Below are 72,089 nucleotides of genomic sequence, written 5' to 3'. Positions count from 1 at the left end.
CTGGAAATATCCCTGAAAACCCGCCACGTGCTATGACCACTGGTGGAGATCCTGCATAGCAAACGAATTGCTATGAAATACAAATGATTTGCTTTTAAAGTTTATCAAGAAGTAAGACAAAAATTCGGCTGCTTTTATGTATACAAGTTAAAATGCACAAGAGATGAAAACCTATTGAGCAGTTAGCACCATCAAATTCTAGATCATTATCTGTAGTTCATTGCATGCTTGTCTCTCTGCTATAACTAATTTATTGTATCCTGACTCACTTTGTAAATGTTAAACTTCTATAGATGAATTAAATTCATTGTCATAATTATTGATTCAAGAGTTCAAATTTCTATTTATTGTCAGCCATTCGGAAATCGAACGTTAGGTAAGATTTTCAAGATAGTTATTCTAAAATCAAACTTATCATGTTTCACAATTGTGATTGAATGACAGTGTGAGTACATACACTATTTACTCTCAAATTAATAAAATAGCATTTTTGAGATAGAAAAACTGATGACTATTCAGTGCTGTGATAATTGCAGTAACAAGACTCAAAAAGGTTGTCTTAAAAGGGTTGAAATAATCAGTTCACTAAAACAAGAGTAAAAAAGATAAGAGAACTAACAAATAAGAAGATAAGTAGGGACCATATATAGGACTAAAGGGAAGAAGAAATAGAAACACACCACGCAATGTTTTCCAGCCACTTGGTGGTCCTGCAGAAGAAACCAGTGCTACCGATGAGTACTGCAGAATGAGTATAGCAAGTACACTAGAGAGAGCCATGAAGTGCCGCATGAGTTTCAAATCTTACCCAGAAAATTCTTTTCTGGGATATACAACTTTTAAGGAGGTACAGATTATGAGAGCTATGCAAGTTCTGAGAAAGATAGCCAAAAATGAGTGAACTTGAACAGTTCGACTAGAAGAACTAGGCTATGATGAACTAGAATTGTTCAACTATAGAGGAATATTCATGGGCATAAGGCAACACCCTTTACTCACGCTTGGCTTCTTCAATGATAAAATCTACTTAGAAGTCAGGGTCAACTATACAGCTATTTTTCAAGCTTATATGTGTCTGTATGCAATGACTTTTTCTTTGTTATAAATAGTCACGCGGTTTTTGAAACTTTCGAGCAAATGGCACAAAAGTTATGCAGGACTTGTAACCTTTCATCTGCAACGGTTGAAATAAAAAATAGCAAATTGACGAGAATGTGTATTGACAGAGAGAAGATGAGTAGAAAAATACACAAAGAAAGGTGAGAGATACAGAGAAAGATGGAAAAGAAAAAGGGTCAGATAACTAGTTTTGTAGCACTGTCCTGTCTATGGCTGCTGCTAGCTAACATTGCTGTGTTTATGTCTGCATTTAATGACACTGCTGCATGTCTTCGTCTGTAACAAATGAAACAGATCCTAGAAATTTCATCCAAATGTTATTTTATTTTTAATGTGTTTTCCTTCATAAAGTTTCATATGCCAGAAATTTATTTCGATTTGCAAATTTATGTCATTTTTTGAAGAGCAGGTTATCATACTAAAAAATTGAATTAAATGCATTTTAGTTCCCTAATATTTGGTAAAAAGTCGTGTTATATATTGAAAATAAATTATTTTCGTTATTTTATTTTTATAAATAGTTAGTTTTATTATCTTCAACTCCAAATCTGATGATAATTATTTACAGCTTACACATTTGATGAGATTAAACCAAATTGATTAAGTGATTAATTTTTCTATTATTAATTATGTCATACGATTTAATTTTTTTATTTTCGTATTATTTAATTTATACGAATTAGGTACGAAAATATGTTATTTACACATTTTAACGGAATAGTTATTTTTTTCTGCAAATCTTGCTTTTTTTTGTGAAAATAAAAGTTAATTGATTTAAATTTTTTATTTTTGATAAATATTTAATTCAAACCGAACTCTAAATACTCCTAGTTGGAAGAAGAAAAACTAACCATAATTATCAACAAAAATCTTCTCCATAACTTTTATATTATTATCTTTCATACTCAATTTGGAATGTGTTATTAGTAAGTTACACAGAAATTGAGTTACTTTGTCAAAGTTAGTATATATCAATATAATACCAAACTAACATAAAATTTTACACTAATTTTAAAAGTGACCGATATTAAAAATATGATTAACATGGAAATATATAATTTCTTTAATATTAATTATTTTAATTCTAAACCCTAATATTATTTACACAAATTATGGAATATTGTTATTTAGTAGAGTCAAATCTCTACTATCCCACGTTGATGTGAGTACTATATGCATCATAATTTTTTAATGTATATACCGAATGTTGCACTTTACATTTTTTTTAATATGCATCATATTTTTTAATGTATATGCCGAATGTTGCACTCCACATTATTTTAATAAATATATAATTGGTTGTGAAATAAAATGGTTTGCGACATTCCATAGAACGTGATAGGCATATATAAACATTTTTATTAGGTTTCTAATTAGGCTGTATTCATGAAGGAAGTATGTTCTTATGATTTAAGATATTCGAGCATAATTTTAAAAATTGATAGAACAGAAAAGTGCAGGTAGTGTTGTTCTGAAAGGATATGCTACCACGTTTGCTTCACTTGGTCAATCCAATAATAAACTTATATGTGTGTGAGCAAATTGACCTAGTCAAATATAAAGAGTACTTATGATATTTTTAAACTTTGAATGTCACATGTAATAGCAGTATTAAGATGTAGTCGCAGTCGCAGCATTAATATTATGGAAGAAATTCATTTCTGATTAAGGGAATATATTGATGGATTTTTTTTTCATTAGATACCATATGAATAAATTAATATTATTTTTAACCTAAAAATTTATTATAATAAATTTATGAATTTTTTATTTTATAAAATATTTAATTTTTTTTATTGGAAAACTTAAATTTATACTTGAATTCCTAATAATTCATCCATGAAAGATGTTTCTTTTTTTATATTTCTTACCGAACATAAACATTCTAAATCATGCGTGACTTTCTTATCCTATAACTTGCATGAAATTTCTGTCTGGAAGATTTTTTTTTTTTTACTTTGACACTATTAATAGATCTTTTAAGAAATTCATTAAAAATATATAATACTAATAAAACACGAACTTAACCCACATTAGATATTAGTACTATTTTTAACTCAAAAGTTGTAAGACAATAAATTTATAGCTTTTTTTGTTAATTTTTTTATTTTTACTTAATATATAAAACTTAAACTCACATTGAAATGTCCAACCATAAAAAGTAAAAGTGAGAGTGTAACATCCAATCACATATTATAAATATATTAGTATAGCAAAAGGAAACTAAAATGGTTATTTTCGCCTATACATAAAAAGATAATGAATCGAGGTATATCTAGAAAGGAAAAAAATGGTAGTTTTTCAGCTTCGGTTCTAAATCGAGGCAACAGGGGATTTTTTTGCCTCGGTTCATAGCAACCATGATAGTAAAGGGGGTCTTTTTGCCTCGGTTTTGTTTGCAATCGAGGTGGTAGAGAGTATTTTAAATAAATTTGTTTTCAATTTTTTGTTTACTTCTTCTGTTATTGTCTCAGTTTAAGGGAACTGAGGCAGTATGTGGGGGCTTTGACAGTGATTCTTCATCCACTCGAGGCGGTAGAGGGTATTTTTCTCAAAAAAATTTTCGTTTACTACTTCGGTTTATTCAATAAATAAAGGGGATATTTTTGCCCCGATTCTATCTACAACTGAGGCGGTAGAGCGTATTTTATATAAACTTTATTTTTTGTTTACTGCTTCGGTATATGGAGGAGCTATCACATATTCAATAAAATATAACAATTAACAAGACCATGAAAAATAAAATTGCATTATAGTTATACAAAATTAGTCTTGTCAAAATGGGTTAAAACTCGCTAGTCGACTCAGTCCACTACCAGTTCAAGTCGGGTTAGATTTGAAAAAAAGGTAATTTTTTTATACAGACCAATTTTCAAACTGGCCCATTAGAACTCAGCTCACCCAGGTTAAACCCATGGTGAGCCGGGTTGGCTCACCAACTCACGTAATTTAATTTAATCACTTATTACTTTGTATTTCAATATTAGGGTTAAATATGTTTTTCGTCCCTTAAGTATCACACGATTTTGATTTTAATCCTTACTCGAAACTTTGATGGTTTTTAGTCCTCATAGTTTTGAAACTCTTACTATTAGTCCTTAAAATTGGATGGCGCTAACTTTTGTTTGACGTGGCTAACGGCCATCCCACGTGTCATGCCACCTGACTACTTTTAATTGACGTGGTAGTAAAGGTGTAGTGGTCGGTCGGCCTGGTGGGTGGTTGGCCACTCGGTCTGGTGGTCGACATGGTGTTCTTTGCCCATAACCGTTCGGTCTTTTCCCAACATCGTTCGGTCTTTCATATATTGCACTCCACCCATCACCATAATCGTTCGGTCTTTGCCCAACACCGTTCGGTCTTTTATATAGTCCGCTTCTATTGCATTGTTCTGTTGATTGTAATAGAACCCACCAGGCCGACCGACCACCACACCTTTACTGCCACGTCAATTAAAAGTAGCCAGGGAAGGTGACATCACACGTGGGCTGGCCATTAGCCACATCTACTAAAAGTTAACGCCGTCCAATTTTAAGGACTAATAGTAAGAGTTTCAAAACTATGAGGACTACAAACCATCAAAGTTTTGAGTATAGACTAAAACCAAAATCGTGTGATACTTAAGGGACGAAAAACATATTTAACCCTCAATATTATTAGTTAATACTTTTTTTTATTGTATTGTAGATGAATAAAGAAAAAGATGTTTCAAGAGAGCAAAATATCATGGATTTATCCATTCAAGACTCTAATCTTATAAATGAATAAGTAACACAAAAATGATTATTAATATTATAAACTTATTTGTTCGCTTTTTGTGTTTGCTTTTGGATTACATTTGGATCATATGATACTTTTTTTATTTTGAATTGTTGTTGGAGTTAAACATCATTTTAGAGTAAAATTTATTTATATTTGAACTATAAAAGCTTTGTAATTTTTTTTTGGATTTGAAAAAAAAAAGACTTGTAATTAAGTGAGACAGTGAGCCAACCCGTTTAACCCACTAATCCATAGTGGGTCATGCAGGGTTCAATTTTTTTCGGCTCATTAATAAGTTGACCAGGTTGGGTCAGGTTACCCATTTTGACAACACTATACAAAACATAACTACAAATTTAACTTAATATACAAGCCAACTAAAGTCAAAACTATATATTGAGCAACTAATCTAAGGAGTATTAAACATTTGTTGATCCTTCATCAAAAGCTTGTTCTACCAAAACATCATCATCCTCTGCTCACACTCACCAGATGATAATTGCCAAAGAGAAAATCAATGCATACGATCAAAAAACATAGAACACATAAGAAGGGTAAGCTAATGATAAAACAATTCAACATGGTAAAATAAAATTCCATCATATATCATACTTCGCACATAGTAAACAAAACATCTTAATCATACCATAGACCTAAACTTAGCCATTCGAATATAATATAAATGTCGAGTCATGACTAGTTCTGCACTTGAGTGGTGGAACAACTAACCCACTCAAAGCTACCACACAAGGTTAGTCCGTTAAAACGCCTTTTGCCAACTGAAGAAAGGCCCCTAGGCTAGGATCTCCTACTACTCACACGACATGACTCATCTCTCTAACTGAGCATGGACGATCATTAGAGTGTCAGGATAACCCCCACATCAAGGTTCTTACATTTATACTAACAACATTCGATACAATCATGAAGAATTCTCCTTAGAACCCTTCCAACCTCAAACCCCATACCATCATATGTTACAAACATACCTCTAAGTATTATATAAAACATCATACCATATACATGAAAACACATAATAGAAATGGAAAGCAAAACAACCAAAAGCAACCTCAACTCACTCACTCACCCAGAGAGCAACCTTTGCTCGCCCAACAAGAGACAAAACAACAAGACTTGCAAGCTAAGCGAGTTGACTCGCTTAGCCTATGCAACTCTCTGCCAAACACCCCAAATACTCGCTCAACGAGAGTCAAAACAGCAAGCTCCCCAGGTTGGGCGTGACCCACTACCAGAACCTTCCTAAACTCGTTCCATTTTGCTTGCCTAGCCCTGCATAATTTTGCAGCTTCAAAACTTCATGCATAACACCCCTAGACCTCCCATGATCTCTAATATGCAAGTTTACCAACTTCTACCACTTCCAAATGAGATTATAAGCTACTACTAACTTAACCAAGTGTATATAAATCATCCTAAACTAGTTTTAAACTATTTTACCCCAAGATTTCACCACAAAATAGACCAAAACCTCTCTTTAGAGCCCAATATTTAATTCCACCAGTTCTAGCTCATTTATGAGCAACTTAAGGATCTGAACAAGTCACAAATGACTGTAAGACAAACCTCAACCACTCCAAAACACCTCAAAACCTCTATTTCCAAAATTCACCATTTTATACCCCTAACTTCCACTTAAAACCCTTTCCAAACATAGCCAACAACTTATCACTCTACTTTAGATCACAAATTTACCAATTCACAACTCAAACTAGTCCTAATAAATAATACCATAGGATCTAAATCATCCCTTCATCATTTAAACTAATACTTCTAAAAATCACCCATCACAACCTTTAAAATTTACCAAAACCACTTATAACTAGACTAGTTCAACTCTTTTCCACCTTTAATCAAATTCAACATCACTAACCTTCAATACCAAAGAAATTCATATCCAAAGAAAATCCAGATCACACCAACACATTCCATAAATATTATTCACAACAACAAGCATTTAAAGATCAAGCAAAATCATTAATTTACAAGTTATACCAAAACAAATGTCTCCACTTCAACCAATTCAACATAATCTGCTACCAAATCATAAATTATACATATCAAATCAATCATAGAAACAAAGATAAGTCACTAGCTTCCCTAACCTTAGATAGTTTTACACATCTCTAAGAACGTCCAACAATTGCTTCAAATGCAAGGAACTCTAGAAACACCTACAAATTGTGGAATTGAAATCAAAGTGAGTCCTTATAACCACTGGTCAACAAGGAACAAGAAAATAAAGGTGGACGACACATGCATCACCCCTAAACTAGAGATTTTAGGAAAAAAAAACAAAAGGAAAAAAGGAGCAGAAACTTATTTTCTCTATAGAAGAAATTGATTGGGTAGAAACATAGATCTCACTGTTGTGGTCGTTTAGGCACCTCCTGATCGTCAAATAGATGACTCGAGAGTTAGAAAAGGTAAAAAGAAGGTGAAAATGGGAGGTTTTTTTAGCTTTTGTGGGTGCAACAATGGAGGAGAGACACTGTAGAGGGAGGAAAATGAGAGGGTATGCGAGAAGAGAGAAAAAAAAAGTTAAATTTATAGCAGGTTACACAAACTCTCACTACAGGAAATTCATTTATTACCGGTGGACTATTACCGACGACCTTCAGCCTTCGGTAAATTTTATTTATCGAAGGATTTTCCGGCGGTCTCTAGAGTAGTACTTTATTGAAGGATTTTGGCCTTCGGTACTGATAATGCTAATTCTTACCATTATCTAAGCATCATTTTAGTAGCAAAATCAACTCTTCTTTAGCTTATTACTTGCATGAATCCTCTATTTTATTTAGTTTTAGTATTTATCTATATTTTGAGCTACATTACGTAAATAATACTCTAATCCCTTATTTTTTGATCTAGTTCGATGTTAGGAAGATCCTCCATTACATTGAAGAGCCTCGGTGATCCAGGAAGTCATTGATTTAAAAGTCATTTTCGCTTAAGCGAGAATATTTTAGCTTAAGCGAGAATAATTTAGCTTAAGCGAGAATAATTTAGCTTAAGCGAGAATGACTATATTCTCCAAGAAGAATTCTCGCTTAAGCGAGAATAATTTAGCTTAAGCGAGAATTCGAGCAGTATATATACTCACGAGGCAGAAAGAAAAAAAGGGTCTTTGGTTCTTTGGAAGTGCATCTCACTCAGAGGAGAGCTTGGAGGGCTGCTAGGGCTCGTGGGAACACTCCCTTCTTCCTCTTGGGTTCTTCATCTTCTTCCATGGCCATTTTGTAAGCTTAAAGGCTCTCCATGGAAATGGAGAGCCAAACCCATCTTGTTGGGGTTAGTTGTAGCCTTTGGATCTTGTGTAATTATTGAATGATTTGAATATATATATGCCTTTTCTATCAATTTCTAGTATTCTTGTTTCCAATCTTAAAGCTTGCATGTAATGGAGACGTTCATGACTTGATTTTGGGGTTTCATTGAGCCAGGGATGGAATATGAAATCTTGAACTGAAACAAGAGTCCTTGTGGGTCATTGAGCCAGGGATGGGATATGATTCACATGTTGTCTTAGATCCTAGTTCTTAATGCGGGTTTGCTTGTTAGATTCTCCAAGGGATTGGAGTTTGATAAGGAAAACCAAGGCTCTTTCACCTAAGGGATTAGGGCTAGAGTGTTTTAGTGGATTGACTTTAGTAAATTGATAGAGAGGAGATGAAATTGGTTATACACAAGAATGCATTGGTGAAAACTAACCTTAACAATGTCATTTCATACCATTTCTAGTCTTTTCCATTTTCAAGTGCCTTCAATACCAAAGTCCAACCTTGTAATTACTTGTGAATTTATCTTTTTGCACATATTCTTAAATGATGAGTTGTTCTTGAGTCTAGATGAGTTGTTAATCGCACAATTTTCTAGTATTACGAGTCTCTTGGGAAAACGATACCTGGTCTTACCACGGTTTATTACTTGAACGATTTGGTGCACTTGCCAAAGAGATTAACAGGTACTCGACATGGGACATTACCGAAGGGACTTAACCTTTGGTAAGTGGTTGATGTATAAGAAAGTGGCATTTTTCCCTCCTCGTCATTTTGCGAAAGCTCTTCTTCCCCAATATTCAGATTCTCTCAACTCCTACTTCCCCTAACTCCTTCTCCCAACTCCCTCTACTGCTTGCGCACACTGTTCCCTCCACCCATTTCATGTATACGAACTAGAGAAGAGCATTTGTCGTCATTGCCCTCCAGCCGCGTCGTTCAATCAAGGAAGTTGTCTTCGTCGTTCAGTTGGTCATTCCAAAAACGTCCTTAGACTCATCTTATCGAAGGGTCTTGGGCGCTGGCTGTCGGTGTTCGCCTGCGTTAGCTGTCGGAGTTCGCCTCTGACATTTTCACTAGGGCGAAAATCAGGTATTCCCTCTCACATTTTCATTTTGCACCAAAACACGTCTTCACTCCCTTCTCTGATTTCCCCAATCTGAGAACCCTTGCAGTGATCTTGTCCAAGGGTCGTAGGCGTGAGGTACTGGAGTTCGCCTCCCTCCATTGTGCTTCAACCGCGACGTCAACTTATGAACCGCCATTGCAGTTCAATCGTGCCTCCGCAAACCTCTATTGGCCTTAACTTCATTTCCGGTTTGAGGACTCCTATTGTCGACACTTCACTCGCGAGGTAACATCCCTTCATTCCCTACCTGAAACCCCACAGATATTATATACATGTGTTGGAAATGTGGTGGGTGTGTGATTTTGTATTGTTTTGATAATTGAATTGAATAATTTGTAAATGTATTGAGAAACATGAGAGTCTTGAAGTGGTAAGCCATATCCAATAGTAAAGGCAGTTTTCCAGCCACCAAACATAGGGTACCTAGGTTCAATCTCCAGGTTTTATCTCTTCAAATCCTCAATGCAAACTGATCAAGATGTTTTCTTGAGACATGTTGAGCTTCAAGTTGTAAAATAGAGGATAGAGTTGTCGGCAGAAGGAGGGTGTCGTTGGCGGTGGAGATGATAGAGACCTAGTGTTGATGGATCGGCAAGTGTACCGAATCGCACAAGTAATATAAAATGGTAAGACCAAGTATCGTATCCCAAGAGACTCACGACACTAAACAGTTATGTGATTACTCAACTAATTCAGACTCTAAAGAGCATATTTTGGGGGGTTTTGAATGCAAATGCAATAAAATAAACATGAATGAAATTTGATCAATTGAGGCTAAACACAAGAATGAATGGATGAAGTTGATAATATGAGATGAATATGTTGTTGGGGTTTAGATTTCACCTAATTTACTCTCAAGTATATAAGAATTCTTCTTTATGCATTAATGTTAATGTCACTCACTAAATCACTTAAACCCGATCCCTCGACGAATAAGTTTGTCCTTAATCACTAGTTCATGCAATTTTTAGCATTCCTAGCTACTAAATGTGAAGATCAAGAGCTTTAAGACGACCAAGACTCTTACCCTCATCTTTGAGAAATATTACTCTTGGGAGAATTCAACAAGAACCTGAATTGTAAGGAACCTCCCGGCACTCATGCAATTCATACATCATGTTATGAATGAGTTAAACAAAGCATGTAATAAGCACAGATGAATTACTCTAACAATTAATGAAAAAGCATATGTTATTGAGAATCAATTCAAATACATGAGAGTTCACAAGGTTACATCATCCTCCAACAACAAATAGAGTTTACAATGGAATGAAAGACTGAAAGAGATAGAAAACAAGTCCAAGCCCACGAACTGACGCTAGAGCGTCCTAAGTGGGGTGCCCAGGTGGTGTGCGGCACCGTCTGGCGCTCAAGCGCCCCTGGAAGGGCGTCCGAGCGCGGTGCGGGACAAATATGGCGCTCAAGCGCCCCTGAGGGGCGCCCGGGCGTAGTGCGGGACAAAAATTTTGCACTCTTGTTGATTTTTCTGCAATCTGGTTGACTTTTCTGCACTCTGGTTGACTTTTCTGCATTCCAACTATTTGGTACTTTAATTCTTCTTTCAAATCATTCCTATAGCCTACAAAATCAAGGGAATTTAGTAATAAAATCATTAAGTATAACCTCAACTCTCTTATTCACAAAACTAAAGCAAAAACATGATTACAAGCAAGTTTCTAAGCAGAAAAGGATGCATTACCTGTCAAAATTACACCATAGATAACGATATTTTCGACGGTTATCACCGAGGTGTTGAAATCTAATGAGGTCCTCACTAGATTTACAAGCAAGCCTAATTCTGCCCTCAAAAAAACTGTAAAAAAGACATCTTCTGTAAGTCATTGTTGTTCTCTCCTTTAAGCCACTTGTAAAGAAATAAAATAAAACATCTTTCACTGCTATGGAATTTAATTTCTTTCCTGATAATTTTGAATATAGAATTGGATGTCTTATTTGTGGTTGGTACCAAAAGCAACTGAATCCCTCGGGCAAGGTGCTTCAAAGAATGAACATGGCATCACGCAAAACGGCACCAATGAAGAAGCCAAAAAGATTGTTGTTGCTGTTCTTGCAGCAGTGAAAGATGATGCTGCCATGGCTGCCTCAAGCAAGGGGAAACTTGTGGTAAGCATATTGCTATCTATTGCACCTATTTTTGGTCATGTGTTAATCTGGCTGAATTGGGAAAATTTTGTGTGCAATATGGAAGGGCAAAATATGTAGCTTGAATATTTTATTTAGTTTTATTTTCATACGTAGAGATGGTCAGGTTATATAAAAAAAGCCTGACAGATAAAAACACGATTTAGGTTTCAATGTGTAATATGCTAGGGGTGCCTACTACTAAGCCTAACGCAATTATGGTGTATACTGTGCACTAAATTTTTCACTTATTATCATTTCCCTTTGTGCTTGCAGCTTCACCTAGGATTCTGTATCTTAGTTGCAGTTGCTCCTCCCATAGTTTTCAAAGAAAAATCCTTGACTTAAGTTAGCTTTGTATATATACATTTCACTGTTTATTCCTTATTGTTTACATATTATATGATGACATGACATGAGTTGAATCTAGGACATGTGCATAATTACTATACCACGTATAAGTTACAAGAGCTGATATATAAGTGGTCCTAGAATGACTAAGAAAGTAAAACATTGTATAGCCAGGTTCTTGAGGATAATAAATTTTGGGATATGATAAATACTATCTAGAAGCTAGTGCTATTGTCATTTTTTTTAAGTGAGATGACTTTTATTTTTAAGTGTTAAAACCTAAGTATAATATGATTAAGAAGATGTAGTAATTCAAAGATAAACACTTATCTTGCCCTAAAAGAAAGTAACTTACGTTCTAAAATATACGAGGTTGTTTAAAGGTGATAGATAATTTAGAATTTAGATGATGGGAGAGGAAATCGTATTTATGTATATAGTTCTAATTATATCAATTCATGTATATTCCATATTATATATACATAACATTTAATTTATTCATGGAATAATAAGTCTCTACACAATAATTAGTTTCAATTTATCCCTTCACGTGTTGATCTTACTATTATCCATCTGACTGAGGATATTATTATCTAGGCATTGACTTTTGTTTCACTTTTTATCTTGTGTTTTTTAGTGTATGATAAGTTTGTTATTATTGATATGCAGTGTTGTGTTCGTGTGGAATTGGAATTTGTGTCCCTTGATAATGTTGCAAAAGTAGAAAAATTGCAGTTAGACTTCGTAATAGTACTTTTATTTAGCAATTTAGCCTTTGTCCTGTTAGATGTTTGCCCTAAATTCACAAGGCCTGATTCTTTTTTGGGTTTATGAAAATAGGTGAAAAAATTGCTCCATTCCAGACTATTCAAATCTAGTTTCAAGGAGTGGATTTAATACAAATATTTTTATGATTTAATGGGATAGCCACATTAGGATAAAACTGTTTTATAGTGGGTAATAAAAGTAATTAGATATATTGGTTTTAGTTGTTCAAACCTTGTTATATTTTTCTTTGGACCAATCTGAATATGCTAAAATTGTTTTAAACAGTTAATAGAACTATTACAGTGTAACTGAACTAAAAAATAGTTCACTGAACTATTTTTTAGTTCAGTTAAGTTTTCTTGAACTATTTTTTAGTTCAGTTCAGTTTACTTGAATTGTTTTATAATTAACTATAATTGTTTATAGTTCAGTTCAGTTTAGTACACTTTGTCCATTCCTAAATATGTGCATATGCTAAAATGAACCTATAAGTTACAACCATGTTCTATGATTTGGAAGTTCTTTTCATAAGTTTGAATAAGCTCTTTCATATTCTCCTCTAGTGTAAAAAGTCATTTGATTCTCAGTTCCTACAACCCTTTCTTAGAATGACATACATGACATGACATGCTTTACAAGTATGCTATAATCTATAAACATGCATTTTGGCTTGAAGAAGAAATGCATAGAAACTATGAACAAAATTGGTAATGTAGAACATTTGAATTTATGTTTTCTGCAGGAGATGTCCCTCGAGTAGATGGACAGTTAGCAGTAGCAAGAGCTTTTGGTGATAGAAGCTTGAAGATGCATCTTAGTTCATAACCTGATGTGTTTATAGAGGAAGTACTTCATCATACAAAGTTTCTTATTCTGGCCAGTGATGGAATATGGAAGGTTAACTTTCTTATCATTTTCTTTCTCTTTCACTTCCTCATTCCTTTTAAGCAATGTTTCTATTTTGGTTTCTAGAAGTAAAAGCAACTTTGACAGAAAAAAATAGTTTTAAATTCATTCATTCATTGATTTCATGATTTCTTTAGCTTAAAAGGAACTACAAATTTAAAACACTATTGCAGAATTGGCTTTTAATGTCCTCCCATAGACGTTCGTCCACAAATGCCCCAACGTATATAATTGACCGGTGGCATATTCGTAAATAAGTGAAACTCGAGACGTCCATCTTTGGTCGAACTGGACGTTTATAATATTATAGACGTCCGTGGGAGAGGGACGTACGTCTACTAGGCTCCCCATGTCAGCCCTTAAACGTCCGTCCTAGGGCGAGACGGACGTTTATAATATTATGAACGTCCGTCTGGGGGGACGGACGTTCACTAGGCTGAACACTCAACCCCATGGTCATCCCTTAGAACGTCCGTCCAGGGCCGAGACAGATGTTTATAATATTATGAACGTCCGTTTGGGTGGGACGGACGTCTAGTAGGCTGAACAAGTGAACGTTTCAGTCCTCATGGTCATCCCTTAGAACGTCCGTCCTGGGGAGAGACGGACGTTTATAATATCATAAACGTCCGCTTGGGTGGGACGGACGTTCACTAGGCTAAACACTGAACGTTTCAACTCCCAATGTGTCAACCACTTGAACGTCCGTCCTGGGAGGGCGCGGACGTTTATAATATTATAAACGTCCAGGGGAGGGGGGCGGACGTTCACTAGGCTGAACAAGTGAACGTTTCAGTCCCCATGGTCATCCCTTAGAACGTCCGTCCTGGGGCGAGATGGACGTTTATAACGTCTTGGTGGGACGGACGTTCACTAGGCTGAACACTGAACGTTTCAACTCCCCATGTGTTAGCCACTTGAACGTCCGTCCTGAGAGGGCGCAGACGTTTATAATATTATAAACATCCGGGGGAGGGGGGGCGGACGTTCACTAGGCTGAACACTGAACGTTTCAACTCCCTATGTGTCAGCCACTTGAACGTCCGTCCTGAGAGGGCGCGGACGTTTATAATATTATAAACGTCCGGGGGAGGGGGGCGGACGTTCACTAGGCTGAACACTGAACGTTTCAACTCCCCATGTGTCAGCCACTTGAACATCCGTCCTGGGGGACGGACGTTCACTAGGCTGAACACTGAACCCCATGGTCATCCCTTAGAACGTCCGTCCAGGGCCGAGACGGACGTTTATAATATTATGAACGTCCGTCTGGGGGGGACGGACGTCTAGTAGGCTGAACAAGTGAACGTTTCAGTCCCCATGGTCATCCCTTAGAACGTCCGTCTTGGGGCAAGACGGACGTTTATAATATTATAAACGTCCATCTTGGTGGGACGGACGTTCACTAGGCTGAACACTGAACGTTTCAACTCCCCATGTGTCAGCCACTTGAACGTCCGTCCTGGGAGGGCGCAGACGTTTATAATATTATAAACGTCCGGGGGAGGGGGGCGGACGTTCAGTAGGCTGAACACTGAACGTTTCAACTCCCCATGTGTCAGCCACTTGAACGTCCGTCCTGGGAGGGCGCGGACGTTTATAATATTATAAACGTCCGGGGGAGGGGGGCGGACGTTCACTAGGCTGAACACTGAACGTTTCAACTCCCCATGTGTCAGCCACTTGAACGTCCGTCCTGGGAGGGCGCGGACGTTTATAATATTATAGACGTCTAGGGGAGGGGGGCGGACGTTCACTAGGCTGAACACTGAACGTTTCAATTCCCCATGTCAGCCACTTGAACGTCCGTCCTGGGAGGGCGCGGACGTCTATAACAATATTAATATTGTAAACTCGAACCCGCGAGCAGTTATGCTCGTCTTCCCCCCGCGAACGCTGTTTGCTCCATTGATTTTCCAGGTGCGTTTTCTCTTTTTTGGACCGTGTAAATTAACTTTCAATTCGATTACATTGCTTTGTGATGAAATACCTTTGATTTCAACCGATTAAAAATCGTTTTCGGTACGTTTTTTTGCAGTTGCGTGTTCTTGGACGGATTCTTTGACTGTTTTTGGGCTACGTTTTATGCCATTCCCTCCTCGATTTCCATCCCTTTGACTGTTTTTGGGCTACATTCTTAGGCCGTTCCGGCAGTGCACAAACGGACGTCCAACCCCCCAGCCCCTACCACTAACAATACAGCCAAGTAGACGTCAAGGGTTGAGGCGTCGGACGTTTATATAGACACAACGAACGTCTATATAAACGCCCGGCCTGACATAGCGGACGTTTATATAGACGTCCGGCCTGACACAACGGACGTTTATATAAACGTCCTGCCTGACACAACTGACGGTTATATAAACGTCCAGCCTGACACAACGGACGTTTATATAAACGTCCGACCTGACACAACGGACGTCCACATAGACGTCACCCGCATAGACGTCCGTTAGAGGTCGGACGTCAAAAGGCCCACAGAACGGACGTCTATAGCCCGTTCTACACTAGTGAAATGTCACATCTTAAACAAATTAAAATTGTAATTTATTTAGGGTATTAAGTAACGGTTTTTTCCAATGATGTTTTCAGGTAATGTCAAACCAACAAGCAGTGGATTCCATTAAGCAAATAAAGGATGCTCAAGCTGCAGCAAAACACTTGATATAAGAGGCAATTTCCAAGAAAAGTAAAGATGACATATCTTGCATAGTTGTGAGGTTCCAGTTGGAACATTTAGAATGTTAGATTAAGCACTTCATGTTCTTTCTTGCATATGTATAAATGATTATGTAACTTTTACATGTGTATAAATGATTCTATAACTGGTTTTTTCATATGTTATGTAACTTTTACTTTTTTTAATGAGATATTCTTTTAAGTGTTTGTATTTAAATGATTAATTGTGACCCCTACTTCCACAGGAAAATTGTATTTTAACACTCACTATTGAATAAACACTCGAGAATTTTATTAGGCCTTCGGTAATTACTGAAGGCATGTAATTACCAAAGGGCAAAGGTCGTTGGTAACTATTAACGATAAACGATTTATTGACGGTAATTTGACCGTCGCTAAGCCGTCGGTAATAGGTCATTACCGATGATTTTTGGCTATTTTCGAAGGATTTCAGCTGTTGGTAATCTCGTTGTCGATAATCTGATCATCGCTAAGCCTTTAAACTACAAATTACATAGTTATGTTGTTTTTGTTATAATTAAAATTATTATAAAATAAAATTTATTTATATAATGTTATTTTCTATATAATCAATAATAGAAATGTTATTTTTTATATAAGAATACTATTTTGATAATTTCCATTTAAATTGATATAAATTATTTAGATATCAAATAATAGAAATTTAATCGATTATTAGAGAGTTTTTGTTTATTTAATCGATTACGCAAAGAATGTGATTGATCACTGGTGAAGTCGTGTCTAGGGATGGCAAAAAAATCTGCGAGCATGGGTATACGCAGGTAAAATCTACAGCGGGTAGTTACCATCCGCAGATATTTGTTATCCACAGGTAGCGAGTATTTTAATACCCGCTTCTAAACGGGTCGGGTACGAGTAATATACTACCCGACCCGCATGTACTCGTTACCCGCAGAAAATAATTAAAAATTCAATTTATATATTTTTTAATTAAATTTAATTAAACTTAAATTTTAATTTTAATTTAATTTAATTTATATTATATTATATTATATATATATATATATATATATTTTATTTAAATTTTATTTTAAAAATGTATTACCAGTTGTGTAGCGGGTCGGGTAGCGGGTACAATTTTATCCAACGGATCGGGTTACGGGTAAACACTATTCGTGTCTGATCCAACCTGTTGTCATCCCCAATTGTATCCTCCTATACAAGTTCAGCTTACAAAGACGTAGTAAACGATTATCACGACCTGAAATCATTTTAAGAGTATACGACTTCACTCTTCACCACTGTGTTAAGGTGAAATCATGCCGAGAGTACAACTTTTTTCATTTCATCTGGCCTCCCGACTTGATTAAAATCATAAATTTTAAATTTTTTGCCTAGATACATAGCTATTCAAATTTGTCGTAAAAAAACTGGAAATGTACATACTACTTTCATTATAACAAATAAAAGATATAATTTAAAAAATTAGATATCATAATATCTGTAAATAAAAAATAATTATAAAATATGTAAGATTACTTGCTATATATTATATAATAAGTTATATTAATAAAAAAATAATGATGAATATGTTGATTATTCAGATGTGATTACAATCTGTTAAAAGGATAAATTTTATTGTATATACTGCACTCACTATACAGAAAGAGAATTGAAATTAAAATATATAATCATAAAAAATAATTTTGGCATTATAAATGTCTGCTAAACTAATTTTTAAAATAAAATTAACAATTACAAAATTTAATTTAGATATCTTAATATTAACATCTCATTAAAATTATATAAAAATGAAAATATTTTGACAAAAGTAACATTTTTCTAACCTGCACAATTTATAAATAAAAAAGATAAGACAGAATATATATGAATTCGAAGATATTTAGAAACAAATATTAAAATTTTAAAAGTTATACATAATTTGTAGTAAATATCTAAATTAAACCAACAAATTAAAAATATAACAAAATTATAAATTTAACCATGTGTTTCTAGTTATACTAGTACAGATGGGACAAATCTTTAAAGTAATTTGCGTTCAATACATTCAATGTGATGTGACTAACTACATAGTATTAGGTTAACTTTGCATGGTGTCAGTTCTCCCATCTTAGACTGATTGTGAGAGTGACACGTTATTTCTTCATGCAATGTTCCTTGCTATCATCGCTACACGTTCTTGTTTGTGTCATGTTCGTTTCTGTTTATGATCATTCCTACTAGAACAGCAAACAACAACAATTGAGTTCCTATGTTTACTGATTCTGTGTTTTCCAAGTTTTCCAACAAAATTAGCTTTATATCCATTATTATGTATATGAACTAGTGAGATGAGTTCTGAGAGTACCATTATTGTAAAAAAATTTACTAATTAGAGAGAAAAATTCAGAAGTATGATACCACTGAGTCTGATCTCTGAGTGTACCAAGAATTTGGCTAGTGAACATGCACAAGTGGTGCCTATTTCACTTTTTGTGGCTGTTCTCTGCCTTACTTTGATCATTGGTCACTTGTTTGAAAGAAATCGATGGATTAATGAATCCATAGTTGCCATCATAATAGTAAGCTGCATTCTCTCCCATTTTTAATTTTGATTATAATGTTTTTAGGATTTTCTTTCTCTCCATTATCAGCTATGTATGATCATTTCTCTCCATTATGTATGATCGTTTGTTGACAGAACAATAATGGTTGAAAAGATAGCTTATGAAGAATCTGATACCATTTGATTAGTTTCATGGTAAATGGTTTGTTTGGGAGGGTGAGAGTTGAATGTGTATGTATGTCAAGAAAATTACTCACTCATAGTGAATATGGACTAGTCAATATTTACAAAGGCACTAAGAACAAAAGATGAAGCATAGGATCTTCTCAAAGAATGAACTTTTTTTAGTAGTTTTCTGCTTTACTGAATTGTTTCAGATTTACTTGTCCAAAGTGTTTATGGATGGTTTTGTAGGATTATTAAAAGAATTAATGTTGAATACACACTTTTATTGAGCCTTTGTGTATCTAACTTTCTCCTTGGTAGGGAATCATTGCTGGAATTATACTGTTATTGATCAGCAAAGGAAAGAGTTCTCGCATCCTTACATTTAATGAAGAACTATTCTTCATATATCTCCTTCCTCCCATAATATTCAATGCAGGGTAAGAGTTTGTCTTATATTAGAGTTAAAACAGCTCTTGTGGTTCAAAACTTTTCTTAATATGTGTAGAGTTAACCCTCCTAACAGATTTCAGGTGAAGAAGAAACAATTCTTCCATAACTTTTTAACCATCATGATGTTTGGTGTCATCGGTGTTTTCATTTCAACTTTTGTTATTACTTGCGGTAATGACGAAATCTCAGTTTTTCCTTGCCTTGTAGTTTGCCACAGTGAAAATTTTTCAAGAATGATTTACCTTTTTGTCTTTGTATTTGGTTCATTTAGGCAGCTGGTGGATATTCCCCAAGTTGAACTTGCTTTGCCTGACAGCGAAAGATTATCTTGGTGAGGCCATTGGATCACTTCAATACTGCACAAATACAGACTGTGTTTTAAATGAACCATGTACTTAGATATATCGTATTGGGATGAAAAATAATAAGCTTATCTTGATTTGATTCAGCTATAGGAACAATTTTCTCAGCAACAGACACAGTTTGTACCCTGCAGGTTGGTTAGAGTGCTAAATGGTAGTCTTTCATTTCATCTAACTCTTTTTTGTATGCTCTTAATTGTCAAACTCTGAATTTGGAATCTGTTGTAGGTTCTGCATCAAGATGAGACTCCTTTACTTTACAGCCTAGTCTTTGGGGAAGGAGTGGTAAATGATGCCACATCAGTTGTTCTCTTCAATGCAGTGCAAAAGCTTGATGTTTCAAAATTTAGCAGCAAGACATTCCGGTTAATTGGAGATTTCTTCTATCTATTCGGATTAAGCACTGGTCTAGGAGTTCTAGTGAGTTTCATTAATGAAAACTTGGATGCAAATTTTGCCTGTTAATTTTCTTCATGTGTGATCAGCTGACTTTATGAACTTCTTCTTAATTTCTTTAGTTAGTTGCTTGTGTTTCTTTCACATGCATCTTATGTTACCTACACATTTGAATGAAAGAGCATTCATGTCATGAGTGAAGTTTACAAAGCTTGTCTTGCTTACCTTTTAGTTTGTCTCTGGGAATTAACATTTGATTCAAAACGTTGATTTCATTTTTAACTTAGACTTTTATGGAAGAAATTTGCAAGCTGTTTCCATGCTTGACTTGCACATTACACACTTGTAAATGTATTGTGTTAACATAATACATGACTTTATAAAGAGCATTTGGATTGTAATTGTGAAGGAAGGGAATGTATATATGGAACTGAAAAGTGCTTTTCCATGTATGTAGTCTCCTCTCATGATTACTTGAAAGGTATGACCAAGTAAGAGTCAAATTCCATGTTTATTTTGAACAAACTTTTAGTCCTTGTACTTTCTCATCTTATTTACTTTCTCTAAATAAATGCATATTTATGCAGGCTGGCCTCCTCACATCATATATCTTGAAAGCCTTATGCTTTGGAAGGTATGTATCATTCTCTCAAATTTCTCACAAAATATGATTTTTCAAGTGAAATTTTGAGTTAATGTTTAACAAGTTTGTCTCTGCGTATGCATGCAGACATTCAAGTGTTCGTGAAATTGCATTGATGATATTAAAGGCATACCTATCCTATATGTTGGCAGAGGTATTGGAAGGAAGCTCGTAGAATTTTTCTGCTTTTGATTTCTCATTAATGGCATTGATGATATTAATGGCATGTAGGTAGCTAAGCTAATGGAGATTTGGGATTTATAAGGAGCCAATGTAGTGTAAAACTTAGCATAAGATAAAGTTTTGCCAAAACCTTCTATCTTTATTTAAAGACAATCTATTTTTGTCTACAATGATGAACTAAACAAGAAATATAGAAATAACTTCGTTTTTCGTTTTGGCCATCCATTTTTTTGCAAATTCTTGCAGCTATGTGATCTAAGTGGAATCATCACCGTTTTCTTTTGTGGAATACTCATGTCACATTATGCATGGTATAATATGGCTGAAACTTCAAGAATCACAACCAGGTAGGGATTAATTAATCCATCAAAGATTTCAGTAATTTCCAGATTAAAAATGGTTTCCTGATTTGTTTCCCTTCTTCAGGCATGTGTTTGCAACAATGTCATTTATTGCAGAAACCTTCATATTCCTATATGTGGGCATGGATGCCCTTGACATTGAGAAGTGGAAGATGACTAAATTAAGGTCCTAATCCTTTCTACAACTCTAAACAATTGTATTTTATCCAGAGTTTACCACTGACTAATACATCACACACTGATGGTAGAATTTATGGTCTAATGCATTTTCTTGTGCTGTATGGTATACATAGATAAGTCAATGTGACTTCAGCCACTGTTTCAACAATGTCCAAGTATTTATCAGATTGTGACACAATTGGTTATGATAAAAAAAACATTATTTTTAATTGTCAAGTATTATCTGCTTCTAATTGTGAAAGATTCGGTAATAATTGGATTTATGAATGAAACCACATGTTAGCTACCTTATTTTCTGCTGCTAGAAATCGTTTTCATTATGACAAACTTGATCTTAAGCATTTGTTTTGCAACACCTGTGTTTCTGGAATTTTCTTAAGAATAATTTGTGAGATATGTTTCAAACATATCGCATTAGAATGATAAACGTCATTCCTCTCTCATGAAGATTATCTTGTCCACTGACTCACTGCAGTTACGGAAGTTTGATGGGGATATACAGTTCCTTAATCCTATTGATATTGGTTGGCCGTGCTGCTTTTGTTTTCCCTCTCTCTGCTATTGCCAATTATACAAACACACGTGCCAGTTCTGACCAAGCATCACGCATCACTTTCAGACAGCAGGTTACTAAACATGTTTTGTATGATATCTCATACTAACAGTTAATTGAGCAACTATCTATTGTTATTTATTGGCTTCTTATGTTTGATAAACCATCCAGATAATCGTTTGGTGGGCAGGGCTAATGAGGGGAGCTGTCTCCATTGCTCTGGCTTTCAAACAGGTATATGCATGAATTCAAAGTTCTACACAAATTTTATCAAATATATGAGTTTTAATCCAAAGACTGTCAGCTTCTTATTCCTCTTTTGTTGGATAATCCTATCAGGTTTTATTTACCATTGTATTGTTTATGGACATTCCTCCCACAGTTATAAAACAACCAATCACACCTTAAGAAGTTGATGCCATTGATTTCTTTTCTTTTATTTATGCAGTTCACATTTTCTGGAGTTACTTCTGATCCAGTTAATGCAACAATGATTACCAACACCATTATTGTTGTCCTTTTCAGCACACTGGTGAGTTGAGGCATTCCCTCTGTCCTGAAAGTAACAAATAACAACTTAGAATAATTCACGTGGAGTTAAAAAGATTAATTTTCAACTGTTTTCTTAGTGAAATCAATTCTTGCATCTGCTGTCATCCACCTTTTGATCACATGTTGCTTGTTCATTCTTATGAATTGCTACAACCTTTAAGTAATTGATATAGCTCCAATATCATTGCAGGTGTTTGGTTTTCTCACAAAACCATTAATAAGATATCTGCTACCCCACGCTGCTACAAGGAAAAACATCATCCATGAAGAACCAGGTTCACAACTTGAGGACTTGAATCTACCTTTGCTATCCCTAGAGGAGTCCGCAGCCACCAACATTAGCCGCGCAAAGGAAAGTTTGTCCATGTTAATAGAAAGTCCTGTGTTCACCATACATCACTTTTGGAGGAGGTTTGATGATGCCTACATGAGACCTATTTTTGGGGGACCTCATAATAACGGGTCACAGTGCTAGCAGTATTGCAAATCATGTATATCTCAGTGATGCACTTGAATGTTGGATCACAAATGACGATCCATTTAGATCCAATTTTGAAGATGAGTAGCTGCAATGAGGATTCATTGCCAGTGTTTTTCTTATGCTCAAATGAGGAATATGGTAAGTAATAAAAGGAAGGAACTGTCATTGGATTATCACACAGGAGTGTGAACTTACTTGAACCTTCAATGAAGTGCATATTTTCCTTTGGACATGAATGTTGTGGCTTGTTAGTAGCTGCAAACATTTGAGTTAATGAATGGTGTTGATTAAAATAGTTTTATTGAGTTAAGTTCCTGAGCATAATGTCTTGTTTCGGCTTGCTGCCTTTTTATGACCAGATACTAGTGCATTGAAATCATTCAAATACTTCTGTTCTGATCCATTTATTTCTCTGTGCATTGAATTCAGAAAACAGAAAAAAAAAAGACAAACATTTTATTAGACTACAGATCGAAGTTGCATGATACATGGCTAGATATTTTGAGTGGTAGAGGCAGAGATTGAAAACAAACTACTCTTTTATTTGATGGGACGAAAATGCCAATTTAAAAGCTTTTCCAACATGAATACAGCACATGAAAGCAAACTAAAGACTAAAGGGTGCTCAAAATAGCTGTGATTCTCAAGAAATTCTTCAAACCACTGCAAAATGAAGAATATCTAATCAGTCTAAGTTGTATTTATGTTAATAAAAGTTCTACTCAGGCATAAGACTATTACCTCTACATTCCGGTGGTGTTTTCAGACCACATTTACGGGGCAAGGCCAAAGCATTGATGGGGTTGAATCCAAATGCTGGTAGGATAGACTTGTATCCGCAAAGGCAAGGCAAATTGGAATGCTTAACAACATCACAGCATTTTTCACTTGGTTTTGGAGGGTGTTGCCCAGTAACTGCTGCATAGCATGCACTTAGTTTACTTGACTCTGTGTCACATAAAGCAATAGCTTTGGCACCACCTAACATGGCAATGAGCAAGGTTGCTAGTAGCCACTGCACCTGAACATTGCCACTGGTATGTGCCATATTCTGCTTGACCAGGTTCTCCAAGCAACTAGGTCTAATCTACACTTGTGGTTTTGCCTTAAATGTTAATTTATATACACAGCAATTTGGAGTGTTGTTGGATTAATATTTTGTATTGGTTTCACATACTTTTAGGTGTGTCATGTGAATCCACTCTGTGGATGTTCACGAGATTGGTTTACTTTTTAGAATTAAAGATTTGGCCTTAAACACAACTAAACGTAAACTGGTCCATTACTTGCTATTATGAATAAGAAATGACAAAAGAACCTGCAATATGGTTTGAATCTGGTCATGCATGAACCAATACTGAACCTTATTTGGTTGTTTTCTATATTTAATAAGATATACCAGTTAAAGAAGTGAAAATTTCATTGACAAAATACACTATTCATGTGTTGTTCTCTCATGTTATTTTTTAAAAGAGATTAACTGGCATGCATTGAGTGTAAACAAACTGGAAAAAAAAAGTATTTTAAATTATAAACTAAAACAAAATGGTCTCCAACTATGTTTGGATTCTAAAAGAAAAATCGTTGAGAAAGTTAAATTAAAAATGGAAGTTGGTTTCCACGTACTTATGTCTTTATTGTATCTATTGATATGGAGTGGTAGAAAATGTAATGGTCTTAAATACTGGAAAACAATATTTTACTGTTCATTGTCTTATATTCTTTAAACACATCTTCATAAATGTACTTATGATTTATACATTATATTGAATATAAAAATAAAATATGCATATATACTCTAATTGCACAAAACATCAAATAATTGTATTGATCAACGGCACAACATAAGGGTCTTATCTATTTTATTTCTTAGATAAGCCAAACATAGATTAACTTCAATTTTGCATAATTTCAGAGTTTTGCAAACACTCTCTTTAGTAAAGAAACCCTCTTAGTGGTCAACTTCTCCACTTCCACTCCAACCTTCAAGGTGGTTCCTATCACCCCTGCACTGAACACCATTTCACCATGATTTGGCAACAAAAACAACTGACACTTGTTCACCAGTGCACCAGACAAAGACCCAGAATGTCCAGAAAGGGTAACAAAGCAGCCCACTGAAGGGTGCTCCAAAATGAACCTGTGAGGAAAATATGCACTACTCACAACCCCTCTTCCTTGAAGTCTCTCTTTAAACCCTTTTGGAAGTGCTGATTCCACACACTCAAAACCCTTAGGGGGTCTAAGAGCTGCCACAAAAGGCATGCCTGATAGCTCAAGCCCCAACACCACTTCCTGAAACTGACATGGTTCTAATGTGCACTCACTACCAAAGGAACAATAAACCACACTACCAGCTTCATAATTTCCAAGCCATTTAGCCCAATTTTCATCAATAAGGCATGTTGCTTCTTTCGGTACAGTAACATGCCTCCTATGACAATCAGCATAAGCTCCTTCAATCACTGTACAACCTTTGAGTCCTGTTGCATAAGATTGAGCTAGAATACTGTTAGTACAAGGTTCAGTGTGAACAATGCATTTACCATGGTCAACTTTTCCTGATCCAGCAAGGAGTTTTGGTTCATGCAACGGGTTATGATGTTCAGCAATGTTGCAGCAGTACCCTTTAGATATCCCTAAAGGGTATGAATATGATGATTCACAAGTCAATGATGAAAAGCTTCTAACGTGATAAACTAAAGACTTAATTTTTAAGCATTGAGTTAAGCGTGGTTTTGGCACCCAATATGCATGATCAAAGAACACAATGTTTGGCTTTAACTCAAGCAGGTGGACTTCAATGTCCTTCTCACATAGGAGCATTGGAGTCATAGAAAGTGAGACAGTGGAAGAATGAACTTTTGATGCGATTTCTTCAGCAACATGGGGAAGGCCATGATGATGATTCTGAGGAACACAGATTGGGATAAGGGAGATGAGATTAGGGTGGTGATTGAAGTGTTGAAAGGATGCATGTGTGTGCTTTGGGATGAAGAAAGAGATTTTGTGTCCTCTTTCTGCAAGGCTATTGGAGAGTTGCAGAAAAGGTGTGATGTGTTCCTGTGCAAACCATGGGAGCATTGTTATGTGCAGAGAAGGTGAACAAGCCATTGTGGCCAAAAGTAGAAGTCAGCAAGAGACAATAAATCTAAGAGGAAAGTAGAATGTCAAGAAACAACTTCTTAAAGCCATATTTATAGAAGAAAAAAAGCTCATGGTTCGTGAGTAATAACACCTATGTTGTTTCTTTCAGCAAAGACAAAACAAATAGACTTAGTAAAATACATAAAAAATTAGAAAAAAGTTTCACCTAATTCATGTTTCAAGTGTAACGTTGTTTAATTTCAAACTGGGAAAACTTGTGAGAGCTCGTCTCATGAACACATTTCACTGTGTTATTAGTCATACTTTTTACTGTAATTTTCAACAACTACTTGATCAATCAAACATGGATGATAACGTTAAGAATCTAATAATAGAAGAGAGATAATAAAAAATATATTATGTGATTTGGTGAAAGTTGTTGAAAAAGTAATGGTATTTCTATGCTATCACTCTATGTATTTATTGTTTACAGCCTAAAAGAAGAGTTTTACAGCAACCCATGTAAATGCATGTGGTCCTCACAATCAGAAAAAAATTTTGATGTTGTGTAGTTTATCTTTTGTTTATTCCCATTTCTGTCATTTTTGTATGTATTATTTTTTGCACAAATGTTTATTTATAATATTTTATTTGAATTTTAAATATTTTTTATTTGATTTATGTTATTAGCGTAATATTATGGCTGATTTTTTTTTGGTCTCCAAATCGTTTATTATTTCATTTCATCTTCCTTGCATTTCCATCAATGGTTAACTCATTCAATTCTATTACAATTGATTAAAAAGTTAAAACATATTGAGAAATAAAATGTGAGAGTTGTTCGACAATTTGAAAAAAAAAATTATGTCATTTGATTAAAAAAAAGGTTAATATGTTTTTGGTTTTAAAATTGAAATTTTATTATTAGTGTAGGAAAAAGATATGATTATGAGTATCTTTCCTATTAAATTATGGTTAACAAACATTAGCATATTAGCATATTCAAGAAGCATAGGATATAAAAACCTAGAAAATAGAGTATTAGAGTAGATAGGTGTATTAAAATAATGAGACGAGCTTTTTACTTTAAAAATTGTTCTCTACTATTTTTCTCACTTCTCTCTAGATTTCCTCCCAACTGAGTTAACTGTTCGACGATCAGGAGGTGCCTAGGCGATCCTGGTGTCGAAGGCTACGATCTTGACCGATCAGTTTCTTGTTCTTCACCTGGTAAGTCGTTTCTTTTTTCTTCTGGGTTTTTTGGGGCTGTGAGCATGCAGCAGATTCTGGTTGCATGTGCCTTATACTCTTTCTCTTCAATTCTTAGCTCAATTTAGGTTTTAAAGTTGAATTTCTATCACCAATTGGTGAGTTATAGGTTTCTGTTGAGTTTCCTTACGGTGCAAGGCATTGTCGGAGTAACTCTGTGAGTTGGGTGGTACTTCTCTGAGATAAGGGAAGTTAGATTTATGTTTTTTATTAGTATTCTGGTATGTATGTGTGATGAAGTTTGTGATATAATAGTGATTGAACTAAATTTAGGAATTTGAGTAATATGGTGTTCTATGTAATTTGATTGCTTGATTTGAATTTGGGAAGTTGATGATTTTAAACTAAAATGAATGTGGAGTAAAACTGTTTTGATCATATGGATGAGGGAAATTTGTCATAAGAGTAACTAGATAGAAGGTTAACTGAATTCTGCATGTTTTGAGTCTATTTGGAGGAAGTGAAGTAGTGAAAATGAGAACTAGAGGTCAAGGACTCAATTGATTTGTTGGGATATTTTGGATAAGTCATTTGTGACTTTTTTGAGCCATTCAAATGGTCAAAAACGTGTGCAAAGTGGGAGATTTGAATTTAGGTCCTTAAGTTGATGAATTTGATGTTTTATAATGAAAATTGGTTCATATACACTTTAGATTGAGGATAGGAATGTTTAGAATCACTTAGACAAGTCTATTTAGGTATATAATCTATTTAGGTATATAATACAATCTAGGAGTGTTAGAAGTTGGGAAACATAGTTAGAATTGGCATTTTGTGGTTGAGTTGCATAAATCTGCAGAATTTCGTTCTGCAGATTATGCAGACTCGTTGTGCGAATATGCGAGAGGTTTAGGTCTGATACCTCTTCGAGTTAATTCGCATAGCGAGACAAGTCGTTGTGCGAGAAACTCCTAGTCTCGCTCTGCGAATGGGGTGCGTTGTGCGAAAGTTTGATAAGTGTGAAAAAGAGTTGTTTTTACACTTATAAATGATCGCAATCTTATAATTATTCAGTTATTACTCAGTGAAAAGTTGTAATAGGAAGTAGATTGTTATGTAAATTATTGTACAGGAAAGGGTGTATAATTTGGAGTTTGTCAACCAATTTTCGCTAAGCGAAAGCCTAAATTCGCACTGCTAGAAAAAGAAAATTCGCATAGCGCACCAGTACCTATGCGCTGAGCGAATAAGTTCAGTTAAAGTGCAGCAGTTAAAGGAAATTCGCACAGCGCACACACACCTGTGCGCTGAGCGAATTAAGGAAGTTAAGTGGCTTTAAAAGACGTGACAGAAAGGCAAAAAGCATCTTCTGACACACGAAAATAGCCAGAAAAATACTGGAGAATTCAGGAAACGATCAGGAGACCTTTCAAGACATCAAGACTTCACTTTCTGCAAGGAATTGCTGTAAAGAGTACGTTTGAGATGTCTAGGATAGGCTAAATTTTATGTTCATTGGAATTGGTTGTATGACGAAACATTAATGTAAATTTCCTGTGCAATATATGTTTCTGTTCTTGTTCTTTTCTTGACTTGCTTTTGATTACACGGAAGTATTAATCTCTTTAAAAGTTCTTTTCTACTGGGAAGTATTTTTAGAACCAGAAATGTAAGAAAAGAAACTAAAAGTAACTACGCTAGGAATAGTTATGTGCTTTTGGTCATTCTTAACATCTGAACTTAATGCAAAATTATCTGATGAATTAATTAAGGAATTAATAATTCAATGGATAATTTTAGAACTTGTTTTAAGGAATTAAATCAAGATACTCTCATGTGAATGCTTGAACAGAGAATATATGTTGTTCAGGATCTTACTGTAATGTTAGTCAAAGACCAATTCCAGTGATCTTTTATTGCATTTTTTAAATCTTAATTGTTTACGTTGTAAATTTCATGTTTAAATCCAAGTTGAAATCACAAATATCATCACTAATTGATCTTGATAAATAATTTTCATTGAAATACGTAACTCAAATTTCCTTGGGAGAACGATACATTTTTACTTATCACTGTATTACTTGTAACGATTTGGTATACTTGCCAAAAAGTTATCAAGTTTTTGGCGCCGTTGCTGGGGAATTTGATTGTTATTGTTATTTCAGTCATTCATTGTTTATCAATTTCAATTCTGTTCCATTATCTGTAAATCCATTGTTTTTAATTTTTGTATATCTGTATATATACATTGTGTTTTGTTTCTGTTGTTATTTCTTTGGGTTGATATCTTGAGATTTTTGTTCTCTGAATGAGTAGGAGAACAAAATCTGAAAATTTATTGTTTGATTCTGAGATTGAGAGAACAGCCCGTAGGAATAACAGTAGACGTAGGAGAGAAAATAGAAAAAAAAGAAGCTAGAGAAGCTAGCTTGTCTTCTATCTTCAACACTTTTTCTTCATTTGATCAAAAGGATAAGGATATGGAGGGAAATAATGAGGACGAACGAGTTAGGCGTACGTTGGAAGATTATGCTTCTGTGTCTGTACCTTCATCTTTCAACAGTATAGCCCGACCTGTGGTAAATGCTGCTAATATGGAAATGAAACCTGCACTGATTCACCTTGTTCAAAGTAATCAGTTTACAGGAATGTCACACGAAAATCCCTATGATCATCTGACAACTTTTACTGAGATTTGTAACACTGTAAAAATTTTACATGTGTCAGATGAAGCAATTAGATTGAGTCTATTTCCCTTTTCTTTGGCTGGAAATGCAAAGCTTTGGCTAAATTCTTTTCCTGAAGGGAGTCTAACTGCTTGGGATGACGTAGTGGCAAAATTTTTGAATAAATATTTCCCCCAATCCAAGATCAATAAAGGCAAACAAGAAATATCATCCTTTCAACAAGAGCATGAAGAGTCGTTGAGTCAAACATGGGAGAGGTTCAAGGGGTTGCTGAGAAAAACTCCAATTCATGGATTTGACATTCCCACTCAATTAAACCTTTTCTTAGGAGGTTTAAAATCTCACACAAAGCTTATGCTAGATGCCTCTGTTGGAGGTAACATTAGGTGGAAGACACCTGATGAGGCACATGAAATCATTGAAAATATGGCATCTAGTGATAATGATGTCCAAAGTGAGAGAGTGCAAACGCAAAAGAAAGGCATGTTTGAATTGCAATCCCAAGATGCCTTATTAGCCCAAAATAAAATTATGACTCAACAACTTGAATCAGTAATGAAAAAGTTGTCACAATTACCAAAGGAACTTCAAACTGTATCACAGGCACAACATCATCAAACTGTGAAAGGTTGTGAACTTTGTGGTGGAGAGCACCAAAATGGACAGTGTGCTATTCAGTCCAATGCAAAGGAAGAGGTTAATTATATGGGAAATCAGGGTTGTTCGAGCAACTATGGCAATTATAATCAAGGATGGAGACCTCATCCTAGCATGGGTCAGGCTAGTTCTAGTAGACCACCACAACAACAGTTTCAACAACAACCTACTCTTTCTGATAGGACATCCAAACTTGAAGAAACTTTGCAACAATTCATGCAAGTATCCATCTCCAACCATAAAAGTACTGAAGCTTCTATTAGAAACTTGGAGACACAAGTGAGTCAACTTGCAAAGAAGCTGGATGAGACATCTGAAAAGAAATTTGTGGCTAAGAATGAAGTTCACTCCAGGGAGGAATGTAATGTCATAATAACCAGAAGTGGAAAAGAAGTGGGGTTTGATTCCAAGGAGAAGCCGACAAATAAAGAGATTCAAGAACACAAAGAGGATGATCAAAAGAAGGTGATTGAAGAAGAAGAAGAAAGTAGAAACAGGAAGGAAGATGGAAGACAAAAAGAGAAAGTGTTGGTGAAGCAACTTCCTTATCCTAAAAATACTTCACAGAAGGATAAGGAAAGACAAATGGGTCGGTTCAAGAAGATATTTAATCAACTTGAGATTACTTTGCCCTTGACTGAAGCACTGCAACAAATTCCTGCTTATGCAAAATATGTGAAGCAATTCCTTAGTAAAAAGAAGAAGTATTTAGATGAGGAAACAATTGAAGTGCAGGGAAATTGCAGTGCAATTATGCAGAAATCTCTACCTTCAAAAGTCAAAGATCCAGGGAGTTTCACTATCCCCTGCACTATTGGAAATCATGATATAGGGAAGGCTCTTGTTGACTTAGGGGCTAGCATCAATTTGATGCCCCTATCTATGCTCAAAAAGATTGGTGACCTTGAAGTCAAGTCAACAAGAATGATCTTGCAAATGGCAGATAGGTCCATTAAGCATCCTTACGGTGTAATGGAAGATGTGGTGATTAAAGTTGATAAACTAAAATTCCCTGTTGATTTTGTAGTAATGGAAATGGAGGAAGGTGTAGATATACCTCTCATTCTTGGAAGACCTTTCATGAAGACAGCTAAGATTGTCATTCATGTTGATGATGGAACTGTGAAATTAAAAGACCAAGATGAAGAGGTGATATTTAATGTCTTTGAAGATGTGAAGCAAAATCAAGAGGAAAAGACTAGTTCCAAAGTAAAAGATGAAGTTTTAGCAATTACTAGTCTTCCAAGGCAAGTTGCCAAGTTGGCCAAGAAGAATCTTAATTGTTTCAATCCAAAAGTGAAGGAAAGAGATGAAGATAAGGAGAAGCAAAGAGTTCACCAACAAATTGAAGTGAAAAGTGATGAACTCAAACCTGGAAAACCTGTGAATCTTAAGAACAGGTTATGGGTCATCAAGGACATAAAGGCAAATGGAGTACTCCAAATTGAGGCTCCATATTCAAGAAGAATTAAGTTGGTGACAAGAAAGTTACTCAGAAAATGTTGGTGTCATGAAAAGAAAAAGCACACTAACATCAAGAATCCAACTTAACCATGAATTGTCTGGGTCAAGCTAGTGACGTTAAAGAAGCGCTTGCTAGGAGGCACCCTAGCACATGTTTGTATATATGTGTTGGTTGATTGTGTTTCTATAATTGTTGAGATTGATTGTGGAGAGGAAGTATTGATGAAGGTTGAATATTGATTTCTGACGCTCTAGTCGCACAGCGCACAGCTGAGGTGTGCTATGCGACTGGATGATTTTATAACGCAGTGATTTATTCGCACAGCGAATTGCATGCGCTATGCGAGCGAGAAAAAGAAATTGTTCAGAGATTGTGGTTCGCACAGCGCATCACATGCGCTTTGCGACTTAAAAAGTAATTTTCTCTCTTTAAAAGAATTCGAATAGTGCATTGGATAAGCAAGGCGAATAAAAATCACTGGAGCAAATTGGGAGAAAGTGAGCAATTAATTCGCATAGCGCAAACTTTACGCTCTACTATTCAAAGTTTGAGGGAGATCTTTGTCAAAATATTCGCAAGGCGAAATTTTGTGCAGAGCGAATTAATTCTGAAGTGTTTTTTTTTTTTTTAATTCGCACAGCGCACAACTGAAGTGCGCTATGCGAATTGTCTTGTACATTAAAATTAAAATTATTCGCACAGCACACAGTATGTGGTGCGCTGAGCGAATTTTGTTCAAAAAAAAAATTCAGTGTTAATTCGCATAGCGCACAGTATGTGGTGCGCTGAGCGAATTTTGTTCAAAAAAAAACAAAAAAACAAAAAAAAATTGGTGTATTCGCTTAGCGCACAGCTCCGGTGCGCTTAGCGATTATTATGCAGATGACTTCTCTTTTGAGTTTGCAGCACTCCTTCTATGGCCTGAGGGCAGGCCTAAGTTCAGGTGGGGGAGTTCTTAGGCGGAGGTTGATGATAATGAGATGATGAGGAGCCCAATCCCAGTTGGACACAACAAAGTCACGAACAGGAGCGCCAATGGAGATCCAGATGGGTCTTGGTAGAGCTGATGGGTAGAGACTCCTATGTTTATGTTAATTGTCATGTTATTTGAGTTCAGTTGTTATTATGTGGAACCTTGTTTAGTTGATTTATATTTGTGGTTGTAAAGACAATTGTGTTTTGATTTAATGATTTGGCATTGTCTGATTAAGTTATGTGATTCTTGAGGATGATGACATGTATGTTTGTGGTGGCTGTGCTTAACAAAATTTTTATCTGTGTGTATGAATATGACCAGATTTGTGAGTGTTGAGAGCATATATATTGATTGAGAGATATTGAGTTGTCTAGATATGGAATTGGCTTTTGCATGATTTTGATTCTACGTACATATACACACTTTTTGGTTAAGGATGAAAAAGGCCCTGTTTATTATTGATTATACAGCTACTTTGCCAAATAGCCAACCTTTAGACATTTTGTTTCATTTGTAATCCCTCTTTGAGCCTTGATTTATTTCTTTCACCTTGAGCCTATTGTGTGATCCTACCTTACACCTTAGAAGAGAACATTTACAATGCTTTCAATGAGGTTACGGTTGAATTCAAGTTTGGGGGAAGAAAAGATCAACAATAAAAAAAAATTGATAAAAATGATGCTCAAAATGAAAAAGAAGGTTGAGCTGTGAAAGAAAATGGTATGTGATGAATGAGATAGTGTGGGATTTGAGTACTGGATTGGGAATTGAAGTTGTTCTCTTCTTAATAGGTGTCTTTGAATCCAAGAAAAACCATGATTCTTTTTCTAGCCAAGCCAAGCCTTAACCTGAAAAGACCTTTGGACATAACCAATAGTGTGTGAAGTGTGTGAATCAAATGAAATGCAAAAGCTGATGAAGTTCTATGTCAATTCTACTGTCATGTGAGGACAAACACTTGAGTGTAAGTAATGATAAATGTTGATCTGATCTTTCATATTCTATGCACAGGTGATTTTGTGAGTGATGCTCCATGTCATGCTTGTTGAAATCTTTGGGAATGCATGTGATTTTTTTTCTGATATGCAAAGTCATTCTATCAAAATATCAAATGTCTGTGTGTTGTTCATTTTCTTTCTATGATTTTCTAAGGGCATGAAATAGTTCAAGTTTGGGGGAGTTGATAAGTGTGAAAAAGAGTTGTTTTTACACTTATAAATGATCGCAATCTTATAATTATTCATGTTATTACTCAGTGAAAAGTTGTAATAGGAAGTAGATTGTTATGTAAATTATTCTACAGGAAAGAGTGTATAATTTAGAGTTTGTCAACCAATTTTCGCAAAGCGAAAGCCAAAATTCGCACTGCTAGAAAAAGAAAATTCGCATAGCGCACCAGTACCTGTGCGCTGAGCGAATAAGTTCAGTTAAAGTGCAGCAGTTAAAGGAAATTCGCACAGCGCACACACACCTGTGCACTGAGCGAATTAAGGAAGTTAAGTGGCTTTAAAAGACGTGACAGAAAGGCAAAAAGCATCTTCTGACACACGAAAATAACTAGAAAAATACTGGAGAATTCAGGAGACGATCAGGAGACCTTTCAAGACATCAAGACTTCACTTTCTGCAAGGAATTGCTGTAAAGAGTACGTTTGAGATGTCTAGGATAGGCTAAATTTTCTGTTCATTGGAATTGGTTGTATGACGAAACGTTAATGTAAATTTCCTGTGCAATATATGTTTCTGTTCTTGTTCTTTTCTTGACTTGCTTTTGATTATACGGAAGTATTAATCTCTTTAAAAGTTCTTTTGTACTGGGAAGTATTTTTAGAACCAGAAACGTAAGAAAAGAAACTAAAAGTAACTACGCTAGGAATAGTTATGTGCTTCTGGTCATTCTTAACATCTGAACTTAATGCAAAATTATCTGATGAATTAATTAAGGAATTAATAATTCAATGGATAATTTTAGAACTTGTTTTAAGGAATTAAATCAAGATACTCTCATGTGAATGCTTGAACAGAGAATATATGTTGTTCAGAATCTTACTGTAATGTTAGTCAAAGACCAATTCCAGTGATCTTTTATTGCATTTTTTAAATCTTAATTGTTTACGTTGTAAATTTCATGTTTAAATCCAAGTTGAAATCACAAATATCATCACTAATTGATCTTGATAAATAATGTTCATTGAAATACGTAACTCAAATTCCCTTGGGAGAACGATACATTTTTACTTATCACTGTATTACTTGTAACGATTTGGTATACTTGCCAAAAAGTTATCAAAGTTCTGAGTTTAGTTTTACTGTCTTTTTCTATTATCTTGTGTTGTACTATGTTGGGTGTTGCTTGGTTTGTGAAGTATGTTTGACAGTGTATTGTATTATATAATAGAGGATAAACATGGATGTTAATTACAAATAAAAGTATGTGATTCAAAGGGTGAATGTAAGTTTCAGTGGAGAATCTCTTGGTGAGATTTCAGGTTGTTTAGAATGAGTGCAGGAGCTCAGTCTTGAGGGTTATCCTGAAACTCCAATGGTCTTTCATTCTCAAGTAGAGAGGATTGAACCATGTCGTGAGGAGTAGCAGGAGGTCTTAGTCTTGGGGGCTTCCAGTATGCCTCAAGGCCCGGAACAGACTAACCTCGTGAGGGTGGTAGGGTGAAACTCATTGACAATGGCTTTGCAAAGCAGTAGAGGTCACCACAAGTGCATGACCCACCATAGTTCGGCAATCATTCTAAGTCCAGACGAGTCAAGTCTAGAATATGATATGCTAGGATGTGTGATTTAGTTACTTTGCTTGAATTATCTGGTGTATGTTATATGTTAATATAATGTATGTTTTCTTGTGTATCTAGCTTACCCTTCTGCTTGTGTTTGCCCTTTTGTATGGGTGGTTCTTTTCTTTTGCAATGATCATCTGATCGATGTAAGCAAAGGGAGATGAGGTGCCTTTGGAGCAAGTTTTGGAGGGGGATGATGCGGCTGTCTAGTTTAGTTAGGTTGTCCTTTTTTATTTGTATAAGTTTTGAAATACTCCATTGTATATAAAGTTTTAAATTTTATAGCCATTTTGGATGACTGTAAGATTAACTCTTTATCTTCAAGTCTCTAACTGTTTTGTAATATTATAATGATGATTACTATTTTATATAGTTTTTACTATATATTTTGGGATGTTACAAAGGATGAGTTATAAATTATGATTGATAATAGTATCTTATAATATATAATATACTAAGGATCTAATAAAATTGTAGTATATTGGGTTAAATGTTTTTATTAAATATATTTGGATGAAAACATAGTAGCTTATTTATGACTATAAGCTACGGTTATTTCTTCCAACCAAAACCTATTACGATTTTTTTTAAAATATATCTATTTTTATTTTAGTAACTTCTAAACTTTATTAAATAACTTGAAAAATTAACTTGATATTTAACAACAAAAAATAAGTTATTATGGATGAGAAAAACTTATGAGAGTAATGTTTACAGCGTGCTGTTTGAGCTTGAACGTGTAGTGTTTGAAGGACTGTGAAAAATAACCAAACAATAACACATTAATGGTGAGCAAAGATAATAAAGAAAAAGTTCTTCAAACAAACCTGAACAAAGAACAAGAAATGTCTTTAAACATGGTCATGGAGACCTTGCAAACGAGAGACAAAAAGGATAAAATGAGAGACAAAACAAGAGACAAAAGAGAAATGAGGAAGAAAAACTTGAATGTACCCTCAAGGAAGAAAATGAGTTAGCAAAATGAGAGAAAATCCTATTTAAGAGCTCACATCGACAGGAGACAAAAGTGATATGCACAAGCCAAGTAAAAATGTTGAACCTCCTAATCGCGTCACCTTGAATTTACCTGCAGGCAAATGAACACCATCACTACATCACTCTGAATGAACATTGAAACATAAGAAAATTGAAAGGAAGAGGAAACAAACCTTATTAGGGTGCTAAAACCGAAGAAGAATGAAAGAAAGTGGAGGAGTAGTGTTCGCAATGTTGAGAAGATGAATAACAATTGCGTAGGATGCAACAAGGACTAGCAGGACAAGAAAAAGTTCACAATAGAAGCCAGGGTATAGGCTACAATTCACAATTCTCTTAAATAACAGTAGCATATATTATAACCAAAAAATAGGCTACTACTACTAGTAGAACCGTAGCCTATTCTTTGGTTACGAGAACATATGTTATGATTATTTAAGAGAACCTTAGCTTATACCATGACTTCTAGAGTACAAGTTCATGTTATTACTTAATTGTAACTTATTCTTTATCATAAATTGCAAAAATGCTACGTATTTTCATAGTCTACATTTTTTATAAAATCGAAGCATATTATGCATAGTAAAATATAATAATTGCATTAGTTTAAGTTTCAAATTTTGAAATATTTTGATTTTCAAACTTTAAAAATGAATAAATATAATTCTTTTAATCTAGTGTCACTAAATTTTTCTTATGTGTTTAATGGCATAGCAAACTAATATTTAAACTGAAACGTGTCAAACAATGTAAATAACTCAAATGTCAACTGAAACATTATTTGATACATAAAAAAATTTAACATTATTGAATTTTGTATGAAAGTTTAAGTCATAAACAAATTTCAAGTTAAAGTTTAAAAATTTAAAAACATATTTAACTTTTAAAAAATCAAACAAAACAAAAAGGAATAAAAACTCAATTAAAATGACATATTTAATGCATTCCAATATTTTATTTTATTAATAGAAACTCATGTTTCATGCATTTCAATATTATCCCTTCCATCTATTTTTTTTTTTTAAATATTCATGGAAAGAGTATAACTAGTAATGGTTTGGAGAATTATTTTCAGAATAGTATACATAATTTTTTATATATTTATGTGTTTAGTTTAACTTTTTTTTCTATGAATAATAATTAGCACTAAAAGAAATCTTGGAATTTTGTATTTATCGATAAAAATTTATTTAAGAATTAAAATATCATTCCTAAAATAGATTTTATTGATGAATTTTGTAATTTTTATTATAAAATATTGTTATTAGTAAAATTTATTGATAATTTATCATTTTTATTGTTAAAAGAAATTTTTATTAATATTAAATTTTGGTAAAATTTGTGGATATTTTAAAAATTTTATTATTGACAAATATTTTTGTTGTTAATAAAAATTTTAATAATCAGTAGATCTTTTCAATCTCATGATATTTTTTTATTGTTATTTTTGTGATAAAATTTAATAAATTTTATCGAAAATTATTTTTTTTTTAAATTTAAAGTAATATGTTGTTAAATTATTGAAGAGAAGTGAGAAGAAAAAATGAGAAAAAAAATCTAAATCACGATATTATTAACTAATTATATATAATTACTAATATTATATTTTGATAATTATTGATGAATTTTTTAATTGTTGATAAAATTTATTAGTAACCTCGTATAGATTTTTTTACTGTCGTTTTCTTATTAAATGATAGAATTTTTTTATCATCAATAAATTTTATCTGATAATTACAGTGTAAGTAATATATGCTTAGTGTAGTAATATATTAATTTATGATAGATGAATTCATATAGGAGATTAAATAGCTAATAACTTAGTTAATCACATATATAATTAAATCAACCAATTGCAAATAGAATTATACTCTGTTTGCCAAATAGTTCTGCTAAGGAAAGGACATTGTCATTATTCCTAACTGTGAATTTCTAACCTATATTCTGGGAATTCTTAAATGTGCACTTCGTGACTTCAACTAAGTTCGTAGACAAACATTAATAGAAATAAAGAATAAAGGTGTGAAAGCGCGTATAAACTAACTTAGCTGTCAATAATAAATGAATTATTAGTTTATTTATTTTAAATCAAACATATGTCTATTTTACCTTCTTGTTTATGTATATGGTCTCAAATTGTTTTTAAATAAAAGATATATAATTTAAATATATCTTCAATTTTTAATCTTTAAGATACCATTTTTAGGAATAAAATTGTGAAAAAAATTTAAATTTTAAAACAAATAATATTTTGAATTTAGTGATAAAATTATAAAATAACACATCACAATATATCACAAAAAAAATAATACTTAATTTATCATAAAAATTTGTAAGATTTCACTTGTATATAAGAGTGTATCATTATATTATTTATAAATAAATTAACTAGATTCAAAAAGTTAAGAGTATCTTATTTTGTTATCCGTATTTCAAAAAAATCAAAATGCGGGAGATTTTATATTAAATATGTTTTATTAAATTTAAAATAAGTATTATAGAATATTTAAAGGAGAAAATGGAGTTAGATAATAAAGATCATCAACCTATTCCTCATACTTGAATGGAATGAAATTAATGAATTTGATAAGAGTTTGAGTATCTTAAATGATCTTAGCTTCTTATTTTACTTCAAGTAATGAACTATTTCTATACTTATTTTTGGGATACTAAATATAATGTGTTCTTATTCAAATTTTTGGCTTGTCCACTTTTTAATTAAACATATTTTTTGTAGTTTTACATCTTTCATTAAAGTTTATGTTGGTTCTCCTATAAAAATCTTGATTTAAAATTCTTATTCAATTGATAGATTATCCTTAAGCTCAAGAAGACTTTATTGCATTCATCTCATATACATAATAAAAAATGGTGACATTGAAAGAATTCGGTGTAGGGTTAGGAAAAGTCAAATGACAGCAATTTAGATATAAAAAATAAATAAAAACCCAAAATATATATATATAAACAATACTAAATTTTCTTGTCTTTCATACTTTTATAACCTTAGTTAATGAAGATTTGTGTTTTAAATATATATATATAAGATAACTAATTTTACTGATATTATACCTTCAGTTATTCTAATAAAAAGTTTTAAAATATAATTAGTTTACGTGTATATTTTTTATAATTTTAATATAAACACAATACTTGATTTTAATATTTGTTGCAATAATAATTAAACCTATCAATTTAGTTTTATCATATGATTTGGTGTTGATCCACATTGGATAAGACTAGTTTTATCATATAGTTTGACCTTAATGACGAGACTAGAAAAATTTACGAGATCAAAAAGTTCTTTATTAAAAAAGTCAAAAAAATCCAAAATATTACCGAAATATTAACAAAAATCATTTTGAATAAAAAAAATACAATTAACTCTTAATTTATTGGAAATCTAATTACTTTTAATTTATCAAAAACTATATACAAACAATCATTTCATACAACTCTAAATCTAAAAATGATATTTTGATATGCATAAATTCTTATATTTATTTAATATTATCAACTTTATTTGTTTTCTTTCTAAAAATATAGAAATTTTTTATTTTATAATTATTTTATCCTTGTATCTCAAGATAAATATATATTACTTTACTTCTACAAATGTACGAAAACAGAAACATTAATTAAAAAATCAACGAAAACACAATTTTATACAATTTTTCACAGTAAAATTCTTTTACGTAAGTTGCTGCTTACTTAATATAAGAAATGTACTTTAACGATAATTTTAATATATAAAATTAATTTTGTGTTGGTGTCAATTTCATTAACTAAAATAAAAATTAAAAATGAACATATAACATCAACATAAAAAGATAATTAAAATAAATATCGTCAATATAAAATATTAATTAAAATAAATATTAAAAATAAATAATTTAATTAACTTTAATAAATACTAAACATAAATAGGTAGTGTTAGTTTAAAAATAAATATATTTAAGAATTAAAAATTACAAAGTTTATACTGTAAGAACCTAAAAATAAATTAAAAGTTAATAGGGAAATTAATTTAAATGAAACCAGAACCCTCTCATTTAAAAGCACATTTCAGACACATTCTCGTTCATTAACCCAACCTCATTCTCTCTCTAAGAAAAACTCAGTTCTTTCTTTTTCTCTACCTTCTCTCTACCATAGCTTTGTCTTCTTTCTTCCAGCCCTCCTCACTGAGCCACTGGATTTTTGTTTAGGTGGTGCAAAACGTCCACGGCGTAGAGAGCTTTGAAACCATCCGATTCGTTTTGGATTTTAAGCTGGTAAGTCCCTCCATGCAACCTCTTCTCTGTCCTTGAACTAGCACATGAAATCTCTGTTAGTTGCATGTGTCTTGTGCTTTCATCTTCTTCAATTTGTCCACTCCATTCTAGCTCTAAGAGTTGTTTTTGTCACCAATGTGGTGTTCTGTAGGGTTTTGTTGAGTTCTCACAACTCAAGGTACTATTGAGGCAAGTCTTTGAGTTGAGCTGTGAAATCTTGAGGTAAGGAAAGCTAGACCATGTTTAGTTGTGTTAGTATTATAAATTTAGTATTTCTATGATTTATAGATGATTTTGAGAAATATGTATGATTAGGTGTATAATGTGTATGTTAATTTGTGATCTTGAGAGTATGATGTGTGTATGATTGGAATGGTGTGAAACTGATGTTCTATGCTGTTAAGATTTTGTGTGATAATGTTGGTTTGATGTTTGAAAACTGAACTCAAGTGATTGGAGTGAGAGTTGGTCAAATTATTGAGTTTTAAGCCTAAAAATGGAGGTTTTCATATGTGAGTTTGAGAATTTGGGGCTGATGTGAGAAAATTGTTTTTGAGGTGTTGTCATGAGGTAAATTAAGACTTGTTGGAAGTATAAGATGATTGAAATCTAATCTGTAATGAAAAGGTAGTGTATAGTTGAAGTTTAGAGTGTTTTTAGTGGAAAATAGGGTTTTGAGTAGTGAGATTTTGGAATAAGGGGTTTAATATGTTTTGCAGAGTTTTGAACATGTTATGATACTAATTAGGATTTGGATAGAGGTTCAAACCAGTGAAAATCTATCATGAAGGTGAAAGTTGTATCTTAGGTTGGTTTTTAGTCTCTTTTGGAGGTTTTGAGTTGTTGAATTGGTTTGGTACATCTAATTCTTATTCAAATGAGCAATATAGTACTCTATTTCATCTATAAACATGTTTTCGTATCAATATTAGTATTATAGATTCTAAATTGATTATTTGGATATGTCTAAGATGCACCAAAACTAGAAAAATCAGGTTGCTGTCAAAAACTGATAAGAATAATCGATTATCTCACTTGATAATCGATTATTCTAGTCAGAGAGTTGTATGTTCTTCAAAGCTCTCGCAAATAATCGATTATCATATGTGATAATCGATTATTGTCGTCGGAAAATCATCCAAGACAGTTTTTGGTGGTTTTCAGGGTTCTGGATGTACGTTTTGGATGTTCTTTAGGTCGTTTTGGGGGTTTTGGACCTTTCCGGAACTGTTGGTGATGGTTTCAAAGTTTTTTTCCATGTCTAAGTATGAGTTTAAGGGGTTTTTTGTTGTTTAGTGGTTCTTCTTGGACTGTTATTGCCTGTTAATGTACATGGAATGGTTTCATGTGATTTTTGATTACTTGTTAAGTTGTTTGTGGTCTTTTGAAGTATAATTAGTATGATATCTATGTTTGTATGAAATGTAAAAGTGAAAGATTATACGTAATGGATTTTATAATTATCAAATACTTGAAGTATGGGTTCAAAGTGAAAGTATGTGATTTTCAAAGCATGGTTGATGGACGTAATTCCATGGATCTCAAAGGGAGGTTACATGGTGGTACCCTATGTTATTGGACGTAATTCCATGATCTTCAAGTCCATGGTGGTTTCCTTTGTGTGTTTTAGAATGATTTGGATGGAAGCTCAGTCTTGGAAGTTATCCTGAAACTACAATGGTCAATCATTCTCAAGTAAAGAGGATTGAATCATGTCGTGAGTAGTAGTAGGAGGTCCTAGTCTTGGGTGTTTCCAGTATGGCCCAAGGTGAGTGATAACGGACTAACCTCGTGAGTGTGGTAGGGTGAAACCCATTGGCAATGGCTTTGCAAAGCAGTAGAGGCCACTACGAGTGCATGACCCGCCATAGCTCGGCAATCATTCTAAGTCTGGATGAGTCAAGTTTAAGTGCAACAAGTCATGTTTGTGTAGTGTAGTGTATCTGTCTTTACTTGCATGTTGCTTGTGACTGTTATAACATGATCATTGTAAATCTAGCTCACCCTTGCTTTTGTGTTTGTGTTTTGCTTGGGTATGCTTTTCTTTCGCAATGATCATCCACTTAAATGTGAGCAGAGGCGGATGAGGTGCCTATGGAGCAGGCTTTGGAGGGAGATGATGTTGCAGCCTAGTCTCCTTAGGATTCTATTAGTTATTTCTTGTATTTTGAATTACAGTTTAGTACTTAAAGTTTTAAATTATTACTCAATTTGGGATGACGATAAGCTTAACAACTTTATTTGCAGTCTCCTCTAATTGTTCTCTTATATTAAAATGTGGACTTACTATATTATATGCTTCTATATAATCTGGGATGTTATACTAAGATAATAAATCTCAAATAAAGAGACTGATATCATTTCTTACCATTTTTTTTCTTTTATAAAAATAACTGACAAAATAACTATTTTATAATTAATTTTTCATCAAATAAGTATGATAATGTAACATCCCAAAAATACAGTCTAAAACCATATAATAGAATGATCACATATAATAATATTACAGCTCAGTTCTTACAAAAGATAGGACGCACGGTTATGGCCGAACGACCTTACAAAACAGTACGAGAAATAAAGTAGTTCAGGGATAACATCTGACCGAACGGTTTACAAAAGAAAATATCGAACGGTCATACTAAACCAAAGGGAAGGTGATCGAACGACCACTTTACTATGAACTAAATTACTAACCGAACGTCCTACAGTTCAGTCTTAACTTCAACCTCGACTAGGTTCTCTTCCTCCAGCCTTTCTTCCAATAGTGCATCTCCTTCTGCTCACATCCACACGGATGATCATTGTAATGACAAGGACGGACGTACAAAATAAGACAAGACAGGAAATGCAGGGTAAGCTTATATAATTTAATTCATATTCAAACATGCATTTCACACAATCAACCAAATAATACAATTCATCATACATTTCATGCAAAGCCTAATACTAGACTGACTGTCCGGACTGTATGAAATCTGTGTAGCTACGACGTTCGTGCACCTGGGTGATGTAGTAACTAGAATACTCTCATCAGCTGCCACCCGAGGTTAGTCCTATCTGTCCAAAGTACCCCTAAGGACTAGGACCTCCTGTCGTTTCCACACATGACCTACCCTCCTCTACGTGAGGACGAGTACTCACGAAAAATCAGGATGAACCGCCAGCTTAGCATGACCACATTCATACTTTACAAATTCCAATATTCATCCATGAGTCATTCCTCCCCGGACCGCTCGTTCATAATCCAAACCATTTCATCCATATCATATACTCTTCATCTTTCATTATCAATCATCTCAATTTCATCTTTCATTATCAATCATCTCAATTTCATCTTTCATTATCAATCATCTCAATTTCTTCTTTCATTATTAATCATCTCAATTTCATCTTTCATTATCAATCATTTCACTTTCATCTTTGTTCAAAGATTATTAAGGACACCAAATATCGAACGTCAATGCTAACTCAACGAGAACGAACACTTGGAGCGAGACCAAGAGGTCTCCAGTTCCAAAATAGATTATGACCTAGGATTACTATCGGTTTGAGAAAGAAACCGAGTCCAATCCTATAAAACAGGAACGACTAGAACGAACGTTACTTAAAAAGTGAGCCAATTAGATGAACTGACTCTTGCAAGTTCCAACAGAACACCAAAAAGACCATGCCAAGTACTAAGGCCCTAGGCCGGAACCAATGGATGTAGACACCTCGAGACATTCAAGGAATAATACTTAGAAGAATTCACATTAAGAAACTGAACGCTTATGAATCCTTAGCTTATTTGAATTTACATCAAGAAATTCGAATATCAGTCAATGACCGAGCACGGTAGAGAAAAACTCTATTGAAATTGAACGAACATTATTCTCATCAAGATAGATTATAAAAGAAACGAGTAGGATCGCTTGGTGTAAGACCGAGCACTACTCAATATGATCGTTTGGTGTAAGACCGAGCACTACTCAATACGATCGTTTGGTGTAAGGCCGAGCACTACTCAATACGATCGTTTGGTGTAAGACCGAGCACTACTTAATACGAGCGCTTGGTGTAAGACCGAGCACTACTAAACTTAGATTATAAGGTTTTATAAATATAATAAGATACCATTTGGAGTAGTGTTTAAGACCAACGAAAATATACAAATACATATATATATACTTAAGTTTATAACCGATTACCAAGAACCAACTATGCTTGGCCGAACGCTCATGCACAGTATCATGGAAACGAAGACGCTCGTCCTTAACTAGGATTCTCCCCAAATGAAAGAATCCCATTTCAACTAAGTTCACAAGAAAAACCGAACGATCAATGACTGTTAAGTGACGAACGTACACTTCCATATGGGAAATTTCATACTAGAATCATTTATTTTCCAACTCATTTCTTAACATATAGTTTCATAACTTTATACATTCATATCATAATCAATTTTCATATTTCATACCATCCAAACATAGAGACTTCATATATTTCATGCCTCATAACATAGCTCAATCATTTCTCATATCCAATCATCAAGTCAACGAACGTTCATACAGCACATAATCATACAAATTAAATTAAATAAGCTTCCCTTACCTTTGAGCGTGAACGAACGTCCTAGAGACAGAATACGGTTCGTTTGACTACAATTCTTCTACCCTCAACGCTCAACAACTCTTCAAACCAAAATCAAACAACATACCAAAATGGTTAAGAATGAGACTATGAACCCATGCAACCGAAACTTGGTTTGCATGTACCAGAGAACGAACGGCTAAGGACAAGAAGAACTTACCAATTCAGAATTCGAAACTGATCGGTTCAAACTGAAGCTCTTGACGCCGGAAGTGCTTCTACGGTGCCTGAACGGAGATCGGAGTAGAGAAATGGTGAGATTTCGTAGAGAGAAGGGAGAGCTTTTAGAGAGAATGAGGAGAAATGAGAATTTCAAAGTTTTGGGGAAGAAGATACATGCAGAGAGTGTGACGTAAACTTTCCAAAAACTTAGTTTTGCTTAAAACGAACGTTCGCTCATCTGCCGGCACCTGCCTTCCACTATTGTATTTTCGGATCCTCGTTCTTGACACGTGAACTCCACCAAAACGAATCCTGAGTGCGTTTTAAATGGGTTCTGACATTCCCCCTAACTACAAAAATTTTCGTCCTCGAAAATTAAGACTTACCAGAAGACAGATGGGGATACAAGTTCCTAATGGGATCTTCCACTTTCCATGTAGAGTCGCCAGTCTTCTCGTCCCACAGCACTCTCACCAACCTGATGGCTTTTCTCTTGTAGTACTTGGTGCAGCTATCTTCAACACGAACTGGTTGCATCTCTAACGTTCGGTCTTGACGAAGACGAACGTCTTCTAACTCCAGTACATCAGAAGGGTGTTCTATGTACCTCCGAAGTCGAGAAACGTGGAAGACTTGGATGAAGATTGGATAATTGAGGAGGCAAGGCTATCTCGTACGCAACTGGTCCGATTTTTCTTAGGTTTTAGTAAGGTCAACGAATTTGGAAAACAACGTCTTAGGACGAACAATCTGCCGACGCGCACGTCCTTAGCAAAATCTTCAATGCTGACCGGTTTCAACTATTCCGAATGGTTATATTTGAGTAAGGCTGAATGGTTATGGAAAGAGAGTGAACTATAGACGTATTCTGAAGTAAGGAACCAGTTGATAACATTTAAATAAAGAGATAATGGCTCGAAAGTTTTAACCGATCGGTAACATAAATACCGAACGAGAAAAGTTACTACTAGAAAGAGTCACAAGTCTTCCAAGGGAAAAGATTGAATGGAAAAGTTTGTTACTGTTGGATTCGAGTGTGAAACAGAGAAACAGAAGAAACCAGAAAAATAGAGGAGAGAAAACACAGAGAGGAATAATCTGAATATCACGGGATAGAATTATTATTGAAACCAAGACAAGCTACAATATATATATATATATATATATATATATATATATATATATATATATATATATATATATATATATATAGCCAATCCAAGTAAAGGACATAAATAACGAACGCTAAAGAACGAACGAGACCGAGCAGCCAAAAGACCCGAACGTTCATTCATAACCGAACGATCAGAAGGAAGAGAATGTTTGGCAACAAATGATCAGACGAAAACCGAACGATTAACAACAAGAAACCAAATGAATAAAATTAAAAGCTGAGTCTAACTGACAGTTACTGTTTGAGGAAGAGAGTATAGGTAATTCCTGAGTGATTGAAGAAGAGTATCCAATATCTTAGGTTTAGGTAGAGACTGGATTTCTTGGTCATTGGAGAAAACGAGACTTCATCTCTGACCCCTAATTGATTCAAAGCACGCGTACGTCTAGATCTTCACGATTTTGGATTGTCCTATGTCTGGCCGTTCGTCTGGAATAATAAGTTGAACAAATCTTCAACTGGTTGCCCAACTTACTCTTCAATGATTGAACAGAACCGAGAGATGAAGTGAAAATCTCTGCCTGAATTGCTACTAAATTGCATTCTAAGCAATCAAACCACTTCCCTGCTGTAGAGTTGAACCAATCCTTATCATTAACTTCTCAACTAAACCCGACTCTCGGTTTATCACTGCTTACACACGTCCTAGTATTTGCACTTTACTCATCAAGTAATTTACACTTCGAACAATTCTTCACACAACTCTCCTTATCCTTAACACTCCTAACAATGCTCTCAAATGTTCCACTCTGATTCATCCTTCTTGTATGCCAGCAACACCAGCGTACTTCACAATGAAATGTTCAATTCAAATAACTGATTCTTTAGTTCCATCCACTCTGTTAATGCTACTCTGTAAGAAGTTACTGATGTTAATCTAACACCTGGCATTAATGCAAACGAGACTCAACTTTTACTCTGAGTAGATAACCTTGGCATCTCTTCAGGAGGACTCAACAATCCAAACGTTTACCATTACCGTTCGGCTACCCTCTTGCTACCGAACGGTCTGACTTAATAGATACCAAACGTCGACACACCATTCACATGAAGTATCTCCTAAGTTAGTCAATTCTAGAAAATAACACTCTCACTAACATAATAATAAACATCTATCCCACAGGTTAGATATCCAAACTAACCCAATTGTTGGTGTTTACACCACCATATCAAACAGCTTCCTTCTCACAACAATTAAAACAACGCACAGCAAGGCAGTTCATACCATAAGCAAGTGCTGGTGAGAAATGTACCTGAGCTTGCCACTTCTGCGTCAGTTATAGCACAAACCCAACCGCCCGCCTATGCTCAGCCACCAACCCTTGGTTGATTTCTTCCAGCAATTTGGTGGCCTCATTACCGCTCGTCCTCCCCAGGTTACACTCGCTCTCCAAATGTCTGTTCCTCCTGCAGCGAGTGCAATATTTTCCTCCCACCAACTGAGGACATGACGATCGATAATGTGGTCCTCCACACTGAAAACAAGTCACGGTCCCTTGTTGTCCAGACCGTCCGACAGCAACTACTGACTGAGCTTGGGATCCACTAGCATTAGAAGGCAATGTTGGACGAGCGTAAGGCGTCCTCCTCAGATTTAGATTACTTCTAGTAGAGACTGGTCCCCTAACCGCCTGTTGTTCTCTTCTTCTGTTGATCCACTTCTTCAACGTTCATCTCCAATACCTTGGCTCTCTCAACCATGGCAGGAAAGACCTAATACACAGGCTGGATATCAGTAACTACTCCTCAGCCCATTCTCGAACTTCCTACACTACCATTCCTCACTAACGGCCATGGTGTTGGAAACGAACCAAGTATTTGAACCTGCTGATATATTCCGAGATGGACATCTCGCCTTGCACCAGTTGAAGAAACTCCACTCCCTTAGCGAAACGAACGCTATCAGAAAATACTCTTCATAAGACTTAGTTTTGAAAACTTCACAAGAGATGGGAGTCTGGTCGTCCGCTAAGATCATCTTCATGCCAGTCCACCAATGACTAGCCTCTTCAGTCAGTAGATACTCTGTGAAGGCCAGTCTCTTGTCCTCCGGACACCCCTTCGCATTGTAGATCCGCTCCATCTCCCGTAGCCACTGGTCGACCATCACCAGGGAGTTACTTCCCATTGAACTTAGCAGGATGGTGTTGGAGAAAGCTCTCCAAACTCCACTCATTCGGATGATTCCTAGATGAAGTGAACGCTCCAGCTATATTCCGAGTTGCTGCTAGTATCTCCATCAACTGTCTTTGCGTTACTTCAGCGTTCGCTCTGGCAGCCTCCAAGCTTTGTAGAGCGACCGTGTTTTTGTTGTACTAACGTGACGTTCTGTTGCTGCATATCCGTGATTATTGATTCCATCAATGTCATGGAGTTAAGCGTATCCATAACCGTAGATAAGGGAGGAGGGAACCTAGATGCCATCTACCAAAAATATAGATAGAAATACTCATTAGTCTAGCTCAGGGACACTATTTAAACCGAACGCTGACTACAGCCAAAAGCCAGATCAGCATAGTCAAAAAGACAGTGCATGACCGAACGGTTACAATTAATAGAACGTTCGATCACATGAAAGCTAGTAAGAGACCGAACAATCACCAAGAAACCGAACGATCGAATTCAATAAATAGAAAGGGTCTAATCTCAATCAGAATTGAGAAAAGAAAATCATCTCTGGTACAAGTCATGAGTGTGCATCCTCATTACTTCTATCAAGACATTCTCTGTTCTTAGAACTTTTAGTTGAATACTCAAATTTTGCATCTAAATTTGGGAAAAATGGTAGGACATACCATTTAGACTCAACTTTCCACAGGAAAAACATGACAAACCCACAACTCGCATGTCGTTTTAGGAACTAACTGCTCTGATATCATTAATGTAACATCCCAAAAATACAGTCTAAAACCATATAATAGAATGATCACATATAATAATATTACAGCTCAGTTCTTACAAAAGATAGGACGCACGGTTATGGCCGAACGGCCTTACAAAACAGTACGAGAAATAAAGTAGTTCAGGGATAACATCTGACCGAACGGTTTACAAAAGAAAATACTGAACGGTCATACTAAACCAAAGGGAAGGTGATCGAACGACCACTTTACTATGCACTAAACTACTGACCGAACGTCCTATAGTTCAGTCTTAACTTCAACCTCGACCAGGTTCTCTTCCTCCAACGTTTCTTCCAACAGTGCATCTCCTTCTGCTCACATCCACACGGATGATCATTGCAATGACAAGGACGGACGTACAAAACAAGACAAGACAGGAAATGCAGGGTAAGCTTATATAATTTAATTCATGTTCAAACGTGCATTTCACACAATCAACCAAATAATACAATTCATCATACATTTCATGCAAAGCCTAATACTAGACTGACTGTCCGGACTGTATGAAATCTGTGTAGCTATGACGTTCGTGCACCCGTGTGACATAGTAACTAGAATACTCTCATCAGCTGCCACCCGAGGTTAGTCCTATCTGTCCAAAGTACCCCTAAGGACTAGGACCTCCTGCCATTCTCACACATGACCTACCCTCCTCTACGTGAGGACGAGTACTCACGGAACATCAGGATGAACCGCCAGCTTAGCATGACCACATTCATACTTTACAAATTCCAATATTCATCCATGAGTCATTCCTCCCCGGACCGCTCGTTCATAATCCAAACCATTTCATCCATATCATATATTCTTCATCTTTCATTATCAATCATCTCAATTTCATCTTTCATTATCAATCATCTCAATTTCATCTTTCATTATCAATCATTTCACTTTCATCTTTGTTCAAAGATTATTAAGGACACCAAATACCGAACGTCAAATGCTAACTCAACGAGAACGAACACTTGGAGCAAGACCGAGAGGTCTCCAGTTCCAAAATAGATTATGACCTAGGATTACTATCGGTTTGAGAAAGAAACCGAGTCCAATCCTATAAAATAAGAACGACTAGAACGAACGTTACTTAAAAAGTGAGCCAATTAGATTAACTGACTCTTGCAAGTTCCAACAGAACACCGAAAAGACCATGCCAAGTACTAAGGCTTTAGGCCGGAACCAATGGATGTAGACACCTCGAGACATTCAAGGAATAATACTTAGAAGACTTCACATTAAGAAACCGAACGCTTATGAATCCTTAGCTTATTTGAATTTACATCAAGAAATTCGAATATCAGTCAATGACCGAGCACGGTAGAGAAAAACTCTATTGAAATTGAACGAACACTATTTCATCAAGATAGATTATAAAAGAAACGAGTACGAACGCTTGGTGTAAGACCGAGCACTACTCAATATGATCGTTTGGTGTAAGACCGAGCACTACTCAATACGATCGTTTGGTGTAAGACCGAGCACTACTCAATACGAGCGCTTGGTGTAAGACCGAGCACTACTAAACTTAGATTAGAAGGTTTTATAAATATAATAAGATACCATTTGGAGTAGTGTTTAAGACCAACGAAAATATACAAATACATATATATATACTTAAGTTTATAACCGATTACCAAGAACCAACTATGCTTGGCCGAACGCTCATGCACAGTATCACGGAAACGAAGATGCTCGTCCTTAACTAGGATTCTCCCCAAATGAAAGAATCTCATTTCAACTAAGTTCACAAGAAAAACCGAACGGTCAATGACCGTTTAGTGACGAACGTACACTTCCATATGGGAAATTTCATACTAGAATCATTTATTTTCCAACTCATTTCTTAACATATAGTTTCATAACTTTATACATTCATATCATAATCAATTTTCATATTTCATACCATTCAAACATAGAGACTTCATATATTTCATGCCTCATAACATAGCTCAATCATTTCTCATATCCAATCATCAAGTCAACGAACGTTCATACAACACATAATCATACAAATTAAATTAAATAAGCTTCCCTTACCTTTGAGCGTGAACGAACGTCCTAGAGACAGAATACGGTTCGTCTGACTACAATTCTTCTACCCTCAACGCTCAACAACTCTTCAAACCAAAATCAAACAACATACCAAAATGGTTCAGAATTAGACTATGAACCCATGCAACCGGAACTTGGTTTGCATGTACCAGAGAACGAACGGCTAAGGACAAGAAGAACTTACCAATTCAGAATTCGAAACTAATCGGTTCAAACTGAAGCTCTTGACGTCGGAAGTGCTTCTACGGTGCCTGAACGGAGATCGGAGTAGAGAAATGGTGAGATTTCGTAGAGAGAAGGGAGAGCTTTTAGAGAGAAGGAGGAGAAATGAGAATTTCAAAGTTTTGAGGAAGAAGATACATGCAGAGAGTGTGACGTAAACTTTCCAAAAACTTAGTTTTGCTTAAAACGAACATCCGCTCATCTGTCGGCACCTGCCTTCCACTATTGTATTTTCGGATCCTCGTTCTTGACACGTGAACTCCACCAAAATGAATCCTGAGTGCGTTTTAAATGGATTCTGACAGATAACAATAAAAAATAAAAAAAAATTAAACTACATTTATTAAAATAAAACAATTATTCTTAACACACGTCAATAAAAACATATAATTAACCAAAAAATAATTATATTTTGTTTCTCTTTTTATTTCGTCATGTTATCATAATATTAAATTAACATTATCATATCCGTTTTTTCCTTTTAAAATGTTTTTCTTAAAAAATTGAAGATAAAAAAAAAACTAAGTGCTTAATAACTTTTTAACTCTATCTTCATAAAAATTGACTTCAATATAATATAATATATATATATATATAATTATAAATTATGTTATTAAAAATTAATAAATAAATTATAGTCAACATTAAATTATGTATTATATATTTTATTTAATAACATAATAATAAATATAATATAAAATATTATAAATTATAATATATTAGATTATTTAATAAAATATATAATTTTACATATGTACTTAAATTATATTATTTTTAAAAGTTAATTAAACTCACTTTAACCTTTATTCTAAACCACTTGAGAGAAGATTTGGAGGTTGGAGTTTTTTTTGGACTCACTTAAATGAGTTTTTAAAAAAAGACTTTTTCAAATTTGGATTAAGATTGGCCCGTGAGTCATGATCAATTTGACATCTCTATGAAAAATGCATAATTAATAAGTTCATCATTCATTTTAGACATGGATCTCCCTCCCTAAATATTCCTATGAATTAAATGATGGTTAGTCGTCACTCCCCATTTTAACTAAAACAATTTTATTGTATATATATACAAGCAACAATAAAACAATATGCTGTAAAAAAGAAAAAAAAATCAAGTGAATTGTCTCACTGACATGAATGAGGTTTGATATCAAGGAATGGATATCCCAAGAAAAAAATATATTTCTCATTTGGTTTGATTTAAACCCAAATATACCACATAAATTCAACCATATTAATTTAACTTTCTTAGAATATCTAGTTGGTACAAATTAATAGATAAAATCAAGTGCAATCAATTTAGGCCCTTCCCGTTAATTAGAAATCTAATACTTAGATGAGGTAAGCATAAAGCATGCAATGTATTACTTTTAAAGCAATTGGTTCTACTTTTGGAAGCTCTATCGTTTGAGATATGGTAATATATACATGTGTTTCTACTGAGAATATCATCATAAGCATAAACGTTATCTAAGTTTTCTCCAAACACAGTCGTATGTACATCTGGCAAGCTGCATTTCATTAGCTACACATAAATTGCATGGGTAATGTTTGAAGGAAGATACCTTGTACATAATTTTCTTTCCTATTGTCAGAGAATTTTACAGGTGTCAGAATACCCACCCACATGTCATTCTATCCTAAGTGCCAAGTTAGACAAACAAGAACTGCAAGACCTACAAACACATCACTGCCAAACTAATAGTTGTCTCTTACATTTTCATTCTTCTAATAACTTATCAACATGACCTAAGAACACAAATCTGATCAGTCAAATTACAGAACCATATCAACATGAGGTCAAGATCAGCTCCAACTATACTGGAATTAACACCCTGCAATCTGTCACTGCAGCCAAAAAGCAAATATTTTATCAAGTTCTATGCATAAATATCATTTGGAAAAGCAAAAACTAATCCATCAAACTGAAAACAAAACTTTCAAAACCTGTCTAGGATAAATCATTGTTTTGTGAAATTTGCATTGCATGCACAAGTACGTATAAAAAGTGGCAGAGTCATGAATTTTGGGAATCGCTTTACTCTGTTTAGCCAGACTCAACCTGTAACCTCATTTTTCATGACAAGCTTGTATTAACAAGATCAAAATATTCATAACGTAAGTGCTAACCAATGACTTAATTAAGGAAAAAGCTAATGAAAAAAAATACATTATATTCAATTAGATCTCATTAATATTAAAAGTTTTAATCAATTCCCTCAATTTTTTAAATTTACAACAATGTTGCATTTTTTTTTTTTAAAATGAGGAAGTGGATTGAACTTTTTTATTAATAGGGGGTCAGACTGGTCAAAATAAATAATAGGACCAAAAAGATAATTAACCCTATTATAAATAACAATATATAAGTCATTCAACGTTTTTTAAAAGTAATTAAAAGCATTAAAACTAACAAGGTATATTTAAAACTAACAAGCAATAAAAAGAGAGACTATAAGACATGCACTATTACCATAATAACTTTCGGCTTACAATTTCCTTATTATCATACTAAAAAAATTATATCAACTTATAACATGCTAAATACAAGTAAGAACCAGTTCGATACCATGAGACGGTATCCTGGAATAAAAACCAATCATAAAAGATATGGAGATTCAACACCGCGCAAAGTAGATAAGACATCATAGAATAAAATTGACTAAGCAGTCAAATATCACAGAAGCTTCACATAAAGGAGGTCCAGTCAAAATTCAAAGAGGTGGGAAAAAGAAGTGATATAAAGGTTTTGGAAAACAAAACTGCTGTGAAGTCAATTCTACTAACCATAGAATGCTGTCAGCATCATGAACTCCTAAAAATATGATGACGGCCCAGAACTTCAGGTATCCCCAATGCTGAAATGCTTTCACAGCCAAAGATCTCCTGAAGCTTCGCATCACACAGTATTGCCATAGGATTCATAGGATCCTAGGAATATCAGATCATAATTTGTTATTCGCGTCACATAGTCAACAAGTTATGTCCCAACGAAGTTAATAACACATAATTTGTTATTCAGAATATCAGATCATTAAACTATTGTTTTCAAATTAATTGTGTGAAAAGCAAACTATTTTTATCTTACTGAAATAATCATATTTGCCTTCAATTGCCCATTCGAATACAAACTGGAGGACCTACTTGCTTGTGCACAATCCTAGTAAAAGCACAGAAACTTACTAATGCACCTAACATTCGAGCACTAGAAACAAATTATACAAATACAAAGACTGAAATTTCAAGGTTCGATACCAGATTCGATCACGCTTAGTAAAACAGAAAGTAATCACAATGTAAGATGTGTAGAAATACTAGTAATTGAATAAAAAATGTAAAATAGTAATAATAACAAACAGGGAAAGTAAAACCCATATAGTTAAAAGACAAAGATTTAAATAGGAGCAGAGTTTAAAGAAGAAAAAACATGGAACTTTTAAGCGAGTTTGTGTTTGAAAAAAGCTATCAATTCGCTTATCAGTAATTATCAGCATCATCATCATATTAAACTTTAACGCATGGATGTCAATGCACGAAGTTGGTGCATATTCTATCTATTCATTGTTTACCTCTAGCCTGTTGACTTTTATGTACTCCCAGATACGTCTCAGAACTTCAGACTGTAGCATCTCCCTTTCAGTAATCCCAAAAAAGTTAGCCAGTGCATCAGATATTATTACAGAGGGAGTAGGTTCAGTAATTCTTTTTCCTGAGTCCACATCTACCTTCTGCTTCTTTGGAACAGGCTTTTCTGAAAGTGCACAAACATGAAGAATTTAAACAACACATTAAACCACAATTCAAAAAAACAACCATCGCCAAGATACTTACTGGTTGGTTCAAGGGGGATAATGTGTTTAGCTAGCAACTTGTTCATCTTAAACATATCAGTACAATCAGTCTCAAACACCACACGCAGCTCTTCATTGCAAATTATTTTCCTTTTGTTGCTGGGATCTTGAAGATTGTTTTTCCTTATGTAAGCCCACAGTTGCTTGACAATCTAAACCACATTCGTTTCACATTTTAGAAATATGCATAAAGCAAACAAACAAATTTCAAAAAATATATTGCTATTAACCTCAGTCCTCGACAGTGCTGGCTGGCCAACAATGACCTGAAGTTCAGGCGATACACCACAAAGTTTGGTGAGACCTCCAGGGCCACCTCTTCTCTTCACCTTTGTTTGAGTACTACAAGACACAAGAAACTAGTTATGATTACCAAAAAAATCACTACGAAAAAGCAAAGGTAATACATAATATTCAGTTTAAAAGTACAAAACAGAAAGGTTTGAATTCAAGCACATGCAAACTCATTGCCCCTTACTATCTATACAGTGATCTTGAGTAACAACTATGTTGCTGACAGAGAATCTGTAGTTAAAGCTTAATCTTCTGGGTAAGGCAAGTATGGTTTCCCTGTTTTCAATTTTTATTTTTTACAAACAGATAGAAATGTCACTTTATTTTCACTTTTTCAAGCAAAAAACAGGCCAAAACAACAACAATACTATTTTTACTAACAACTGAATCTTCCACTACTAAGTATAAGTGAAAGTAAAACAAACATACAAAAATATTTTCACAAGCCAAATTCTCTGTTTTCAACAATTAAACAACTAGCCTTTTTTAAGTCTGTCAATTGCATATGTTAAATATTTAATTTCAAATGACTAAGATTCATAATAAATATCTAAACATATATAAATTATAGTTTAGACATACAATCAACAATTTAAATTAAAAATGAAAATTATTTTTAACTATTAACAATATATTTAAAAAATATTGAAATTTAATTAGTACATAAAGAAAAAAGGAAAAAGATCACAAGAGAAAGATAATAATAAAGATTAACCATACCATATAAATGAAAAAATATATGTAGATGGTTGAGAGAAACTGTTTCACTAATCAAGGAAAGAGTATGAAAACAATCTTGTAGAGAACCGATACATTATACAAAAGAATATGTAAAGTGCATGTTTAGGTTAAAGTTAGGAGACCTCAAAGCCTTTTTCTTCCAAAAATAGCAAATCTTTCCTTCTCAGTTCATTCATTGGAACAAGCAAATTTATATTAAAATTTACAAAAATGTTTCTGTAACATTAAACTAAACATCTATAAAATTAATCGGTATACATATTTTCCATATATATTTATAAAAAATATTAGAAAAACACAATGACAGCTAAAATTAAGTCGTGCATGAAATACAAATTAACTAAGATGAAAGGTCCTTTACAAATTAGTCTAAGTATAAATATTTTTTTGTCATTTTCTTTTTTTCCTTCTATTTTTTCCATGTATAAAAAAATGAAAAAAAAATATCACTCCCGAGTTGTAATCTAAACTATAATACGCTAATCGTGTATTATATTACAAGCAAAAACCCGCTGTTCACAGTTAAAGTGGCGCTAATTGTTCCAATTCCCTTTCCCTAACCCTAATTTACCATCACTTATGAGCTCTCACTCTTCCAAACATTTTCAAACAAAACAAACTATTTGTTCTCAGCGAAACCTAACCTTTCCTTCGGAGCATCGTTAACAGGAGCAAGAGCAGGGGCAGAGGCAGGAACAGGAGAAGGAACTTCAACGCGCGAAATATCAGCAGGAGTGGCGACGACAGCGTTAGAAGAAATGAATTTGGTAGCCTGGAAGTCGGAACTGACAGGAACAGAGTGGAAATTAGGGTTTGGTGGAGGGACGAAACGGTCTTTCTGTTGCTGTATCTGCCTCTGCGCATTTTGCGGCGGAGGTTGTGGTGGTTGTGGTTGGGATCCGAAAAGGAGGTTGATCTGCGCAGTGATGAAATCGAGCTTATGAGAGAGGTCGTGGCCGAGCTTAGCCTGAAGCTCCTCCACCACCTGGTTCAGCGTCGTGAAACTACGCTTGCTAGGGTTCGATTCGCGCAGCAGCGACGATACCGCTTCCGATATTTGTTCCTCTGTCACCATTTTTTTTCTCTCTCTTTTAAACTGAAATTAACGGACTCTTTTCTCCCTCTCTCTCTCTCTCTCTCTCTCTCTCTCTCTGGTGATGAGGTTTTTGTTTTCTCTCTCTACTCCATAGTGTAGTTCAGTCTCTCTCTTTCTCTCTCTCTCTGACTCTTGTTGGGTTTTGAAGAGTGGAACGGAAAAAGACAGAAATTTGAAGGGGTTCGATTGCAAGATGCCACGTGGTCTTCTCTAAAATTGAAGTTAAATGAATATTAATATTATTTTTTCCTTTTTGTCAGAACAGAAGTTATATCTGTCATTTGATTGTTGAGAAAGATATTTTGGTTAAAATAGTACATAGATTCCTTTTTAGATTTTTTAAATCATTTAGTAGTTTTTTTTATGTTCGTTGATGATGACCTGAACAGAAGTTTTTCATGGAACTTGTTTTATGGAGTTTATCTTATGCAAATATATTAGTCTTTTCAATTTTATGCAATTCGTTTTTAGTTTTTAAAAAAAAAAGGAAGTAATATCCAAAAAAGTATAACTTTTCTTTTAGTGTTTGAAAAATAAAAATATTCTCCTCATAGAAACTACATCATGTTCAAATCAATGCTATTCTTTAGGAAAGACTGAATTCATACTTCTTGCACAAATATAGTTAATAGGTGGGTAGTTAAATTTGAAGGCGTATAACAAGTATCTTTATGATGTAAAGTTTATGGTCAATAATTATAAAATTTTAAAATACTTTTTTTGATAATATTGAATTAAATATGTGACACACAAGATCGATGTGGCAAAAAAGATGGATCAAAATTTTTAGGAGTTTTAGTTTTAATATCATTTTGAAAAGATAAATATAATATGTGTGTTTGATTATAATTTATAGAGAAGTTAAAGGATTTTTATTTTGAAGTGGAGTTGGCAGTGGCCATATATTTTGTAGTATGTGTTTGTATGATTTTCTTTTTGTTGGAAGACTAAGGAAAAGTAGATTTTATATAATAGTTTGAAAACTGTGATAAATTTGATAGGTACAAATGAGTTAAAAGACTCTTGTTTTGGTACATTAATATTTTGTGCATGAGGATATATAGAGGTTAAGCATGTGATTTTGGAAGAAGATTATAAGATTAAATTTAAATATGCACTCACTTATGATTTAAATGTGTTAGTACTAAAAGGCTGTATTTTATTTTCGAGTAAGAAACTCGAGAGTTGATGTAGTTTGTTTGACCTGAAGTAAAACATAATAACGACGAGGTTAGGAAAAAAAACACTTAAAACGAGAGAATGATTAAGAGTAATATTGTTAAAATGAACCAATTGGCTTGTATCCGTTACTAAGTTAATTTAACTTGGTTTATTATAAGTCAAAAACATTTAAGTCAGACTTAATTTTGGGTTGGTGAGTTAAACGGATTAACTTATTTAATTATAATATTTTTTCAATTCCAAAAATAATAATACTAGTTTTAATTTAAATAAATTTCCTATCCAAAATGATGTTAAATTCTAAAGATAATTCAAAATAAAAAATATACAATATAATCCAAAATCATCATAAACTACAAATACAATCAAAAAGCAAACATAAAAAGCAAAATTAAGTGGGTTGGTAAGTCGGGTTCTTAGTAGACCGGGCTCAAAATTGTCTCCTATCAAAATTTCAAATTTTTTTTCAACCTAACTCGGCTTGAACACATGATAGGTCAGGTTGATTCACAAGTTCCAACTCATCTTGACAACACTAATTGAGAGGAAAAAATAAAGAGAAAACTTAATGTGTTTATTTTAAGGTAAGTCATGTTTTTGGTGATGGATTTGTGAGTTGAAGTTGTGTTTGGATCACTAAACATAAAAAGCAAAATTAGGAATATACAATATAATCCAAAATCATCATAAACTATAAATACAATCAAAAAGCAAAATTAAGTGGGTAGGTGAGTTGGGTTCTTAGTGGACCGGCTCAAAATTGACTCCTATCAAAATTTCAAATTGTTTTCAACCTAATTCGGCTTGAACACATGATAGGTCGGGTTGATTCACGAGTTCTAACTCATCTTGACAACACTAATTGAGAGGAAAACATAAAGAGAAAACTTAATGTGTTTATTTTAAGGTAAGTCATGTTTTTGGTGATGGATTTGTGAGTTGAAGTTGTGTTTGGATCACTAAATATAACTGGCTAAATCAAGTCATCCGTGCTCATTTTTGTATGAAAATCTTAAATGGATTCTTTTTTATGTATCTCAATTTGGTTTTTATTTTGGGAAATTTGATGTAATCAACTCTTTTTGATTAATATTATACTAACAATGTTAAAGAGGTGTTATATATTAGTTCGCGTTTCTTTTTTTCAATTTAAAAAAAAATAAAAATTTGTTACATATCAAGTTGATGTTGTGTCACATGGTAGTGGCAATATCACAAAATTAGTTTGTGTTTTAGTCTCAATTTAATACTGTATTTTTATTTTATATCAATTTAATTTCTTTTTTTTAAGTTAAACAATTTCATCTATCTAATAATTAAAACAAAATGTAATTTTTATATAAATTGTATACAAACATTTGTATTAAAAATAATATTTTTATTAAATATTTTTAATAAGATTAAATTTATTTATATTTATATTTTATGTTGAATTTTACTTAAAATTGATTTAAAGTTATTAATAGAAAGTAATGTTAATAGAAAAATAAAATAAAATTAATTTCAATTAACAAATATGTTAAACGTGTTTATCAACTTAATCAATTTTATTTCATAAAATAAAATAAATTTATCAACTTTTCAATTATTTTAAATAATTAAATATTTTCAAAATGTGTAAAATTCAATAATTTTTATAGAAATGTTTGAGTTGGTTTAAAAAATAATAATTTTATAAATTCAAATATAAAATTTTATAACAATTTTAAACAAATAAATTTAAAATTTGAAAAAATAATTTTAAATAAAGTTCAATGTAAAAGATAAATATAAATAATAAAAATATTCAATAAAAATATTTGTATAACATTTATTCAAAAATTAAATTTCATTTCAATTTAGAAATGAACGAAATTGCATTATTTAAAAAAATGAATTAAATTGAAACAAAATAAAAATATATGGATCAAACTGAGACTAAGACAATGACACTTAGTGCAACAATGACAATGATACATGTCACAACATTGCCATATGGCACGACGTTAGCTTGACACGTGAAAAAAAATTATTTAAAACAAAATCACAAACTTACACGTGAACCTCTTTAACGTTGTTAGTACACGGACAAAAAAGATCTGATTGCATCAAATTTCTCAAAATAGGACCAATTTGATATTTTCCTACAAAAGTGGAGACAAATAGCATGGTTTAACCTATATATGGATATGCGAGCTTGAAAATATAAAAAAAATTGTGAGAAAGAGGTGTTTCTCAACTTTGAAGAGAAAGGTATATATAATCAACCATCTAATGTTTCAATTACTCTCAGTTTGTCCATAATGACTCATGTCTCTTTTTTAAGAGTCTACTTAGTAAACTTTCAATAATATTTCCCTCGAGAAACTTTAATGCATCACACAATTGGCAATTTGGGTGGTAACAATATCAACTTACATCATCCTTCATTAAAAACCCAAAGCCCCACCAAAATCATCTTCATCATCCCACACAAAAAAACAAGTCACTCACTACTAGAGCTCGACAAGACAACACATTGATGAAGAGTACAAAAAATCTCTAAGTTGATCTAGATCTCATTCACGAAATTCGGGAAGAAGTCCATGTAAGAGAAGCAACAACAAAACAAAGAGTTAAAAGATAGTACAACACTAGAGTAAAAGAGCTAGAAACTTGACAAAATGGAGAAAGAAAGATCTCTCCAAATGGAAACAACCCAAGAAGTAATCATCAAACTCTGTCTAAGTAGTGAAATCTCACACAAACCGTTCTGAAAGGAGCCTAACAATCCAAGCACGAAAATTGCCTAATCACTCTAGCAACCACAAAAGGTTGAAATAATCTTGATCTCTAAAACATTAGGATAAATAGAGTAGATTGTAGAAGGAGTAACTCGATGTTATAGCGTCCGAATACAAGAGTAAATTCAGTATTTTAGTGATCAAGTACAGGAGGAACTAGATGTTATAGTGTTAGAGTACAAGAGCAGCTCGATGTTCTAGTGACCTGATACAAAATCAATTTGGTGTTCCAACACCCGAGTACAAAAGCAAAAGAAACTCAACATTACAATGCCCAAGTACAAGAGCAACTTGATGTTTCACCGCACACAAAAATAGTTTGGTGTTCCAACACTCACGTACAAGAGCAAGAGCAACTTAACGTTCCAATACCCAAGTAAAGGAAGAATTCAGTGAGTACAAGAACAATTTGGCATTACAGTGCTCGAGTATAATAACAACTTCGCGTTCTAGTCTTTGGATACAGGAGAAACTCAGGGTTCCAATACAAAAAAGTAACTCAGTGTTCTTGTAACACCCTAATAATTTAAAGGGTATTACTGATAGTAGAGACTAAATTAATTTGATATCTTCTATAAACAATCAAACTTTATTTCAATTCTTCCAAAGTACAATACCAAACTTACAAACTTCAAACAATATAGTCTTCACCACTTAACATAAATTAAAAATTTCAACTTATAAGTTTTACACAACATAATTTTTCCAATACAAATTTATTCTTTTTACAAAATATCCCTGAAAGTTTTTCCCCGCATCTCTCTCATCTCTAAGCTTTTTCAACCGCATCTGCAACATTATCTATTCACATATAACATGAGTTATATGATCATAGCACAAACAAATAAGGGTAAGACAACCATATCATATAAATCATTAAACTTATAATAAAAATATTTCAATCATGTATTTCTGCAATTGATAAAATATCATTATCCCGATGTCATTAATTCATCATTATCAAAATCATCTTCCTCATTTTCATAAACCTTACAATTGTACCATGCTTACTCACGAAGCCTTATGGTCAGACCGCTCTCTGCCTGCTTCCTTAAGCCGCACCTGTATACTATGTCTTACTTTCTGAAGCCTTATGGTCAGACCTCTCTCTGCCTGCTTCTATAAAACTTATGAACCATATATTTATGTCAAAGCCTTATGGTCAGACCACTTTCTGCCTGCTTTCATAAACCTCAGGTGTTACTTTGCTCATATCAAGCTCTCATGATATAAACCGAACATACTACTCCCCGTAGTAAACATCATTTCATAAGTAATGATTTCTCATATCCAATCCAACATTTCATAAAATCAACAAATCATACCCTCTTATCCACCTAACTCAATCATGTTCATTCTTTAATTATAAATTGACAATAACCCATTTTGATGTCAATACCCAAAATAAAGTAAACCTATTGCCAGATATCATACTTCATATTATAAACTCATTTTTTAACAAGTATAACTCAACATATTTTCACCAATCAAAGGTCATAGATCAGCCAAAATACATCAACATGACTTAGGAACTACATATTAAAATTTGGGCTCAATGTAGTGGTAAATATATATGAAGTTTCTACAATCAACTTGTTTTATTTTATTTTCATCCTAGTAGAGATCATTCTTTACCCCCAATTGGTCACCGGAGAGGACCCAAATGTCTGAACGCATCAAACTCACCTTCGACGCCAGCACATATGACTAGTCACAACTGACTGGACCAGGCCAGGGCTGCTCTATGATCAGGGATGTGCCAACTCAGGTTTTTAAGGTTCCTCTATCCTACCAACAAAGAAAGGCCCTCAATAATTAACAATTGATTTATTTAAATTATCTACCCTGTTCTCTTGTGCTCTAAATCTGAAATGCCAAATTTTAATATCTTCACTTCCTCTCACAGTAACCTCAAACAGTATCTATACATCTATTTAATACCCATATACAAGCTATTACAGAACCCTTACTCCAGACCTTCCAACAAGATCAATTTCAGCCAACAAACTCATTCAAAATAGATTAAATTCATCACATCATAACATGTACTATTTTACAGTTTTAGTTATAACATCCAATATAATAAAAGTCATAAAACAGTTTCACAAGAGCACACCAGTTCAACATTCACATGCATATATTTTTATGAAATAAATTCATACAAAAATAATTAGCTCACCTTTATCATTAAATTAATCTTAATATAAAATTCATGGGAAACAAGAAGTTGAATCTGGCAGAGCCGGTTAGACAACTTCTCATCCTTCCAGAAAGGAGCAATAAAAAAATGGATAAAACAATAAAATTTCTGGGGAAACAAGAAGTTGAATCTGGCAGAGCCGGTTAGACAACTTCTCATCCTTCCAAAAAGATGCAATAAAGAATAAATAAAACAATAAAATTTCTGGGGAAACAAGAAGTTGAATCTGGCAAAGCCGGTCTTCTCATCCTTCCAAAAATACAATATAAATAAGAAATAACAGGTATGGGAAACAAGAAGTTGAATCTGGCAGAGCCGGTTAGACAACTTCTCGTCCTTCCAAAAATACAATATAAAGATATAAGAAACAAACAAAAGCTTTGGGGAAACAAGAAGTTGAATCTGGCAGAGCCGGTTAGACAACTTCTCGTCCTTCCAAAAATACAAAAGAAACAATTAAATGTTCTCATTCAAAATTCAAGACCATACAGAAACAAAATACTCTATATTCAAGATTTAGGATTAGATAAAAGCAAAGTATAAGAATGACTTCCCTTACCTCTATTACAGACTTAATCTCCTCGCTCTCTGAAAACTTCCAGAATATCCCCTTTGCAATTAGAAATTCTTCCAACTCTCTTCTCTCAAAAATTTTCTAAGTTCTTTGGTGTAAATTTTCAGCCTCCCCCTTGGCTATTTATAGCAAAAAAAATTTACTATTCATTTTTTACTATTCATTTTTTTTATTCATTTTACTATTACAAAAATTATTTTTTATTTGCAATTTGATGAATTCTGATCTCAAAGCTACGTGGAACACTTATCCTTTCCAAAAATATATATATATATATATATTTTTTTTTACTATTCACTTTTTACTATTCACAATTTACTATTCACTTTTTTTTATCTAGTATCTAACTTACAAATATTTTCAAGGATCTTACAGTTCTAGTGATCGAGTACAAGATCAACTCAGCGTTCTAGTGTCCAAGTATGGTCGCTCGTGTTGTGTTGCATTTATTTTAAAATAATTCAAAAAATACGAAAAAAAATCTTTTTTACTTTTTGGTGTTTGTTTAATCACTTACATTGATGACACTAATTTTCAAATAATTAAAAAAAATACCAAAAGTATAAAAATGATTTAAATTCTAAAAAAAATAAAAATTTTCAAATAATCGTTAAGAACTATATGATTCTTGATTATCTATTATGAGTGAGTATACATTGGAGTAGGTTAGTCCTTGTCAAGTTCACTTTACAAAAATCCAAAGGTTTTCCAAAATCATTTTCAAATAGTTTTTCCTTTATTCTGAATGAAGATATTTAGGAGCGATGATTAATCCTTGTCAGACAAAAAAACCCAAAATAACATTTTTTTTTGTATTATTCTCTCTTACTTTTCGGGGAAAATAAACATTAAAAAAAAAACTATATCTATTTGAAAGTTTAATGAAAGGTGTTATCCTCATAAGGGCGCTCTAGGATGCCAACACATTCCTTATGCGTAATCGACTCCTAGATTCAAAATTTGATTTTCGTATACCATGTCTTATTTTAGGATTTCCCATAGTTTCTTCAGAATAAACTGCAGTGGCAAGTACAAAATATTGTTTTAAATTCTTTATTTTTTGGTTTGTTGTCTTGTTGCGATTTCGGTTATGACACATCGCAAAATATACTAAAAGTAAAATAGGTGCATATTACAAACCAAAAGGAAACTATAAAGTGAATTCAAGAAATTCAATATTTTACAAAAGGGTAATACAAAACAAAGAATAGTATGAGAACTAGACAACAACATTGTCACTCTTTTAGAGGCAAATGAACTATTGCTTCTTCATCTGCTTACACAAATTAAGGTGATCATTGTGTGAAAGAAGAAAACAAACACAAAATAAAACAACACAGGAAAAAGGCAAGTTAAAAGCAGAAATAGTTCATTTATAAAGACAAACATGTTACATATAAGAACTAAACAAGACTCAATTATTTTGTTACATGCATTGATATCAAACTCTGGGAAATTTTGCTTTTGTGGTGATTTTTATTGCTGTACAGAGTCATTGCCAATGAGTTTCACCCTACAACATACAAGGTAATTCCTTCTAGTCCTTGGCGTAAAAACCCTAGACTAGGACCTCTTATTACTCCCACCATATAATTCATCATTTAGAGTATCTAATCTTCAATACTAAATTTTTATATCAATGCATACACTAGGAACAAATGCCTAATCTATCTTGGATTAAAGCAAACCATCCTCAAACAATTTACATACTTATAGAATTATAATACTAACATCTATCTCTCATTGAAATATCTAATGAAATTACCAATTTCATAAAAATATTAAAAGGTGAGAAACTGTGTTAGTCTTGCTCAACAAAAGTCTCCACCCGCCTATCAAGTAGTATACGAGGGACCACTCGCTCAGTGGCTAAAGATTTTGCACGACTTTAGTACTGGAACAAAACCCATTATCTGCCCAATAAGAGCACCACTGAAGTACCTTAGGATTTATGTGCCAAAATTCGTCGAGCGAGGAGATTACTCGCTTAGCAGCGTAAACTATCCAGAATTTGATTTCATTTTCACCAGTGTAGAATTTGGCCCACTCAACGAAATAAGTACTTGGAAGAATCATTTAAATTCTTGGTTAGCTACACTTACTTGCCTAATAATCAAAACTCTTTGGGAAAATGAATTATGTAAACTCGTCCAACGAGAATGCCTTTCACCCAACAAATTTGCATAATTTAGAGAACAAAATTTACAATTTTAGACTATCTCAGCCACCAAAATCAATTAAAAAACTTCATACAAACCAAAACACAAACCAAATGCTAATTAACAACAATCAAAGCAAAATAAACCACTGATCCATATCCAATTCACTATAGAACAATAGGGATTTCGTAATACATACACACATCTCATAATTGAATGCTTCATACCTAATATTATACTGCAACCTAACAATTCATGTAATTCAATCCTACTTTCACAACCTCACATCCAAATTTCAATCGAACAATTCCAAAAATAAAGACATCAAGATTAACTTATCTTACATGTTAATGATTCAATTGCTCTAATAACTTCTAACTCACCAAAATACCAATAACTCCACAAAATATTTTATTTACACATAGAAATGTTACAAGAACAATCATATCATACCATTATAATCATTGATCATTAGAGATTCATATTAATAACTCACAAAACACATGCAAATAGAAAACCACATGCAAAAGAAGAATAAATTAATTTAAGAAAAATGATGAAAAGCCAACTTACTTAATAAAAAAACTGACCGCTTAAATTTGAAGAACTCATCACGATGATCACTTAGTAGTATAAGATATTAAAATTGAGAAATAAAAAATGAAATAACCTAAAAAAAGTTAGAAAACTATTGAAAAATGATTTTTAAAAATGTTTTTAAATAATGAAATTTTTATAAACTTTTTTATTATACTAACTTTAATATTAAAATAATCAAATCTTATTATTTTTAATAGTAAATACTTCTTAACACCTCAATAAAATTAATTCTATTCACGTCGATTAGATATCTATTTCATTATTTTTAAATAAATCACATTTATTAAATATTATATTAATTTAAAAAATGTTTATTATTTTTCATATATATATATATATTAAATTTGACTTAATGCACACTTTTAAATTATACTAAAAAAGTATACTGGATTGTTTTTTTAATTATTTAATTTTGGATAAAAGTTAATACAAACTATAAGGTACCTGATGCTATGAAACTTACACAGTAATAATCCATGATCCATAAATTTGTAATAAAGCTTTAAAAAAAAATACACCTCACTCTCAGGCTTCCGTATCTGTTTCTTTCAGAATCTTGGGAAAGAGTTTAAGCAAGAATCAACCATCTTCCTTTTTCTTTTCTTCTCTTCTCCTAAACCCTCGCAACGCTGCGTTCCGTCATCGCAAAAGGTACGCATGAAGTTTCTTTCTTTCGTTCTTCAATTTATTCGTGTTAAATCCCTCGCAAACTGGCACCATGGCAGGGATACAAGTTCGCTGTTATCTCTTATGTATCCCTTAGTTTCTCACGGTTTTCCTTCCATGCTCTATCGGAATCGTTAAGTTTGATTCCTTTCTTACTGTTCCTCTTTATTATTACATGTGGATTGTGTAATTGAATTTTGGTGTCTTCACATTCAGCGTTTTCAGTTACTTGTTAGTTTATTATGTTAAGTGGTATGAGTGTTTTATATTGCCGCTCTTGTTACATTCTTTGATATTGCTAATGCGACGGATGCAAGCACGATTGCGGTTGTGGACATTCCAAATTGTGTTATAATTGTTTTAAGCTACAGACGTGGCCATATTTTTTTTTTTTTTGCGTTATTTGATTTTGTTGAAAGAATGCGATTGATGCTGCCATAATTGCGGTTGTAGACACTCCAAAAAGTGTTGTCAAGGTTTTGAACCATAATTGCTTTTGCAGTCATAGTTTTGCTGTGCATGTGCTATTTTGATGTTGTTGACCAAAGTGTGACCATTGCAACCACAATTGAGATGCAGACACTCCAATGAACTTTGTTGTTTCTGACTGTTTTTTAAAATCTTGGTGTTACTCATTGTTGTATTTTTTTATACATAATTTTTGTGTGTGTTTTTGGTGTTAGGTGTTGAGTAGTTAGGGTTTGAGGGTGAAAAAGAAAGGACATGGCATCTTCAGATGACGAGGGAGAGTCTCAGCCACTATCTGTGTCAAATTACTATTTTGAAGATTACAAAGATGTGCCGGTGTGTTTTTCCGTGTTACCAATTGTGTGGAGTGAGTCAGAGAGTCCAGTTAGCAAGAAAGTACAGGTGTTTTTGCGTGGTTTTTCAGATAATGGGCTGCAGAAGATTTTCATGCAAGTTGTTGCGTGGAGGTTTGATCTTTCCTATGTGAGGCCTGAGATATCGGTCTTGTCAAAGGATGGGAGATGGATTAAACTCGAGAAGCCTAGGAAAAGCTACGAGGAAACAATAAGATCTATTTTGATCACCATTCACTTCATGGGTTATGTGAAGAGGAATCCTGACTCATCTGCCAAGTCTGCGTGGGATAGCTTGAGTAAGAATAAGGAGTTTAGGTAATTTTCAGAGTTCTGAAGTTCTTTCTATCCAAACTGTTGTGGATTTGCATATTGTTACATTTTAAAAATTGTGTGCAGATCTTATGAAGTTATGCCTTCGCAAAATGATATATTAAATCATATGACTTTAATGGGTGAAGCTGCCAAAAGAGATGCTGGCTTAGCAAAGTCCAAGGTTTGTATTCAAGTCTTTAACAAATATGTTGTGGTGGTGAACTTGGAAATTAGCATTGGATATATTTTTCATTTCTGAAACATCCTTTGGGGGCTATTGATTCAAAATATGGTTTGGAAATATACTGGTAGATTTTTTTTTTTCATAGTGTGAAATTTATATTTTACATTAAACATGGGTCTGATAGCTGATGCAAGACCAGGAGGTTGTCTTATTGTATCTGTTGCTATTTTCTTTTTCCTTTTTTGTTTAAGAAAACAGGTTGTCTTATTATACTAAATTGTAAGCTTTCACATGTTCCAGAAAAGATTTAGGATTAAGAGGTAAAGTGGGATTGCATTTTTGAAGTAGATTTTTAATGTTGTGGTTGTGGAATCTGTCAAGGGCGAGGCTGTTAATTGATGGAGTTCAGAAATTTAAATAAGCTTCTTAATCTCTCTGATTTTCAAGTTTACCCTGTTTATGGAAAGAATGAATGAATAAAAAGTTAGTAGATTGCAACGTTCTCTCCCTGCTTCCCTTCAACTGCAAATCCTTTGCTTCTCTTTCCAGACATCTGAGCACCACAACTAAAATTTTAGGTTGCACTTTCACCCTCCCTTTGCTTGAAAAACACTTCTCTAATGAATTGTTATTTTATTTGCGGGGTATTTCCCTTCTTCCATTCATGTTAGTAGTTATTTGCCTGTTTCTCTCTCACATGTGTAATTTAGGATGAATAACCATTTAGAAAAGCCTTAGGAGGGAATGCTGCCTTAGTGAGGAACTTCTTTTTCAAAGATAATAGTCCCTTTTTTTTATGACAAAACAGAAGATATATGGAAACCTTTTTGACTCTGATAGAAGCAGGTAGTTGATGGGTTTGATATAGTTTACAAAAGAAGGAAAAAAGAAGGTAGTTAGTATAGTTGTAATTACATAACTGTACAGACTATTATAAATAGTCTTATTAGGAGGTGAGAAGGCAGTTTTGGAGTTTTTTTTGGAGAAAATTGTAAGTGAAAGGAAGGGAGAGACAGGTTCTCTCGAAAGACCTGGGATTTGTGTGTAGTTTTCATAGGAAGATCATCCAAGAACCTGTCTTGGAGTTCTTTACAGTGTTAATAAAATCTGGGTACCGGTATTCGGAACCTCTTTCCTGGTCTTGTGGTGGCTGTTAGGGCATGATGAATACAAGAATGGAGGCAAGATTGGATGGGCTGGAGAAAATAGTGCAAGAACAGGATAATGAGAATCATAGAAGGTTCCAACGATTGGAGGAGATGATTAAGGGGCTGATGGTGGTGGTAGAAAGATTAGTGTCCTCTGATGAACATACAGAAGACAACGCTTCTGTTGCCAAGGGAGGCAGTGACGACAACAGGGATAATGAGGGAGGAGGTTCAGTCGTGGCTTCTTCATAATGGAGGAAGTTGGAAATTCCTGTTTTTGCAGGAGACGAGGCTTATGGCTGGACTAATAGGTTGGAGAGGTATTTTTGTTTAAAAGGAGTATGTGAGGAGGAGAGGATGCAGGTTGATATGGTTGCCTTGGAGGGGAAAGCCTTGAATTGGTTTCAGTGGTAGAAAACCTGCTATCCAAATCCTACGTGGGAGGCATTCAAGGTGGCTGTTGTTTGCAGGTTTCAACCAACAATGCTGCAAAACCCCTTTGGAATTCTGATTGGCTTGTGACAAACAGGTTTAGTGGAAGATTATATTGCGCAGTTTGAACAATATGCTGGGTTCTTGAAGGGGATTCAATAGGATTATTTGGTAGGCACTTTCTTGAATGGGTTGAAGGAGGATATCAAGGCTGAGGTTAAGTTGTATGAACCCAGAAATCTTCCTGAGTTGATCATGATGGCTCAGATGGTTGAGGAAAAAATCAGAGTTACAGCAAAAGGGGAGACCCTGGACTTAACAAGTAGCATCACTAGTCACCAGGGAGGACAGCCAGCCACATCTACCCCGCCCATGCCTCCTCCACTTACTGAAGACTACATTCTGGAAGTATATCCAGAACAACTGTTAGATACTAGAAAGACCCCTCAAGATGACTTAGAAGTTCTTCTCAAATGGAAACATCTTTCAGATATTGAGAATAGTTGGGAATCATCTGCTTCCTGCATTCATAAAGAATTTCCAGAATTTCACCTTGAAGACAAGGTGAATCTTCATGGAGGGGGTATTGATAGGTTTGATACAGTTTACAAAAGAAGGAAAAAAGATGGTAGTTAGTACAATTGTAATTACATAACTGTAACAGACTATTATGAATAGTCTTATTAGGAGGTGAGCAGGCAGTTTTGGAGTTTTTTTGGAGAAAATTGTAAGTGAAAGGAAGGGAGAGACA

At 33.9% G+C, this 72,089-nt stretch overlaps 7 protein-coding genes and 1 non-coding gene across 10 annotated transcripts in view; 3 read left to right on the top strand and 5 right to left on the bottom strand.

The window, feature by feature from the left end:
• Window positions 1–1,354, bottom strand: part of LOC108341147 (glycerophosphodiester phosphodiesterase GDPDL3) — a 5,552-nt gene extending 4,198 nt beyond the window's left edge. The window contains exons 1-2 of the mRNA XM_017578802.2: window positions 681–1,354; window positions 1–51 (exon numbers count right to left, since the gene is read on the bottom strand). The exon at window positions 1–51 is cut by the window's left edge and continues 243 nt beyond it. Of these exons, the coding sequence (XP_017434291.1) occupies window positions 1–51; window positions 681–792 (163 nt within the window). The 5' untranslated portion in view covers window positions 793–1,354. The remainder of the gene's footprint in view (window positions 52–680) is intronic.
• A 16,983-nt stretch (window positions 1,355–18,337) lies between these two features.
• On the top strand, window positions 18,338–23,340 carry LOC108343518 (sodium/hydrogen exchanger 4). The gene is made up of 14 exons (XM_017581849.2): window positions 18,338–18,716; window positions 19,187–19,305; window positions 19,392–19,489; window positions 19,590–19,649; window positions 19,768–19,814; window positions 19,909–20,100; window positions 20,664–20,710; window positions 20,807–20,873; window positions 21,149–21,249; window positions 21,329–21,430; window positions 21,920–22,070; window positions 22,169–22,231; window positions 22,446–22,529; window positions 22,740–23,340. Exons 1-14 carry the CDS (start codon window positions 18,549–18,551, stop codon window positions 23,022–23,024), a joined length of 1,584 nt encoding a protein of 527 aa, XP_017437338.1. The 5' UTR covers window positions 18,338–18,548; the 3' UTR covers window positions 23,025–23,340.
• Window positions 23,341–23,466: 126 nt separating this feature from the next.
• On the bottom strand, window positions 23,467–24,163 carry LOC108343519 (putative lipid-transfer protein DIR1). Its single transcript, XM_017581851.2, has 2 exons — window positions 23,772–24,163; window positions 23,467–23,693 (listed from the first exon to the last, which is right to left on the bottom strand). Exons 1-2 carry the CDS (start codon window positions 24,076–24,078, stop codon window positions 23,686–23,688), a joined length of 315 nt encoding a protein of 104 aa, XP_017437340.1. The 5' UTR covers window positions 24,079–24,163; the 3' UTR covers window positions 23,467–23,685.
• Window positions 24,164–24,832: 669 nt separating this feature from the next.
• Window positions 24,833–26,217, bottom strand: LOC108342449 (cyanidin 3-O-galactoside 2''-O-xylosyltransferase FGGT1). The gene has a single exon (XM_017580229.2). It carries the CDS (start codon window positions 26,142–26,144, stop codon window positions 24,942–24,944), a length of 1,203 nt encoding a protein of 400 aa, XP_017435718.1. The 5' UTR covers window positions 26,145–26,217; the 3' UTR covers window positions 24,833–24,941.
• A 3,589-nt stretch (window positions 26,218–29,806) lies between these two features.
• Window positions 29,807–32,221, top strand: LOC108341362 (uncharacterized). The gene has a single exon (XM_017579053.1). The coding sequence runs from the start codon at window positions 29,807–29,809 to the stop codon at window positions 32,219–32,221; it is 2,415 nt and encodes an 804-aa protein (XP_017434542.1).
• On the bottom strand, window positions 30,203–30,309 carry LOC128197624 (small nucleolar RNA R71). The gene has a single exon (XR_008250252.1). It is a non-coding gene; the product is annotated as a small nucleolar RNA R71 (small nucleolar RNA).
• A 21,590-nt stretch (window positions 32,222–53,811) lies between the features above and the next one.
• LOC108340943 (uncharacterized) lies at window positions 53,812–58,433 on the bottom strand. Of its 2 annotated transcripts, XR_008250051.1 has the most exons (7): window positions 57,844–58,433; window positions 56,395–56,506; window positions 56,145–56,316; window positions 55,883–56,064; window positions 55,101–55,244; window positions 54,261–54,375; window positions 53,812–54,161 (listed from the first exon to the last, which is right to left on the bottom strand). XR_008250051.1 is itself a non-coding variant. In XM_017578518.2 (6 exons), exons 1-5 carry the CDS (start codon window positions 58,272–58,274, stop codon window positions 55,119–55,121), a joined length of 1,023 nt encoding a protein of 340 aa, XP_017434007.1. In that variant the 5' UTR covers window positions 58,275–58,432; the 3' UTR covers window positions 53,812–54,161; window positions 55,101–55,118. The 2 variants fall into 2 exon arrangements, 1 of the variants encoding a protein (XP_017434007.1); XM_017578518.2 differs by lacking the exon at window positions 54,261–54,375 and having other exon boundaries at window positions 57,844–58,432.
• A 9,843-nt stretch (window positions 58,434–68,276) lies between these two features.
• The window catches only part of LOC108318718 (protein ENHANCED DOWNY MILDEW 2), a 22,577-nt gene continuing 18,764 nt past the window's right edge, over window positions 68,277–72,089 (top strand). The window contains exons 1-3 of one of the 2 annotated variants that reach the window (XM_052879032.1): window positions 68,277–68,423; window positions 69,122–69,577; window positions 69,659–69,755. In XM_052879032.1, the coding sequence (XP_052734992.1) occupies window positions 69,162–69,577; window positions 69,659–69,755 (513 nt within the window). In that variant the 5' untranslated portion in view covers window positions 68,277–68,423; window positions 69,122–69,161. Of the gene's footprint in view, window positions 68,424–69,121; window positions 69,578–69,658; window positions 69,756–72,089 lie in introns of those variants that run through there. The other variant, XM_052879033.1, reaches the window with a different exon arrangement.

The sequence above is a fragment of the Vigna angularis genome, chromosome 6, assembly GCF_016808095.1.
Source record: "Vigna angularis cultivar LongXiaoDou No.4 chromosome 6, ASM1680809v1, whole genome shotgun sequence".
NCBI classification, from domain to species: Eukaryota; Viridiplantae; Streptophyta; class Magnoliopsida; order Fabales; family Fabaceae; genus Vigna; species Vigna angularis.
Note: the sequence above shows the minus strand (reverse complement) of the source record. Positions and strands in the feature narration are given on the sequence as shown.

Coding starts and splice junctions, on each gene's coding strand:
- LOC108341362 (XM_017579053.1), top strand. CDS start 29,807: ATGGAGGGAAATAATGAGGACGAACGAGTTAGGCGTACGTTGGAAGAT.
- LOC108342449 (XM_017580229.2), bottom strand. CDS start 26,144: ATGGCTTGTTCACCTTCTCTGCACATAACAATGCTCCCATGGTTTGCA.
- LOC108343518 (XM_017581849.2), top strand. CDS start 18,549: ATGATACCACTGAGTCTGATCTCTGAGTGTACCAAGAATTTGGCTAGT. Junction 22,232..22,445: donor TTGCTCTGGCTTTCAAACAG/GTATATGCATGA, acceptor TTATTTATGCAG/TTCACATTTTCTGGAGTTAC. Junction 22,530..22,739: donor TTGTCCTTTTCAGCACACTG/GTGAGTTGAGGC, acceptor ATATCATTGCAG/GTGTTTGGTTTTCTCACAAA.
- LOC108343519 (XM_017581851.2), bottom strand. CDS start 24,078: ATGGCACATACCAGTGGCAATGTTCAGGTGCAGTGGCTACTAGCAACC.
- LOC108340943 (XM_017578518.2), bottom strand. CDS start 58,274: ATGGTGACAGAGGAACAAATATCGGAAGCGGTATCGTCGCTGCTGCGC. Junction 56,317..56,394: donor CAGCACTGTCGAGGACTGAG/GTTAATAGCAAT, acceptor AATGTGGTTTAG/ATTGTCAAGCAACTGTGGGC. Junction 55,245..55,882: donor TAAAAGTCAACAGGCTAGAG/GTAAACAATGAA, acceptor TGATATTCCTAG/GATCCTATGAATCCTATGGC.